We start from the raw sequence: 72,089 nt of genomic DNA, 5'->3' as shown, positions 1-72,089 counted from the left end.
CTCGGGCATACAAGTGCAGCTCCTATCTCTTTGAATGGGGAAACATCTAATTCTCCAAAACTGTTCGCTAAATTTACGATTAAATTTCATATTTGAAATCTCCAAAGAAATCCAACAAGAACAGCCTCATAAATATAGTTCCTTGTGCTTGAATAGCGTTAAAAAACGCTTATTTTTCCGGCTAGATGAGCCAGTGCGCATGCGCAGTACTGAACGCACGTCTTAGAGCGCCGGCTGTTTCTATAGCAACCGGGACTTCTAACGGCAGATGCAGTGACGCGCTGACTTTACTAATCAACGATTGGCTCTTTCACTAAGAAGGCGGAGCTTCGCGGCCATGATGACCGTTTCATTCTTCCCCATTCAAAACTACACGAGTGACATGTCTTTGGTATTCTATAGTCTTTGGTTTATATCTCCAAATTTGGCCTTTTCTACTCAGAATTCCCAGAACTTATCTCACAAACTTCTGTCTTTATTCCCCAAATTGAGAAGTGTCAGAATTCTGAGTCTATGGGCGAATTTCAAATGGCCTTTTTTCCAAATGGCCTTGTTTGTAGGGACGTTCCAAACGAAAGTGAGCAACTTAATCTCTTCACGAAGGGCCCTTCCAGAAGTCCGTTAGCGAAGGGAACATTCCATGGTCACTTCACGGAATTTGCCCTATGTCTCACAATTCTGACTTTATTTCTTGAAATATCTCCCAGTTTGGATTTTTATACTCAGAATTGCCAGATTATATCTTGTAATTGTGAGTTTATATCTCTCAAATCTGAGCAATTCTGGGGGTTTTTTTCTTCTCAAAAGTATGAGAGTAAATTGTGAGATAAAATATGAACTCACAATCGCAAGAATGTCTGAATTGTGAGAATATATCCTATTCAGTAATCAAAAATACAATTTTCACCAGGTGGACGATAAAACGGATGAAAAATTTTGAAGCAAGAACCGGCAGTGGATTCTTTTCACTTGGATCAGTAAGTAACCAACCAGAGCACTCTAGCAACACCCTAACAACCACTTGTTTTGAAACTATAGCAACACCGTAACATTAAGAGGTTAAATTTAGGCAAAATAAGAAAAATGTACACATCTTCATTCTGTTCAAAAGTTTACACCCCTGGCTCATAATGCATAATTTTTCCTTCTGTAATACTTGCATATGAGTCCCTCAGTTGTCCTTAGTGTAAAAAGATGGATCTCAAAATTTCCAGTCATTTTGATAAGGGTTCAAATACACAAAAATGCTGAAAAACCAAAGAATTTGTGGGACCTGAAGGACTTTTCTGAAGAACAGCAGGCAGTTTAACTGTTCAGGACAAACAAGGGACTCGTGAACAACTATCAATAAACAAAAAATCACAGCTGTGGGTCATTCAGGTAGCAACACAATATTAAGAATCAAAGGGATGTAAACTTTGCCTAACTTCCTCTGCCTAATTTTGCATATGATAATGCTCTTTTCTTAGTTTATCAACACATATTTTGACCTTTTGTGTTTTTGCCCATGAAATTGATAATATTCATGCTGAGTAAGTTTAAGGGAAAAACGCTGGCGTGTCAGAAATGGATAGTGGCTGTGGGGGATGTGTATAGCTCTGTATTGTTGGTGTTTTCTCCACATGATTTATCATAAAGTTCATAATACAGAATCATTTTGGACTCAACAAGGCAGAAACAGCTCCAAATTTTGGGAGGAGAGTTTTATAACACAATGATTGCAAACTCTAGGAGGTTCTGCACGGGACGGCACTGTTGTCGAGCTGTATACCGTGGCACAAAGCATTGTGGGTTTGTTTATCTTGTGGGGGAGATTGACTCATGCCTACTCTGCTAATTAAATCTCAGTAACACATCAAAGCAGGGCTAAGCTAATGTTTCCACCGGCTTACTCTTGAGGTAAGACTCCGCGCTAATTCATAATGAGGGAATTAAAAGATTATCCTAAGAAGATTACAATGATGCATTGTATCACCAAAGTTTTATTACATATTATAAATAATGCAAGCCATTTATTTGGCATAATAATCACTGTGCTCAGAGGCGTGAGAAAAGTACTCGGTGTGTGTCAGGTTTTCCTTCGCGGGGCACTTCATCACTTTTCAAACCATCCATTATGAAAAAATTACCTTATAGGAAAACAGCATCATTTAGTGGTCCATCAGAGGCTGTTGAGATGCAGGAGGCTGCAGCCCTGCGGCGCTGATGGAGACGCCTGCATGCTTCCACAGTCAATTCCAAACTGAACAAATTTGGCTCTCGCTGAACATTTGATACTCATAACACATTTTTAATTAATGTGAGGTGCCAGGGGCCACTGAGACTTGATTTAATAGTAATTGTGGCTCACTGTTTAATTGCTACTCGATGCTTGAAACTTCAATAAATGATACAGTGGCGCACAAACAGTGTGATATAATTAAACTCTGTCCAAAAGATCTGCTGGTACATCAGCAAAAGAGAATAGTTTCATTAGTAATGGAATTAACATGATGAAAATGTAAGAGTGTGATGTTATAATCAAGAAAACAGCAGATGCTTGATCGTATGCTATCTATCTATCTATCTATCTATCTATCTATCTATCTATCTATCTATCTATCTATCTATCTATCTATCTATCTATCTATCTATCTATCTATCTATCTATCTATCTGTCTATTCTCATCATTTTATCTATTATTCTGTAGGTTCTATCTATTGTTCGTATCTATCTATTGATCATTCTATCTATCGTTTTATTCGTCTATCGTTCTATCATTCTATCTATCCAGCTATATAATCATTTTAAATAAAATGCATTCATTTTATACACTAATTTAAAGATTTTTTTTTAGAATATCAAAAAGTTTTCAATTTCCTGGCTATAAATTTTTTTTTTTAAATACATAAATTGTATGTTGTTTAAATAAATATTTTTTATATATATATATATATTTATTTTATATAAATAAATCGATTTTTTCCTGACTAGAAGAACATATTTATTTCTTTAAATATTTGTAGATATTTATTTCACTCAATTGTACCTAAAAATAAAATTTTGTGCAAAAATGTTAATTATTATTATTTTTTTTAAATCTGGACTTTTTTGCGACTGCTGCTAAGGTCTTCTGGTTACTAGTGCTTGGGTTCTATTTTAATATTTAATAATATATTTAAAGATTTTTTGAGAATATCTATCCAGCTATATAATAATTTTAAATAAAATACCTTCATTTTATACACTAATTTAAAGATTTTTTTTAGAATATCAAAAAGTTTTCAATTTCCTTGCTATAAAATTGATTTAATTTTCTTGTTTTTTTTTTATTCGCTTAAAATACATAAATTGTATTTTATTTAAATAAATATTTTAAAATAAAATCAGATTTTTTCCTGACTAGAAAAACATATTTATTTATTTTTATATTTGTAGATATTTATTTCACTCAATTGTACCTAAAAATAAAATTTTGTGCAAAAAAAATTAAATCTGGGCTTTTTTGCAACCACTGCTAAGGTCTTCTAAGTGGTTACTAGTGCTTGGGTTCTATTTTAATATTTAATAATATATTTAATATTAAATTAGAAGTATTGAATGTGCATTCTCCCAGCAATTACGTTTTTGTTTTATCACCATGTATGTCTCCTCTCCTCAACAAGCTACATGATTTGAGATGTTGTGTTAAATGTTATAGGAACTGCAGTGAGTCTTATAATAGTAAACCCATGGTAAACTTTCATAAGGAGCAGTTGAGCGTCTGTGCACAGATACAGTCACACAACTCTTAAAAGAAACCTACCTTAGACTATCAGCGTCTGGTGAATGGAGTCACCCGTGTTGGACGTCCACGGCCGCTGGTCACATGAGGACACGTGTCTTATCGCCCCACAGCAGCCCTGACTCTCAAGAGCTTGTCACACTTATCTTCACACTGTCGTGAACAAAAAAAAAAGGAATCCCGCTTAGATCATACCTCAGGTGAGAAACCAGCCTGCTGGCCAAATAAATAAATAATGCAGGATCAAACACATGCTAATCTCCTTTGACTTAGAAATGAAGGGATGGGTTGAGGTTTTCAATCAATTCTGGCTAGAAAAATGGCAAAATGGACAGGTGGAGAAGACATTCTGGTAAAATCTGGACAAATGGTGTCTTAGTAGTTACCTCAAGATGGCAGTGTGGTTATTAAAACGGCTTAGCCGAGCAATGCAGCGAAGTACATTTATCTTACTGTTTCTAAGCTATTGAATTGTTCTATATGTAACCCGAACAGGTTCAGTGCTCAGAAAATAGTTGAAAAGGGAAGGTTACTGAAGGTCAAACGATGTTGTTTTCATTGATTATAATGAGCAGCATATGAAAACATCCCGGAAGGAAGAAGCCGTGCCGGAGTGCTTTTATCGAGGGCTGTGGGCTGATTTACTCCCTCAGACGCCGAGCAGCACCTGAAACTCGCCAGAGGTGCAATAGGAACGTCATAAATTTTCATGAACATCATAACAAAGTCGTTTGGTCACGCCCTAAAAAAGATTATACGGGATGGAAATGGACGTTGTCTGGAGCGCAGAAGTGTGTCCTCAAAGTCCTGGGGCTTCGCTGAGGAGATGTCTGTCTGTCTGCCAGCTCTCAAACACAGGAGGAGGCCTGACACTTTTGGCAGATCCCTGTGTCAGTGCTTTAGCAGACACTCCTTTACAGATGTGACACTCTTTTTTTAAATCTATTTTTTGTTGTACATTGGTACTTTTCTCATCTTTCTTACTACTTTGTCTGTATTTTCAGTATACGGTTTTTTTATCTTAAATATTTTTTCAATGACCTTCTAAATAAATAAAAAAGTTAATTAGGCACATTTCAATTAGCATTTAAAAGGGATAGTTCACCCAAAAATGAAATTTTGATGTTTATCTGCTTACCCCCAGGGCATCCAAGATGTAGGTGACTTTGTTTCTTCAGCAGAACACAAACGAAGATTTTTAACTCAAACCTGTGCAGTCTCTTCAGCCATATAATGGCAGTGGATGGGCACCAAACCTTTAAAAGTAAAAAAAAAAATGCACAGACAAATCCAAATTACACCCTGCGGCTCGTGACGATACATTGATGTCCTACGACACGAAATGATCGTTTTTTGCGAGAAACTGAACAGTATTTATATCATTTTTTACCTTTGATACACAGCCACGTCCATCTGTCCTGAGCACGAGCTCATCATCCAGGTTAACTGTGTACGCGCTCTGGCGTAGAATACGCAAACGCCGGAAGAGGAAATCGTTGAAAAGTCAGCAAACGTAATCTTTTAGCATTAAATCGGTTTGGACAATTAGGATAAGTGCAAGTAATTATCATTCTAAATAGCCACTATACTTACAATCTCTGTGCACTGTGTAAACAATGAGTGTTGTATACATGCGACAGATCGCTTCCAGCGTTTGCGTATACTACACCAAAGCGCATACACAGGTAACGTGCCGGATGATGAGCTCGTGCTCAGGACAGTTGGACATTGCTGTGTATCAAAGGTAAAAAATTATATAAATACTGTTCAGTTTCTCGCAAAAAAAACGATTGTATGGTGTCTTAGGACATCAATGTATCGTCACGAGCCGCAGGGTGTAATTCGGATTTGTCTGTGCATGTTTTCTTTTTACTTTCAAAGGTTTGGTGCCCATCCACTGCCATTATATGGCTGACAGACTGCACCGGTTTTCGTTAAAAATCTTCGTTTGTGTTCTGCTGAGGAAACAAAGTCACCTACATCTTGGATGCCCTGGGGGTAAGCAGATAAACATCAATTTTTCATTTTTGGGTGAACTATCCCTTTAACATCTCAAATCACGTAGCACGTTGAGGAGAAAAGACAGACTTGATGATACAAAAAACATAATTGCTGGGGGAACGCACATTCAATACTTCTAACATAATATTAAATATTAAAATAGAACCCAACCACACAGTGTAATCAAGTAATTACCTAGCAACACACTAATTTTAATTTTTTTTTTGCACAAATTTTATTTTGAGGTACAACTGAGTGAAATAAATATCTAAAAATATAAAAAGAAATAAATATGTTCTTTTAGTCAAGGAAAAAATCTGAATTTTTAAAAAATATTTATTTTAATAAAATAAAATGTATGTATTTTTTTTTTAAAAAACAAGCAAATTAAATAAATTTTATAGCCAGGAAATTGAAATCTTTCTGATATTCTCATAAAAATCTTTAAATAAATGTATAAAATGAATGTATTTTATTTAAAATAGATAGATAGCTGGATAGATCAAACAACAGAATGATAGATAGATAGAATGACAGAACGACAGAGAAAGAACAACCGAATGATAGAGTGAAAGATAGAACAACAAATTAGTCACATTTGCAATTAAATTAATTTTTGCATATATAATAAAAATATAATATATACATAAAATAAAACATAATTATTAACTATCTTAAATGTTTTTCATGCCTTCTAAAAAATCAGTAAATAAATAAACCTTTGTTAAAAGTCAAATTTTATATAAATTATTTTATCTGTACTTTTCTGTATTTTAGTATACTTGTCCATTATCTTAAATTATTATTTTCAGCGACCTTCTAAAATAATTCAATTATAATAAATAGACAAATCAATATTTGCTGAAATTGCATCGTATTTTTATTTCAATAATATTTTTCTTATCTCATCCACTATCTTAAATGTTTTTTTGTTTTTTTTTGCAATGACCTTCTAAATAAATTAATTACATTTAATAAATAATTATTGGTTAAAATATATATATATATATTTTATTATTAAAAATTGTCTCTGTTTTTTTTTTTTTTTTTGTATTTTCAGTACACTTTTAAAGGTGCCATAGAATGCATTGAGAGAATATTTTAAATTGTTCTCTGATATCTACATAGATATATATGGCATAGGAAAGGGCAAAAAATCTCCAGAAATGGTTTTACAGGTCCATTTACAACCCTAGGATTTGCCCCTAGAATGAAATGCTCTGTTATTTGGAAGCTTCATGAATATTAATGAGCTCTGCTCTGATTGGCTGTTTCACAGAGCTCAATAGCTGGCACATGGATAAAAATATATATTTAATTAGGAGCTCTAGCCGCTTTTAATATGCGGTTTGTTGAATCTGCCGTTTTAAATCGCGGATATATTAGTCTGATTACTGTGATGCATGTGCTCTGTGTAAAGTTACAATGCAGAGGGAGTGCTTCTTACCACACAAGTTGAGCTGCTTGTCAGTGATTCTCAAGATCTGTAAATCATTCGCCATCATCAATGCAGTTATTTCTCCATCATTCACCATCATCAGCGCAGGCATCTCTCTGTTTATGTGGTAAGTGAAATCCTATGTATAGCAATGTAACAGGCTAATGCTAGCGTTAAGCTAACCTGTCCCTGAGTGACTTGCCTTGTTTTACTGATGTGCTGACGTTAATGATGATTGGGCGATGCAAATATTGGGGGCGTAACTATTAACGATCCCGGGGAAGTTTCGTAACAGACCTGTTATGTTGGAATTGACCTATTTTTCGGTGGTCTTTTGCAAATACTAGATTTATATAAGGAGGAAACGATGGTGTTTGAGACTCATGGTATGTCATGTCCATGTACTGAACTGTTATTATTTAACTATGCCAAGGTAAATTCTTGATTTGTCCACTATCTTAATTTTTTTTTGTTCAGTGACCTTCTAAAATAATTAAATTATAAAAAAATAAACAAATCAATATATAAAATAAAAATTAATATTTTTTAACTCATTCACATCTTAAATGCTTTTTGACTTTGTAAATAAATACATTTAATTTAATAAATACATAATTATTGGTTAAAATAGTAATAGTTTAATCTGTTTTTCTGTATTTTCAGTATATATATTTTTAATTCACGTCTCATCCACGATCTTCAATATTTTTTCAATTAATTCTAATAAAATATTGTTTACATTTAAAATATATTTTATTTTCATTCATTTATCCATTCTTTTTGTTTTTGCATTTTCTATAAATATTTCCACATCTCCTCCATTATCTTGAATTAATTTTTTTTAACCAACTTGTTTCAATACATTCGAATGTACTTTTAGTATGCTTTTTGCCATGTTGAGGTTGAAGATCAACCTCGCCACAATATGACCAGAAACATGTATTAAGAAAGTAAACAGCACCAGTTCTGATTTCATATTGACTTTAACCATGTCCTCTAACGTTTGCGTTTCCAAATTTCAGGCGGACTGTCAGGACGAGGTGTTGTGTTAATGTGACGAGTGAAAACACACCCTTCAATGTCAGTGGATGTAAGCCAGTGACAACATCATCACAACTCTAGCCCGTCACAACCGGCTGCTTTGGCTGGGGCCCGTGGCTTTGTGGAGCCCAACGGGCCGTAGGCTGCCAGACCCTGATCAGAGGATCTTTCACGCCTGTCTGATTTCCATCAGTTTCATATTTCTCAACATAATCTCTCACTCTGCCATAGTCTCTCATAGCACGCTTATCTATCTAACCCCATACTCTCTCTCTTTCTCGCTAACAGTGGTGAGTTTGGAAATCCTGCTGTCAAAAAGAGCGTCTGCTTTGCGAGTGAAAAGGTCACTTTTTCCCGTCTCTTTCCCGGAGCGGTCAGCACTACATGCGTTTTTGCCCCGATATCACGTTAATCTCTGGCTGCTCCGAGATTGACGCTTCTGACAATCTGACCCTCGGACTTCGCCGGCCTCTTGACCTCTCCTCACTGGCAGCACAGTGGAGGTCACTGAGTGGTGAGAAAAATCTGACCGGGATGAACTAGCTTGTCAAACTGACCCATCATGTTGCCACCACAGCAGCTATTACAAGGTCTGTATGTCTTTTTGCTTTTATAAGCACCGTGATCAGGTCATCGCTACATGGCTACTGCCTCCACAGGCAGCTGTCTTCTAAAACAGAAATGCAACCTCATAAGTAATTGATTTGGAACGCTCTACATAGGCAGCAACTCCTGTGTCCTGTCAACTTTACTTTTCAATGTGGAAGTAAGCCGTTTTCTGTGAATGGGCGAAATTTCCACTTCATTAGCCGCTGTAGTAAACATTAAAACTGTTTGCACTACAAACCAGTGTATTCATAACCAAGATAATACATTAAAATAATATGGTAAGACACGTCATGTTAAATTTACAAATGGCCATTTTGGTGGCACTGAATTTAAACAATGTCACTGAACCGACCAAAACTTGATTGGTCAATGATTGTCATATTTTCGGCTGTACTAATCAGGAATAACATTTGGAGTACTATAGATTGCCAAAAGTTTTAACAAATCAAGAAGAAGAGTGCAAAAAAACTTGTTTGTGGTTGGCCAAACTGAACCAGCATTTCCAGGGCAAGAATCTTGACAACATTCATATTTGTTCTTATCATTTTCGGTCAGGTGGGTGAAATATTAGGCTAATATCTTAATTAATACTGCTGGTATGTATTTTTACCACCTATTAACTTTAGTTTGTCAAAATATTGAGCCATTTTCTGCTTACAAAGTCATTCTCTAAATGATTTAACAGCTTCCACATGGTTTTTCCGTGGTTTAGACAGCATAAATTAGCAGAACAACGTATTCAGTAGTTCATTAACCATGGAATCCATGCGGTTGTTTACATCCGAGTGTCGCTAATATGGCCGCGTATCCGGGTAACTGACCATATCGAGACGTAAGTGCAAATATTGGTTAAAATAGTTACGTTTTGAAGCAACTTAAAAGTTCTTCACCTTGAAATATCAGTTTTCAAATTATTCTTCTATTCTATTGAACTGTATTGAACTCACCAAATAAACAGCATTCACAAATTTTGGTTTAAATAGTTGTATTTTAGTATAGTCTATACGTTTTCAGTATACATTTACATACAGCGTTTCCATATGTTTTCAGACAATTTTCAGACTTAAAATAAATAACATTGCATAAATATGGGTTAAATAGTCATAATTTGGTATTTTATCCATACTCTTTCAGTATACATTTAAACATTTTTTTGACTATTTTGAATTAATTTTTAAAATCACTTCTAAATAAATGGTGTTTAAAAGTATTAGTTAATAGTCACTTTAAAAATTGGTATTCATATTTTTTTCGAATAATTAAAAATGTTCAATGAACTTCCAATAACTTAAAATAAATCATGTGCATAACTATGGGTTAAATAGTCATATTTTGGTATTTTATCCATACTTTTTCAGTATACTTTTCAATTCTTTTCTTGACTATTTTGAATAATTTTTTTAAATAACTTCTAAATAAAAGGTGTGCAGAAATACTGGTTAAAGTAGTCACTTTTAAAAATTTGTATCCATATTTTATTAGATAATTAAAAATGTTCATTGAACTTCCAAATAACCTAAAATAAATAATGTGTATAAATATGGGTTAAATAGTCATATTTTGGTATTTTATCCATACTTTTTCAGTATACTCTTCAAATTTTTTCTTGACTGTTTTGAATCAATTTTTAAAATCACTTCTGAATAAATGGTCACTTTTAAAATGTGTATTCTTTCACGTAATTAAAAATGTTTAATAAACTTCCAAATAACTTAAAATAACATGCATAAATATGGGTTAAATAGTCATAATTTTGTGTATAATTTTAAAATTTTGTTTGACTATTTTAAATTAATTTTTAAAATCACTTCTTTTATTGTCTCTTCCACTGTCTTGAATAAATTCATCTTTCAGTGCATTCTGCAATTGTGTTCACCACATAAGGTGAGCCTACATGAGACTCGGACTAAGGTGGCCAAACAAATATCTTAGAATTTATTTTAAATGTAATAACTCAAAACGAGATATAATTTTCTTTTTAGGGAATGTGTAACATATGTGCAGCACAATATGGGTATAAATGGTGAGAAATAGAACGTCTTGTTAATATGGTACATTGTCGCCTAGTCAGACTAATGATTTTAAATTGTTAACCGCCCTCTGGTCATAGCTCAGCGGATTTCACAATATTTTAAAATCAGTCGTCCCGTATGAAAGCCAGAGTTAACAAATGACATTTGAATCAGCCGCTGTGATCGAGCACCATAATGGATTAAATAGCCCTGACATTTCAACACATGCGCCACATTTTACCTCTCATCTGTCACTGTTACACCACATGACCTCTGTGCTTTTAATCTCTCTCTCTCTCTCTCTCTCTCTCTCTCTCTCTCTCTCTCTCTCTCTATGATTGTGATGTCCGGCTCATTTGTATGCTGTCCTAGTCTGACTATCTTGCTGGTGGCTGGAGCCAAAGTTGTGGCATCAGATAGATTTGAATAGATATTAGAGTGAATCTCTCAAAACTGTCAAGACCACGTCTGGGTCGTATTTCATAAGAAATTATATTTTGCTTAAAGAAAATGAAGCCTATTTTTAGGGCCACCGCGATTTTTTGTTTTGTGCTGTGACATTATTACAGCACATTCCCTCCAATTCTTATTACTCTACATAAATAAATAACTAAATAAATCTGATCCTCATTACTGTAGGCTGGAGAATGTTTGGGATTTTTTTTTATTCTGACAACAAATCATTATTTTTGCAATTCCATTTGTTGCAGAGAATTTCACCTTTGTCATGCAAATAATGTAAAAAATGCCAAGAATTTTAATACCACCTCAGTGGCCAGCAGTGTTTTGCATGTTTCATAAGTAAACAGTATTTGAATATGTGTAATATGAAGTCTTAGTCAATCAATCAGATTGAGGTAGATGGATAGATAGATACAGTTGAAGTCAAAAGTTTGCATTTACTTGGGAGAATCTGCAAACTCTTCATTATTTTACCAAAATAAGAGAGATCATACAAAATGTATGTTATTTTTTATTTAGTACTGACTTGAATAAGATATTTTACATAAAAAATTATCCCGTTCAAAAGTTTACATACATTTGATTCTTACTACTGTGTTGTTACCTGAATGATCCACAGCTGTGTTATTTATTTAGTGATAGTTGTTCATGAGTCCATTGTTTGTCCTGAACAGTTAAACTGCCTGCTGTTCTTCAGAAAAGTCCTTCAGGTCCCACAAATTCTTTGGTTTTTCAGCATTTTTGTGTATTTTAACCCTTTTCAGCAATGACTGTATGATTTTGAGATCCATCTTTTCACACTGAGGACAACTGAGAGACTCATATGCAACTATTACAGAAGGTTTAAACGCTCACTGATGCTTCAGAAGAAAACACAATGCATTAAGAGCCGGGGGGTGAAAACTTTCGAACAGAATGAAGATGTGTAAATTTTTCTTATTTTGCCTAAATATCATATTTTTTTCATTTAGTACTGCCCTTCTGAAGCTACAGAAGATACTTACATGTTTCCCAAAAGACAAAATAGTTAAAATTTACCCTGATCTTTCAAATTTTTGCTCTTAATGCATTGTTTTTTCTTCTGAAGCATCAGTGAGCATTTGAACCTACTATAATAGTTGCATATGAGTCCCTCAGTTGTCCTCAGTGTGAAAAGATGGATCTCAAAATCATACAGTCATTGTTGGAAAGGGTTCAAACACACAAAAATGCTGAAAAACCAAAGAATTTGTGGGACCTGAAGGGTTTTTCTGAAGAACAGCGGGCAGTTTAACTGTTCAGGACAAACAACAGACTCATAAACCACTATCACTAAACACAGCTGTGGATCATTCAGGTAACAACAGGGTCATTTTTATAAATTCAACTATTATTTTCTCTTGTGAGCTATTTGTAATTATGTGAAATATCTGATTCAGGTCAGTACTAAATAAAAAATAACATGCGTTTTGAATGATGCCTCTTATTTTGATAAGATTTTGCAAGGTGTGTGTGTGAACATTTGAACTTTTGTAGATAGATAGATAGATAGATAGATAAAACTATATAAAGTATCACATTGGACAGGATCCATCTGCGGGTCACAAACTCTTTGGTCAGGTTCATGCAGGAAGGTGAGAGGAGAAGGGGAAGGCAAAATCCACCATCAACCTTCATCTGTGTAGCCTTGAGAAAGGGAGGGCAAAGCTTCTTCCCTCTCTCTTTCGTCTTGGTACAGAGAGAGGCAGGGAAGCAGCAAGGAAAGAGGAACGGAGAGGCAAGACCAGATCTGGAAGAATACCTTTGCAATAGCAGATCTGAAAGTTTCAACTCCAGCTGAATACAAATGAGGAGAGGCTGTGTTGTAAAGGCGCAGGCTGAGTTTCTCTCCATGAGCGCGCACACGCTTCACGTCAGGGTCCTGATCACCATGTTAGGGTTTAGTTTTCAATAACAAGCGATTATTACACGGCTGCATGTAAGTAAATAAATAAATAAATAAATGGACATGAAATATTGATTGGATTTTAAATTAGTTTATTGTGTGAGCCGAAAGAGAGTGACTTGAAACTAGCACAGCTGTTGAAAATCATTTTGCAGGGACGATACTCAATTATACAGTTTAGCATCAATATGCAAAAATATTTTGGAATGAGAATGGTTTTTAATAAACACCAGGTTCAAAATATCTGTATGTGGCTTTGAGCGTTTACTCTGGCAATCAATTTATTTAATTACATCTGGATAATTTGGCCGGTGGCCAGTGATACACATACATAATGGGCAGACATTTTAAAATAAAAGCAAGTTTAGAGTTAAAAAAATTTGTTTGAATAGAATATATGATCATTCAAAGATGAATACATTTGAAAGTGTATTTGAATTTGATGAAGGAAAACAAATGCATAGCGCTGAAAAGGCTGACACAAAACTCTGGTGAAAACAAAACAGTAGACTAATTTTTGTCGACTAATTGAGACATACGGTGCTGACGCTTTAATGAGGGTTCTTATGACTGCAATCAAAACATCCACATGAAATTTGATTTTAGTGCTGAAATGATTTTAATTAGGGAAATCAAGCTGTCCATAATTACAGGAGCAACAGAGGTCTCTCTTCTCCGTGTCAGAAAGCCACAGGACGCTTGATGTACGTCAGGACTTCATTAGCACAGACACGAGTTGCCAAACACAAAGAAAACAGTACAACTCTGCTATTTATTTTCCCTCAAGAAACTTTTTTAACAACCCCTCACACATTGGAAGCTCGCACTCTCAGCCAAAAACACCTCAACACCTGAGCTCCTGAGCTCCAGCCAGTAATTTCGCTTTTATAACATTGTCATTGGGGTTTAAGGGTTTATATATTTGTTTATGCATTGGATTATTGTTTAATTATAATTCAGCATTTTTTATGAATGTATAAAACATTTATATACACTATCAGTCAAAAGTTTTTGAACAGGAAGATTTTTAATGTTTTTTAAAGAAGTCTCTTCTGTTTACGTCTGCATTTATTTGATCCAAAGTATATATATAAAAAAAAAAACAGAAAATGTTTAAAATCTTTTTTTCTATTCAGAATTATTTTTAAAATTTTTATTTGAATATATTTTAAAATGTAATTTATTCCTGTGATTTCAAAGCTGAATTTTTAGATAAATGCTGATCTTTAGATCTTTCTATTCATCAAATATTCCTGAAAAACATGACTCAATTGTTTTAAATATTGCTAATAATAATAATAATAATAATAATAAAAATGTTTCTTGAACAGCAAATCAGCATATTAGAATGATTTCTGAAGGATCATGTGACACTAAAGACTGGAGTAATGATGCTGACAATTTAGCTTTGATTACAAGAATAAATTACATTTTAAAATAATACAAATATTTCAAAGTTTTACTGTTTTTGCTGTACTTTGGATCAAATAAATGCAGGCTTGGTGAGCAGAAGAGACATATATATTAGTTGTTTATATCAAGTTTTTTTTATCTATTTGTTTTTCTGTCTATATTTATTTTTATTATTTATTTTGTCTATAATTTTAGTACAGTGTTACTGTTTTGTATTCTGGTTGTATTCTCACATACTGTTCCTTTGAACAATATTTCTGTTGTATGTATCCCATGTAAAGTTATGTGCTTTAAAAAAGAAATCTGTCGCGGTAAAGTTAGGTTAATGCACGAGCACGTGCGCGTGCCCGCAACTGGAGACGTGTTGCTATAACGATAGATGTAAACAGTTTCCAGAAGCGGCTGTTCTGGTGAACGGTGTTGAAGTAAGTACATAAACAAACCCGTGACATTTTGATAAAATATTGTTGATGAAGTATGTTATACAATTAGTACAATACAAACACATTTAATTCATTTTAATGGCTCTGGTATTTGTTTTAGAAAGCTGTAATTATCCTAACGCCAAAATGTGCAGGAAACGACAGTTAATGAGAATAACGTTACATTTGGCGGATTTCTCTCTGTTAGCTGCCTTTTCTTTCATCTTAAATGGTTAAAGTACATACATAGAGAGGAATTATGATAATACCATGTTTTTAGATATGTACCATGATAATACCATCGTATTCTTTGGAATACCTTGCAGAGTACCGTGTTTTATGTCAAATGTGTACATTACATTACTACCATGGTTCTCTGGCCATAAACCATGGTGTTACCATGGTATTATTTGACGTATATTTGAGTAGCATGCAAATACCATGATATTTTATATCAAATATGTACATTAAATTGCAACCATGGTTCTCTGGCCATGAAACATGGTAACTTAGTACCATGGTATTCTTTGACAAATATTTGAGTACCATGCAAATACTATGGTATTTTATGTCAAATGTATACATTACATTGCTACTATGCTTTTCTCTGGTCATAAAAAGCATGGTGATACCATGGTATTCCTTGATGTATATACCATGGTATTTTATGTCAAATGTGTACATGACATTGCTACCGTGGTTTTTTGGCCATGGAACATAGTGGTACCATAGTATTATATGATGTATATTTGAGTACCATGCAAATACCATGGTATTTTATGTCAAATGTATACATTACATTGCTACCATGGTTTTCTCTGTCCATGAAACATGGTGGTACCATGGTATTCTTTGCTGTATATTTGAGTACTATGCAAACACTATGGTATTTTATGTAAAATGTATTCATTACATTGCTACCATGGATCATTGGTCATGAAACATGGTAATACCATGGTATTATTTGACGTATATTTGAGTGCCATGCAAATACAATGGTGTTTAATGTCAAATGTATACATTATATTGCTACCATGGTTCAGTAGTCATGAAACATGGTGATACCATGGTATTCTTTGACATATATTTGAGTACCATGCAAAAACTGTGGTATTTTATGTTATATGTATAGTATACATTACAGTACTATCATGGTTCTCTGGCCATGAAACATTGTGGTACCATGGTATTCTTTGACATACAGTATATTTGAGTACCATGCAAAAACCTTGGTATTTTATGTCAAATGTATACATTGCAAAGCTACCATGGTTCTTTGGCCATGAAACATGGTGGTACCATTGTATTCTTTGATGTATTTTTGAGTATTTGAGGGTGCAGTCATAAAATGCATTGTCATGGTGGTACCATGGTATTCTTTTAAGTACATTGGAGTACCATGAAAATACCATGGTATATACCTAGATATGCCAATCATTCAGTACCATGTTCTTACACCATGACAATCTTTGATGCTGTTATTCATTTCATTGGCCTCTTTGTAGGTTAATTCAGTGAAATTGGTCCTATTGTGTGCTGTGCGTTTCTCACTCAGAACTCTATTTTCTCAGGACACTTCAGTGGAAATTACAGCCTGTGAAGCTTACAGACTGATCAGAGAGCACCATGAATTTAAACAACTTTGTGGTACTTCCCAGCAAGCCCAAGTCAATGAAGTTAAATGTCAGGTTTGAACAGTCGGTTCCCTTGAGTTTCTTTTCACGCTTCAGATTTTTCACATTATTAGCACGTTACACGTTGCATTTGCAAATGGCGGCGCTCCAAATGTTTAGATTCATTTAGTTCATTTTGGCAGAATAACATGATTTTGTGTATTCAGCTGAATGATTGTCTTAAGCAGAGTGACAGTAATAAAAGTCAGAGTCAAGTAAATATGTAGCATGTAAAAAGAATATTTATATACTGTATGTGTATTTTATTTCCCCAGGAACCTCCGGGAACTGCGTATGGAGACATTGCAGCTGGATCAACATGCCAAGGAGATGGAGAACCGTCTGGAGGAGCTCAGACAGCGTATGAACCAGGAGAAAGAGGAAAGGGAGTGAGTAAAATAGGGAAGGGGAGGGACAGCTTGTTGAATTAATGAATGAGTGAGTAGATGAATAAATTAACGAGCCAAACAATGACTGTGACAAAGAGCGTTGAGATAAAAGAGGAAATGTAAACAATGAAACGGCGATGAATAAAATGAAAAACGTAGGAAGAGATAGCAAGTGAAAGACAGAGAATGAGAGACCGTGAGGGTAGGTGTGGAGGCAAAGACAGAGGAACTTCAACAAATAATTTATACAGAATTAATATTCTGTCCATGGTTTTTCACCGTTCCAAAACCTGTATGCAACTACTTTTTGCTTGAATTTTTCCCCATACTATGACAGTTTACAGTGGCTATGGCTGTCAGACTCCAAAAAACAACAACAAAATCTCCATAAAAGTAGTCCATATCACAAAAATCCTACAAAGCCATACATTTACATTCATGTATTTGGCAGACACTTTTCTCTAGTGTGACTGACATGGCATATGCCCTTTCTTAGTTTTAATAAAAATAAATAAACTTAAAAGTATTATTGTCATTTTAGACCACAAAACCAGTCTTAAGTACCAAGGGTATATTTGTAGAAACAGCCAAAAATACATTGTATGGATCAAAATGATCAATAATTAGGATATTAAGCCATGAAGATATTTTGTAAATTTCCTTCTGTAAATATATCAGAAGTTTTGATTAGTAATATGCATTGCTTAGAAGTTCATCTGGACAACTTTAAAGGCGATTTTCTTAGTATTTAGATTTTTTTTTGCACCCTCAGATTCTAGATTTTCAAATAGTTCAAATAGTATCTCAGCCAAATATTGTCCTATTCTAACGTACTTACTTGTTCAGCTTTCGGATGATGTATACATCTCAATGTAAAAAAAAAGACCCTTCTGACTGGTTTTGTGGTTCAGGGTCACATTTGTTTTAAAATATGAACTATAATATTTTCTTTTCCTATTTGAGCCACTTTTACACACTTTTATGTAACTTTGTAAATATACATTAATCTAACTTGACATTCGACATAAAATGTCAATGTCAGTCAAACCCAGTGCATACGTGCTTTCTTAAGGGCATGGGTCACCTAAGTGCAGTGCCTTGCAGAAAGACGCTGACATATACAGTATGGTTAAAGGTTGTGAAAGAAAACCTGAAGTTCTCAAAGTCACCAACTACTGCACATCTTTACAGTTTTATTCTGTTGCATAGAATTTCGCTTTTGTCTGATGAAAACATATGGGTTAGTTTAAAGGAATAGTTCATCTGAAAATTCAGGCCATCTAAGATGTAGATGAGTTTGTTTGTTCATGAGAAGAGATTTGGAGAAATCTAGCATTACATCACTTGCTCCTCAATGGATCTTCTGCAGTAAATGGGTGCCGTTAGAATGAGAGTCCAAACAGCTGATAAAAACATCACAATAATCCACATGTAATCCAAACAACTTTAGTCCATCGATTAATGTTTTGTGAAGTGAAAAGCTGCATGTTTTCTGCGTTAAGACATTTTTTTTGTTTACTTCAAATCATTATTTCTAATTAAATTTTGAGTCCTCTATACCAGGGGTTCCCAACCTTTTTTACCCCAGGGCCCCCCTCCTTCTCCGGTCAATTTTGCAAGGCCCCCCTATGCCTGACATGTCCTCTTATACTGCACTTCCGCAGTAAAGAGAAAATTATTTATTTTTAAACCTTTTTTATTAACCAAAACAACTGTTTTGCCTTTTTATTCTTCTACTGTATGTTATAAAAAAACTCAAAATTCAAACAAACTTTAAATTAAAATTTGAAATATACCTAATCTTTAAAGAAAACCTCTGCTCAATTCTAACTTTTTCAAATTACACACACACACACACACACACACACACACACACACACACACACACACATGTTGGGTTTACATGTTTTATGGGGACATTCCATAGGCGTAACGGTTTTCATACTGTACAAACCGTACTTTCTATCGGCCTACACCTACCCTACACCTAAACCTAGCCCTCACAGGAGATTGTGCACACCTTTACTTCCTCAAAAAAAGTCATTGTGCATGATTTATAAGCCTGTTTCCTCATGGGGACCTGAGAAATGTCCCCACAAGGTCAAAATCTACTGGTATTCCTATCCTTGTGGGGACATTTGGTCCCCACAACGTAATGAATACTAGGTACACACACACACACACACACACACACACACACACACACACACACAGATTTAAAGCTCCTGAATTCTTTAGTTCAGACATTCTTTACAACTTCATAGTAGGCTACTTTTTCTTAAATAAGTTAACCTGCCGTACAAAAGGGAGATACCAAAAGACCACTAAACCTATACCTTTGAACTTGACTGACTGAATAGCTACTGTTTGTATCCATTAAAAAATAATACACAAATTTAAAATACAGCAAATACATTCTAAATCTGTTGAAACACATCGATGTAAAGGTTTGACGAAGACGGGATCAGTGAACTCTGACAGTGCGCGCCTGATGCTCATAAACACCGAGCCTCATTCCTCTTCTAATGGGTGCGCATCCATTATAAAACACTCACAGGACAATAATTTGGACAACTAGGAAAATGTTTTGAAATGTCACGCAAAAATAAGATAGGGATAAGAGCCCCGAGAACACGCATAGTTTGTGAATCAATTGCGGACTTATGCGTGTCTAATGTACGACTCTGATATAGGCCTACACGAGTGTTATACATTAGGCACGCGCAAGTTCTCTATTATTAGCCTACACTAATCGTCTTTACCTTTAAATTAGCGCAACGGTTTGCTTCATGCATGCAGCCGAGAGATGAAACATTAGTTTGCGTACAGCGTTTGGAAGTTTTGAGCCGCCATTCAGTCTGGATTTAACAGTGCGATGAGGCTTGCTGCACCGAGTCTGAAGCAATTAATCACAGAACACGAGAGAGGATGTGCTTTTATTATTTTCATTTAGCACATTAATAATGAAATTAAACAATTATAGGATAATATTTAAATTAATTTTAAGAAATCTCGCGGCTCCCCTGGAGGATCACTGAGGCCCCCTAGTGGGTCGGGACCCCCGGTTGGGAACCGCTGCTCTATACATAATATGGCTTTTTTCAGTGAAAAAGTGATCTTTTCTGAATCAGGAGAGACATATGCACAGATCAAGCACCATTTACAAACAAAACAGTTCTTCTTTTTATTATTATTATTATTATTATTATTAGAAACTACAACAAAACATATACAATTTTAAAAAGACATCCAAATAAATATAACAAAAAAAAAAAAAAAAAAATTGTGTTTACAATGTACATGTCAGATATAAATACACAAAAATACAAATTGACAAGAATACAGATAAATACAACCAAATGTCAATATTCCAAACGACAGCATACATATGTTCACTTTCCAATCAACTTTAACTCTTTAGTAAGGCACTGCAGGCAAAAACACAGTTTTTTCATGCACCTGACAAGTTTGAGATTTTAACCTTTTTGGTTTTTCATTTGTTTTTTTCAGACTAGTGGAGAGAAAACATCCAAGAGACACTGTTAAGTGTTTCTTTTATAGCACTTTATCTATTTGTGTCAATAGATTTCAATTACAATACATATTTGTAAAAGCCGTTTTCTCAAAATGAGTTTTTTCTCCTACACTGAGCCATAAATCTCCACTTCAGTAACACTTACACACACCAAACTTTACATTTGTATTCCTGTCCATATCCTGTTTTTTTTTTCAGAGGGATTTGTTCATATATCATTTGCATGATTTTATACAACATTTTATTCCCCAAAAAACGGTAAAAAAAAAGTATTTTCTGAATTATGGAGTGACAAAATGAGATACCCAAAAATCCTTCTGTAAAAACAGTTGATTCTAATATGTCAAAAAAATTAAACAATAGTTTTGAAAATGACTTTATCCAGTGTTTAGATTTTTGCAAATTAGCACATATTTCATTAAACAATGCCTCCTTTGCATATTAAAACCTAACATTTAAGAAATTTTGTAATACAAAAAAATGTTTGCAGTTATCAAAGTAATCAATCAACTGAGTAAGTAAGGTCATAACTATTAGTTAATTTTTTTACCCTATTCACCGGCAGTGTCTCGCCTTATGCTGCCTTCATGTGATATGGGAAAGATGATGCTTTCCACTTGGTGGAAATTACCAGTGTGTCGTGTTCAGGTGCTTTTGTTGTCGTAGTGAAGAGAAACGTGGCGGACTCGCAATTTGTCCTCACATGCTAACTAACCAACTAAACAGCAGAGAACTTTTAACATCATGCAATGCTTACCATTCAGTATAGTTTCGTTGCTGTCCGCCATGTTGAAAGGTCAAAGTTTATCCCATCTCGGCAGCTCGGGTATCATAAAAAATTTCGAGCTTTCCAGTGGAAATTACAACGTGAGTGGGTGTTCATGTGCAATTTCGAGGTCGGATTTTGGTATTTACCATAATTACGACAGCACATGAAGGCAGCATTAAAGATGATTTTCTTATATTTAGATTTTTTTGCACCCTCAGATTCCAAATTTTCAAACAGTTGTATCTCAGCCAATGGAAAGCTTATTTATTCAGCTTTCAGATGATGTATAAGTCTCAATTTCCAAAAATGGACACCTAAAACTGGTTTTGTGGTCCAGGGTCACTTTTTGGATAGCCTGAGGGTTTGGTTTTCAGCAAACTGTTTTTTTTTTTTGTTTGTTTTTTTTGGTGAACTGTTCCTTTAAGAACAGCATATGATTTGGAAAACTGTGTGAACAACAACCGACTTGTGATGTGAACATACCCTTTGACATTTCAGATAGCATGAGAGGAAAAAGCATGCAAGTTTATGTAGGCAAGGTAGAGCAGAAGTGGAAATGGAGTGACAGGGATGCCATTAGCTTTAAAATCTGATCGTCACATGGAGTGTGCAGCTCCTGCAGGTAATCTCGGGTGATGGTTTGACTTCAGAGCGATCTAGTGTGATGGAATCAGCATAGCCATCGAGTGGAAGGAAATTGAGTCATCTCGGCTCCAGCAGCTCCGCTCTCGCTGCACCGCCATGCTTGTCTTCCCATTTCTCCCAAACAAATTAAGATTAAGTGGGACCCTATGCCAAAACGAGGAAGGCAGGAAATTAGTTTTCTGTCAAAATAAAAGAAAAGGAAAAAATAACATCAGTAGTTATTAATTTGATGTCTTTCTCTCTCTCTCTTTCTTTTCTCGGCCCGGCCCCTTTTCCTCAGCTCTTCATTAATAACACTAAAATGTGACCTGTGTAGGTCCGCCTCATGAATTTATAGTGGCGGCCGTTTTAGGCTTACATATAAGCTCATAATTCAACAGAGGAGGGAAACACTACAGTAATAAGGTAGATGCAGTGAATACATCATATACCTCTAAACAAATGCAAACATATACATGCAGTCGGTCAGGATGAATTATGTTGAGATAGCGTGAAGAATGAATTTATTCGTAATTTAACATATTTGTGCTTGGAAAGCAGATATATCAGTGAGACGGAAAGCCAAATGGAAACAATAGCATGAAGCCATTCCTGTGAGTTCTTCATGGGGATGGACGGCACCAATTGTAGCTGTATCAATAACATACTGCAGCACTTCGCGATAATCAGATGAATGAATGCAGTGAGAATGCAGCTACAGACAAGATGTCTGCGAGATCTGGGCCATGTACTGGAACTGTCATATTAAGGGATGTAAGCGGTACCGTATCTAAATTACGATTGCCTCCATACAGGCGTTTTTAAATAAAACTGTTTTAGATTAGCTCTTATCGGCTGCCATTAATCAAAGCAGAACTTCTGTCGCGGGTGCCGTGCTGGGAATGGTTGATGTTATCGTCCTCCATGCTCAACCTGCTCACTGTTTATTGTAGCGAAGGCAGAGGACTAACGGGCCACAGGTGAATTCATAAGAGCAGGTGAGAGCAGACCGGCTCTGGCATTATATGCTCAGTGGGTGAATAAACTGTACTTTACTTTAGTTTCTTTGCATACTTTGTTGTTGTTTTTCCCTTCAGAGCTGGACATCAGTATACACTATAGTTCAAAAGTTTGGACTTTTTAAGGAGAAATTATTCATTTTATTCAAAAAGAATGCTCTAAATTGGTCAAAAGTGAAAGTAAAAATCTGAATATTGGAGTGATTTCTGAAGGATCATGTGACACTGAAGACTGAAGTAGTGATGCTAAAATTCAACTTTGCATCACAGGAATAAATTACATTTTAAAATATATTAAGACAGAAAACTATGGAAGTCAATGTCTATAACAGAAATAAAAATTAAAAAGGTAATAGCAACTTTTTATCTCACAATTCAGACTTTTTTTTTTCTCAGGAACATAAACTCTGAGTTGCAAGATATAAACAAATGGTTGAGTTTACATCTCGCTATTCTGAGTTTTTCTCAGAATTTTAAGTTTACATCTTGCAAATCTTGCAAAATATAAAATGTAAAACTTTTTATCTCACAATGTGAAGTTTTTTTCTCAGAATTGTGAGTTTATAACTCTTAATTAAATTCTTAGAAAAATGTTATGGGGAAAAAAAAAAGGAATTGAGAGCTAGGAATTCACAATTTTTTTCTAGTATTTGTATCCCGTGTCTGAAACAAGCTTCCATATAAATTAGTTTAATGGAAAAAAAGTCAAATCTATGAATAATTCAGGATGATTAAATAAGGCTATTTAAGGGATTTTTTGTGTATTCTGTGTATTTGTATGCTTATTAAATTACACTACCGGTCAAAAGTTTTTGAACGGTAAGATTTTTAATGTTTTTTAAAGTCTCTTCTGCTCACTAAGCCTGTATTTATTTGATCCAAAGTACAGCAAGAACAGTAGAATTATGAAATATTTTTACTATTTAAAATAACTGCTTTCTATTTGAATATATTTTAAAATGTAATTTATTCCTGTGATCAAAGCTAAATTTTCAGCATCATTACTCTAGTCTTCAGTATCACATGATCCTTCAGAAATCATTTATTATCCTAATCATTTATGATTCTTTGATGAATAGAAAGGTCCAAAGATCAGCAAGAAAGAAATTTTAGAAATGAATACTTTTATTTAGCAAGGATGCTTAAAAATGATCAGAAGTGATGATAAAAACATTTATAATGTTACAAAAGATTTCTATTTCAGATAAATGCTGTTCTTCTGAACTTTCTATTCATCAAGGAAACCTAAAAAAATTCTGCTCAGCTGTTCTTCACATAATAATACTGTATTTTTTTTGAGCAGCAAATCAGAATATTATAATGATTTCTGAAGGATCATGTGACTGGAGTAATGATGCTAAAAATTCAGCATTGAGATTACAGGAATAAATTACATTTTAAAATATATTAAAATAGAAAACAGTTATTTTAAATAGTAAAAATATTTTAAAAAAATTGTACTGTTTTTGCTGTACTTTGGATCAAATAAATGCAGGCTTGGTGAGCAGAAGATATGTCTTTTAAAACATTACAAATCCTACTGTTCAAAAACTTTTGACTGATATTGTTTGTTATATTAAAGCTGCAGTCTGTATCTTTCTTTGTGTTCAAAATGTACAAAATGTATATAATAAGCGAGTACATCATGAATCCATTTTCCGAACTGTGTTTTTGGCTTATTCTGAATCACTGCGGTACACCTATAATATGTTTTTATATTCTATTTCAGACTGGTTCTGGTAGAAACCTGTGTTATTCGTCATAGACATTAACAGAGAGAACAATCAAGCTACAATATTCTTCCGCAAGACACATGCAGTTCTGTTTATGAACCGCTGGACTGCCAAAAGTTACAGACTGCAGCTTTAAATAATGTTTAAATGGTTAACTTAAATTGTGTTCCAAGTTGATTTATTGGAAGACTTGCACTTTTAGAGGCCGTTGTTGTATCACTCTGAAGTTTGATTGAACACAAGGTGTAATAGTGTAACCTCTCACCTGTCCCACTGCTGCCACACAATGAACTGGAGTCGCTGAAGAGTCTGATGTCTGTGACCCTGACAGGAGATAAGTGTTTGTCTTGTTGGTTGGCACTCAGTGTGCGCACGATGGTAATCCGCCAGTTGTTAGCACAACTGCCACGTTGCCTGTGCGTTTCCCCATAATGCTGACAGGCAGGCTTGAGCGTGGTTAATCCCCATCCCAAACGCCCGTCTCCATCAGACTGATAAAGGCCAGCACATAAACAGCACTTAATGAGAGTGGACAGCACGCAGAGGAAGTGTCCTCTCTCCCTGCTGGCCCCTTCCAAAAGTCTATGACTTTCTCAGTCTTTCATAATATGAGATGGATTTTAGTGGAGCTGCTGAGCTGTGTATTTTTAGTCTGATCTATTCATGACTTTTCCTATTGCTTAGGGTTACATATTTAAACAAACTCCTAACTCTAAGTATTAAAGTATTACTATTCTAAACGATTAGATTTATTATTTTTGCCTGGTGGAAGATAAAATTCTGTTAAATACACTACCAGTTAAACGTTTTTGAACAGTAGGATTTTTAATGTTTAATGTTAAAGTCTTTTCTGCTTATCAAGCCTGCATTTATTTGATCCAAAGTACAGCAAAAACAGTAACATTTTGAAATATATTTACTATTTAAAAAACTGTTTTCTATGTGAATATATTTTAAAATGTAATTTATTTCTGTGATTTCAAAACTAAATTTTTAGCATCATTACTTCAGTCACATGATCCTTCAGAAATCATTCTAATATTTTGATTTGCTGCTTAATAACAATTATTATTATTATTATGTTGAAAACTGCTGAGTAGAAGCATTCTTGCTAAATAAAGGTATTAATTTTGATCATTTCTTTCCAAAAAATAAATAAATAATAATAATACAAACTATACCGACTCCAAGCTTTTGGATGGTATAGTGTATAATGTTACAAAAGCTTTTTATTTCAGATGAATGCTGATTTATTTACTTAACTGTGTTAAATATTGATAATAATAATAATAATAATAAATATGTTTCTAAAACAGCAAATCAACATATTAGAATCATTTCTGAAGGATCATGTGACACTGAACACTGGAGTAATGATGCTGAAAATTTAGCTTTGCTTCACAGGAATAAATTACATTTTAAAATATATTCAAATAGAAAACAGTTATTTTAAATAGTATAAATATTTCAAAATTGTACTGTTTTTGCTGTACTTTGGATCAAATAATTTCAGGCTTGGTGAGCAGAAGAGACTCCTTTAAAAACATTTAAAATCTTTTCTTTTCAAGAACTTTTGACTGGTAGTGTGTATATGTATATTTTTGGTTTAATTTGTTTAAAAGAAAATATTTATATACTTAGAATTTTTTTAAATAATCAGAAAACCTTAATCAGAAAAATGTATCATGATAATAATAAGAAATGTTTCTTGAGCAGCAAATTAGAATATTATAATGATTCTAAAGGATCATGTGACACTGAAGACTGGAGTAATGATGCTGAAATTTCAGCTTTGCGTCACAGGAATAACTTCTATTTTAAAACATATCCAAATAGAAAAGAGTTATTTTAAATTATAATAATATTTCTCAATTTTAGTGTATATTTAATCAAATAAATGCAGCCTTGGTGAGCATAAAATAAATAAGTTTGGGACCACCTCATAAGTTTGGTTTGATGTAACCTAGCATTGAAATAACTTTCACTGTTGTGCTCCAGAGCAAGACTTTTAACCTTAAGATGGTTCCAAGGGATCTGTCTCTAATTAGTAAACATTAAGTTGGTTTGACAAATTAGTAAATTAGTAATAAGAAAAATTTTGAGTGCCTACCTCTGAAGATGTGAAAATATTGAGCTCAAGCATTTCAGTGCCAAAGTCATAGGACCTGTCAACAACTACACATCCCTCTAGGATTTTGATATGAACACCATTTCATTCCTGATTTATTGTTTCAGAATTTTTCAGACGGCCAACTTAACAGTTTCACAACCCACATAAAAAAACGTTTTAAAACCACGGTTACCTCTTTACTTCTTACGAAATTATATCATACAAGCAGACACACATAACAAACATTTCCATCCTTTGAACACACTCAGGCTCGCGGCTTTATGCCAACACAACAGCCCACTCTAAACAAACGTCCTCCCCCGCAATCACGCCGTGAATTATTTAGACTGTTGATTTGATGTGGCAACCAAAACAACAAATCAGAAAACAAATGAAGTCGACCTCCGTCCGTGTGAATTATGTAGGGCAGAAGCTTTCATGTACTGTTTGTGTTTGTTTTTCACTATTTGATATGTGCTTAATTAAAAGTTAACCATGAGTTATTCACTGGATTTTAAGGGGTTTTTAAGAAGTATAGATACTAAGTACATTTCTGTGATATTTCCACACAGGAAAATGGGAGCTTCTCATTGGCGTTCAGCACAGCCTGGAGTTCAAAGTGTCAGGACGAACATGGAGAACGCACCTCACAGAGTAAGAGTTTTCTCACCAGTCTGAATGCAGATACACAAATTAAGTCTGCACTGCAAAAATGCTTTTCTTACTTAAATTTTTGTCTTGTTTCCAGCCAAAATATAGCCTGGCTAACGCCAGACCACGTTATGACTTCGTCATGATTCGTGGTCTGGGAACCACATGTTCATTTTCTCGTATTTGAGGCGTGGTTTACGAATGCCCAGAGCCGTTTATTGGGTGCTACGAATGTCTATCAAATGCGCCTGTGCGTAGCTCATAGCCAATCGTTTCAGTCATACCGGATGACGTATACAGAGCGATGGTTTAACGCCAAAAGTTGCTCTTTTTTCAAAATAAACTTGCGTTCTAAACTACTTAGAACACTATCTAAGGGGCCGTTCACATGTCGCGTCTTTTGCGCGCTAAAGTTCGTTATTTCAAATGTAGACGCGCGGTATGCGCGCACATAATGGAAGCGACGCGGTTGCGACGCACTCGCGTTTTCCATGCGCAAGCTACAGAGCGGTTTGGAAAGGAGAAAGTGACGCGCCTAGCGTTTTCCACGCGTTTTTAGGCACGACATGTTAACGGCTGCATCGAATGATAACTTGCTGCCATGCTGGATCCAAACAAACTGCTTCGGTGAGTCGCGACGCATAGAAGGCGTCGTCGTCTTGCTGCTCCCTCCCCGTTCTGTGATTGGTTCCCTATCTGAGGTGAAAATTTGGTCCATGGTTTCCATGCTACCTTCCAGCGTGAATAAAATCGCGCTGCGCGGAAGGCAGCATGGGGACACCCAGGCTAGCCAAAATATCAAAAAATTCTTAAATCAAGAAGGATTTTCTAGACAAGTAAAAATTATTTTCTCGTTTCAGAAAAAACAAGTCAAAATTAAGTGAGTTTTTGCTTAGAACAAGCAAAATAATCTGCCAGTGGGGTAAGCAAAACCCCACTTGTTTCAAGCAAAAACAAACTTAATTTTGACTTGTAGAAAATCATTTCTTGTCTAGAAAATCCTTCTTGATTTAAGAATTTTTAGATATTTTGGCTGGAAACAAGACAAAAAAATCTAAGTAAGAAAAACAATTTTTGCAGTGTGCCTGTCTGTCTGTTTAAAATATCCAGTCTTAATCAGGCCGACTTTACCTTTATTCATGCCAGAGACGGTCCAAAAACTTGGACACACTTTCTAGAATTAACTGCGTGAACGGTTCACCGCTGGTTTTGGTGATAATGTGGTGTTTGAAATATGTTGTTTCGGGCAGCTCTCTCCGGGCAAGATGAAGATTAGAGTGCTGAAGGACGAGCCTGTGCCAGGTGGGTGGACTGGAATCTGAGATGTGCTTTGCCTGGCTTGTTTTGAACTCCCTTTTCCCTCAAATTCATCACTTGGGCACTATATTAAAGTTTTAGTTTCATAACCCTATTTTTTTGTCAGAATTTTGAGTCAAAGTTGTCTTTGACTCTGTGCCAAACCCTAATAAGCTAACTATTTTCTGACACAAAACTTGTTTTAATAGACAGCATAATTATTAAGGTATCACATGTTTTTATTTTTAAGCCTTATTTTTAGTTTTGCCTTATTTTTAGGCAAATATCCTTATAACAAGATAAACGTACTTGACAAGCCACACACTGAGTAAGATAAGATTTGTTTTCAGAGAACATCTATTGAATTATTATTATTATTTTTTCACCCCATTGGCAAACTGTTCTTGTTTTAAAAACAAATTAGACAAGCTTTAGTGAGATTTGTACATTGATTTGTCCAAGAAAAAAAAATCATTTAAAATACATTCTCTGAAAACAAGACTGAAATAAAGATAACAATAATGATCTTTTGTGAGGCGAAAAAAGTGCTACAAGTGAAATGTCAATTCTAAATGTATTTTATTCAGCACTGCAAAGTTTTGATTAAAATGGCTCCATCTAATTAAAAAATTGGCTATTTTACCCAAAAGTTTCTTTCATGCAGGGTCCTGTGTTTCCCAGATTTATATGGCACATAATGAACACTTGACAAAGGATTTTTTGTTCCCAGGGTTAAACTATTGAACAGTAGTAAAATGCTATGGACCAGCTCTGTTTGAATCTACTATGGTGTTAGTCGAGTCTCACATGTGGAGCACTATTTGTGTGTTAAAGGTCCACTGAAGTGCTTTTAAACATGCAGTGTTATTCTATGTGTTGATGTAATTTCAACTGAAACAGCCAATAGCGTTTCATTTATATCAAAGCCTGGGCTTTGTTGAGCTCAGTAAAGCTGCATTTGACAACATGTGGCAACCACAGTCTCATCAATATCGCATTAAAAATCTGTTTTTTAACATCTTTGAAAATTTATTAGAACTAAAAAACTGAAATGATTCCATTTCATAAGTATTCATACCGGGACAGTTGAAATTTAGGTTAGGAGCTTTCATATTGCTTGTAGATGTTACTACACTTCAAGTGAATTTAACCTGTGGAAGATTTATTTGAATGGTCATGATTTGGAAGGGCACACACATCTTAATAAAAGGTCTAACAGCTGAAAATGCATATCAGAGTGCAAACCAAGCCCTGAGGAAAAAAAAAACTGCCTGTAGAGCACAGAAACAGGATTGGATCAAGCCACACATTTGGGGAAGAGTTCAGAAAAAAAATCACTGGATTGAAGGTTCAAAGAAGCATGTAGTATCCATTACCCTTAATGGAAGTAGTTTGAAACTACCAGGACTCTTCCTAGAGCTGGTCTCCTGGCCAAACTGAGCAATTCATGGAGAAGGGCCTTGGTTAGACTGGTGACCAAGAACCTGATGGTCATTATAGTTGAGCTCCATGATCTTATGCAGAGATAGGAGACACCTACAGAAGAACAAACTTCACTGCAATGCTCTACAGATCTGGGCTTTATGGTGGTGAGGCCAAACTCCTCTCCTCCAAAAAAGCACTTAAAAGACCCTTAGACTGTGAGAAACAAGATTCTGTGGTCTGATGAACCTCAATTTCTCAAGCATCATGTTTAAAGGAAACCAGGCACTGCTCATCACCTGCAGAGTACATCCCAAAAGTAAAGTGTGGTGGTAGCAGCCTCATGCTGTGGGGAGTTTTTTCAGTGGTAGGGACTGAGGGACTTATCAGAGTTGAAGAAAAGCTCAATGCACCAAAATTTTGAGATAACCTTAATGAAAACCTAGTCCAGAGCATTCAAAAACCTCAGACTGGGCTGAAGGTTCAATGTTTCAAAAGGACAATGACCCTAAGCTCAAGCAAGAGTGACTTATAGACAACTCTGTGAATGTCCTTAAGTGGCCCATCCAAAATCTAGGCTTGAACCCAATTAAACATTTCTGGAGAAACCGGAAAATGTCTGCCAGACCCCATCCAAGCTGACAGAGCTTGAGAGGTGAAGAAGTGAGGAGAAGAATGGCAGACAATTGTCAAATTCTGATGAGCAAAGCTTGTCATACCCAAAAAGACTGTAAAGGTGCTTCATCTGCTTCAGCTAAGTATTGAGTTATGGGTATGAATACTTATGCCATGTACTCATTTTAGTTTTTGTTTCAAGTTGTGACAATTCTGTTTTTGCATTATAATTATGGTATATGGAGTGTAAATTTATGTGGAAAAAGTAATTTAAAGCAGTATAACATAAGACGTGAAAAAATGAAGGGGTATGAATACTTTCGCAAGGCACTGTATGGAACTGATTTCATGTGTGTGTGTGTGTGTGTGTGTGTGTGTGTGTGTTTGTATGACAGCAGCTGTACAGAAGCAGGTAATAGCGGAACCAGCCACCAAGGTACATGGCACTAACAGGAAGCTTAACCTGAGGGGAAAAGTCTGTGGACAGTGTGAAGTTCAGCTGGCTGGACTAGTGAGTTTCCATCCGTTCTGGTATATGAACAGAATTATACTGAATTATACTGAACTATCCATGCCTTTCATTCATCATGCCTCAGGTATACACTATACCGCTCAAACGTTTGAGGTTGGTATAATTTTTCATCAAGATTGCATTTATTTGATTCTAAATATGGTCAAAACAGTAATTTTGTGAAATATTATTACTATTTGACTATTACTATGTTTTTTTAAAATGTAATTTATTGTGACACAAAGCTGAATTTTCAGCATCATTACTCCAGTCTTCAGTGTCACACGATCCTTCAGAAATCACTCTAATATGCTGATTTGCTGTTCAAGAAACCTTATTATCGATGTTGGAAATGTTATTTTTGTGAATATTGTGAAACATTTTTCAGGTTTCTCTTATGAATAGAAAGTTGAATAGAACAGCATTTATTTGAAATAGACTTTTTTGTAACAATGTACAGTACATGTCTTTACTGTCACTTGTGACCCTGGACCACAAAACCATTCATAAGTCATTGTTTAAAATTTAGATTTATACATCATCTGAAAGCTGAATAAATAAGCTTTCAATTAAAGTATGATGTATTGATGTTTGTTAGGATAGGACCATGGCCGTAATACAGCTATTTGAAAATCTGGAATCTGAGGGTGCAAAAAAATAAATACATTTTTTTTGAGAAAATTACCTTCAAATTTGTTTAAATGAAGTTCTTAGCAATGCTTATTAATAATAAAAAAATAAGTTTTGATATATGTGACCCTGGACCACAAAACCAGTCATAAGGTTAAATTTTACAAAACTGAGATGTATGCATCATCTGAAAGTTCAATAAATAAGCTTTCTATTGATATATGGTTTGTTAGGATACGACGATATTTGGCCGAGATACATCTATTTGAAAATCTGGAATCTGAGGGTGCAAAAAAATAAATAAATTTTTTTTGAGAAAATTACCTTCAAATTTGTTTAAATGAAGTTCTTAGCAATGCTTATTAATAATAAAAAAAATAAGTTTTGATATATTTGCAGTAAATTTACAAAATATCTTCATGGAACATGATCTTTACTTAATATCCTAATGATTTTTGGCATAAAAGAAAAGTCTATCATTTTGACCCATACAATGTATGGGACTATTGCTACAGTTATACCCGTGTGACTTATGTTTTGTGGTCCAGGGTCACACTTTTAAACAGTTTATGCATCCTTGCTGAATAAAAGCATTACTTGCTTTCCGAAATAAAATGTATGAGTGTTTCTGGGGAAGTTAATCAGAGTATTTGCAAAAGTTTGCAAAGTTCAGGGTGGTTCAACTTTAAAAAACATGCAATAGTTTTCTTTAAGACACTTTGTAGCAGGTAAACAAGACATCCTTGAGAAACAGTATATTCCATTTTTTTTTTCTGTGAAATTATCATTTCTGCACATACAGATACTTTGTGTACAACTTTTCACGAAGACCATGCCATGCCACTTCTATTATTATTTTTTCCCCCACATGTCTATTATAGTAGTACCATGAACTTCAGATAAAACCATCACGGTTATTAAACAGACTAAACTGCAGTGTGAACCAGACTTCATACCCATTGTTAAAGTCTGGCTCTTGAAGACTAAAGTGCATGACACAAGGGTTTGTTATCCTCCATCAATTCGAATAAAAGAGCTCCCTCAGCTCTTGAAAGTAAGATCCCACTTTTTCCTTTGGCAGCAGTAGATTGAACTCCTGCTAAATACAGTGCTGCAAATATATTCCTACTCATCCGACAGCAAAGAAGACATGAAGTGCAGATTCTGTAGTCAGTTTGGGGAGAATACCGCCGCTGTAATTTATTTCAGCGGTGTCGTGCTGAAATGAGACCTTTTTTATGTGGCCATTAAAGGAGCCGGTAATGGGCACAGCTGTAGATTCACAGAGCAGCACTGTATTTACCCTTTTCTTTATTCACTCTCTCTGTGTGTGTGCATGTTTGTGTGGCCATATTAAAGGGGACCCTGTCACCCTTGGGAGATTTGAGACTTTCATGCACTGCTCAAGTGTGTGTGTGTGTGTGTGTGTGTGTGTGTGTGTGTGTGTGTGTGTGTGAAGGGGACTCGAGTGCTTTGAGACAGACAGTCTCGAGGTGAAATGTACCTGTGGAATTTGCACACAGGCATTTGGCTGTCAAAGACAGCAAGTGTGTTAAAGCGATTGTTCGGAGTGTGTGTGTGTCTGTCTCGATGTATTAATGGATGTGTAGAGCCAAGGCTTCCTAAGGGTTTCTTCCGTGCTCACTCACACAACCCTAGAGGAACCCACAGGAGCTAAAGTTGAGCTGAAAGCTGTTGTTTTGTTCAGAATACAATGTACTGTACTGTTTACTGCAAAATGCCTAGTATACACTAGATACTGTCTGCCTACTTAATTTTTCAATAGCATGGGAAATATACTTTTCAGACATCATGCTTTTAAATCAGATGCATATTGTACACAGAAATGGCTGGTATCTCCAATATCTTTCAGTAGTTAGCTGAAAGTAAACTAGAAACTAGACATACATGAGCAGAACTGTATATTCCACATTGTGAAATTATCTGTAAATGTCTGCTATGAAGATGTACAACTTTGGCTTTCAAGTAGTAAACATCTGGACTTGCAAAGTGTACACACTTACATTTGAATGACTTTAGATTAAATGGTATGTAAAACAAAACAAAAACTGTGACTGGTCACTTGACCTGAAGTTGCAAAGTACAAAACTATGGCTGAACTTAGAAAACATACTACCTTTATGTTTCTTATCTTTATCTGACATAAATATTGTAAGTTTCAGACTATAGTCAGTGTAATTTTAGCCTATTATTTATATATTATTAAAATAATATTTTGGTTGAGCTTTCATTTTTATATTTTCGTTTAAATTTTAATAGTAATTTTCTATGAGCTCTTTTTTTTAATCTTTTTGTCTAGATTTTTATTTAGGTTTTAGCCATTTTAGTACTTGAACTCAAGACAAATTTTCAACTAAACTAAACATTAAAGTTTAAGTTTACATTTTTTCATCTAATATTTTGTCATAATTTTGTTCTATTTAGCTTTCATTTATTTTGTATTTATGTTTTAGTAATTTTAGTACTCAAAGAACTGCAAAGGTAATTTTTTAATGTCTAATATTTATACAGTTGAGCTCAAAAGTTTACATATACCTTGCAGAATCTGCAAAATGTTAATTATTATTTTACCAAAATAAGAGGGATCATATAAAATGCATGTTATTTTTTATTTAGCACTGACCTGAATAAGATATTTCACATAAAAGATGTTTACATCTAGCTTGATTTACTTACATACGCTTGATTCTTAATACTGCATTGTTACCTGAATGATCCACAGCTGTTTTTTTGTTTAGTGATAGTTGTTCATAAGTCCCTTGTTTGTCCTGAACAGTTAAACTGCCTGCTGTTCTTCAGAAAAATCCTTCAGGTCCCACAAATTCTTTGGTTTTTCAGCATTTTTGTGCATTTGAACCCTTTCCATCAATGACTGTATGATTTTGAGATCCGTCTTTTCACACTGAGTACAATGAGGGACTCATATGCCACTTTTACAGAAGGTTCAAACGCTTACTGATGCTTCAGGGTGAAGATCAGGGTAAATTTAACTTATTTTGTCTACTGGGAAACGGAAACGTAAATGTAAGTATCTTCTGTAGCTTCTGAAGGACAGTACTAAATGAAAAAAAATAAATATGATACTTGATAAGAAAAATGTTCACATCTTCATTCTGTTCAAAAGTTTTCACCCCGGCTTCTAATGCATTGTGTTTCTTTTTGAAGCATCAGTGAGTGTTTGAACCTTCTGTTGCAGAAGGTTGCATAGTTGCATATGAGTCCCTCAGTTGTCCTCAGTGAAAAGATGATTCTCAAAAGCATACAGTCATTGTTGGAAAGGGTTTAAATAAACAAAAATGCTGAAAAACCAAAGAATTCGTGGGACTCAAAAGATTTTTCTGAAGAACAGCGGGCAGTTTAACTCTTCAGGACAAACAAGAAACTCATGAACAGCTATCACTAAACAAAAAACACAGCTGTAATTCAGGTAATTTTTATAAATTCAAATATCATTTTATCTTGTGGACTATATGTGAAATTTCTTATTCAGGTCAGTACTAAATAAAAAATAACATTCATCCCTCTTATGATCCCTATCATTTTGGTGAAATAATTAACATTTTGCAGGTTCTGCAAGGTGTATGTAAACTTTTGACCTTAACTGTATTTTATTTTAGTCCTTTTTCGAATTTTATTTTAATAGGTTTAATTTAAATTTTAGTAAACAATAACAACACTGATTATAACATTCTGCATTGTTATTGTTTAATTTTGTTGAAAATACGGCTTCTGGTTCATTTGTCATGCTGCTAAAAGAAGGTCAAGTAGAGCAAGCTGCATTGTGGGACACAGCAATTCATGCAGTGTGCTTTGCATTTACATTTTGGAAAATGTCATCGGTTAAGTGGATATTCAATGCAAACATACACCTACTGTGCAAAAATGTATATATAGTCTGCAGAAATATTATTCCAAACATATTCAAAGTCTGTCCCAAGAAATTCAAACTCTTCCAAGCATCATGCATCTCTCGAGCTGCAGTGCTGCATCATCATACAGAGAAGACATGCAGACGTTCAGACCGAATTAATCAAGACAGCAGGCTAGATTCATTTACAAGTGGCTCTTGAGCTGCGGGTTTGATAGACCTTCCTTTAAATTCCTGTGCCGCTATGCCGTCTGTCTTTCCACCCGTCTGTCCATCAAACGCGCCCTCCGTACTCATTTACAATCGGTAACAAAATAATGAGCTCCCTTAAGATACGTGCAACTCCCTTCTCTCCATCTTAATATGTATCGTGTTGAGCAAAAAGTGCAAGATATTTAAATATATATTGCTGATATTAAAGTTTTTGGGCTGAGTATACCTTGCTGTACGCATCCTGCGTTTATTTAATTGTTTTTGATCTGTTTCAGATGTGTGCGGAATGCGGAGAGGATTATTGCGTGGGCTGCTTCGTCAGATTCCACCAGAAGGGGGCACTGAAGCGCCATCGCATGGTTCCCGTACAGGTGAGGAGGTGTTCTGACAACCTCCGTTCGTCCCACACAAACACACACACACCTACACATGCCCGCAGCAGTGCCAGGCACAAACCTCCAGATTCAGTTTTCCTCCTACATGTCGTTTTCCCAGAAACGCAGAACGCTGGTCACCATTAGTGGACAATCTGCTCACTCTAACCCAACTCTGATTACACACACCTGTTCCCAGGTTAGAGAGCAGCCACACAAACACACACAGCTGATGTGTGTTCATACACACACACTCGCTCCCGTCAGCTGGAGTTTGTTTTGGAGACTTGAGCGGCCCCGTGGTGAGGTGTTTGATTGAAGCCTTTATCAGACGGTCAATACATCCGTCATCACACCGGATCGGACCATCAGTGCCAGAGGAGGGGGTTCAGTAGGGACCATTACAGTCCTGTTAATAAAAGATGCACAGAGCTTAGTTTTTCTTCAGTCTCTTCATCAGCATAGACCTGCATGAATTGACTCTTTACAAACCGCTTGATTCTGACCAATCATAACATGAATCCACCATTTTGTCCAACAAACAAATCAGGAGACTTAAAAGGAGAAGTTCACTTCCAGGACAAAAATTTACAGATAATTTACTCACCCCCTTGTCATTTAAGATGTTCATGTATTTCTTTCTTCAGTCATAAAGAAATTATGTTTTTTGAGGAAAACGTTTCAGGATTTCTCTCCATATAGTGGACTTCTATGGTGCCCCTGAGTTTGAACTTCCAAAATGCAGTTTAAATGCAGCTAAAAGGGCTCTAAATGATCCCAGTCACGGAAGAAGGTTTCTAGTGAAAACAAGCTTGTCTAGCTCTGCATGAACTCTGTATATTGCAGTTCAAGACAGTTAGGGTATGTCACAAAAACTCCCATTTCGTTTTCTTCTCTAACTTCAAAATTGTCCTACACCGCTGCAGAAGTACTTACCGAGTGTTTACAAAGTAAACATGCGAAGAAGATTAAACAATCTTTACGAAAAAGGTAAAACAGCGATGTAGGATGATTTTAGAGAAGAAGTTAGAGAAGAAAATGAGATGGGAGTTTTTCAACATACTCTAACTGGCATGAACCGGAATACACAGAGTTCACGCAGAGCTAGGCAAGATGAAGATTTGAGGTTAAAAGTATATAAATTGTACATTTTTTTTAAAGAAAATAACAGATCGTTTCACTATATAAGACCTTTCTTCCTCGGCTGAGATCATTTAGAGCTCTTTGAAGCTGCATTTTAACTGCATTTTGGAAGTTCAAACTTGGGGGCACCATAGAAGTCCACTATATGGAGAGAAATCCTGATGTTTTCCTTAAAATACATAATTTCTTTACGACTGAAGAAAGAAAGACATGAACCTTGGATGAATCTTGGATGACAAGGTGGTGAGTAAATTATCTATTTGTTCTGGAAGTGAACTTTAAACTTGAAAAACTGTGTGTATTGATGTCTTTCTGCGGTTGAAATAAAATACGTTCTGATATTCATTCATGTTTTTTTGTGCTTTAAGTAAAGAAGAAAAGTGATGATTCACACATCGATTGATCTAATAAGGCAATAAAGTGATCTGTCGCAACACATTAAAGAGCCATAAAAAATGGTATTTATTGTTTGAATCTATTAAAAAATTGCAACACTTTAAAGCTGAGACCTTGTTTTATACCAGAATTAACTTGCAATGTATTTTTCACTGCGCGAGAACATGATGTGTATTGTAAGAGCGGCATTGTTTGTTGGACATAGCAATAGTCATCAAATTTAAATTCTGAAATTCAAATGCCAAAATTCAATTTCTGAATTCAGATTCAAAATTTGAATTCCAGAATTCAAAATTTCAATTTGAAAATTCTAAATTTCAATTCGAAAATTCAAAATTCGAATTTTCAAAATTAAAATTCCTGTCATCAAATTCAAATTCAAATTCTTGTCATCAAATTCCAAAATTCAGCTTCCAATTTAAAATTCCAATTTAAATTCAAAATTAAAATTCCAATTTAAATTCTTATCAAATTCCAGTTCAAATTCAAATTCCAAAATTCAAATTCCAAAATTCAATTTCCAAAATTCAAATTCCAATTTAAAATTCCCAAATTCAAATTCAAAACACAGCAGTGTGAATTTGCCTGCAATACTACAGAGGATAAGCGGTTTAGAGAATGGATAGATGGATAGTGTGAATTTTAAGCTGGTTGACCAAGGATATTTTGCTAAGTTGGTTGACTAAGGATGTTAGTTAAGTGTAGTTAATTGTAGTTGCTGCTTTCTAGCCTAAGTGAAAAAAATCAACCTTCAAGTCTGTGATATTCTGGTCTTAGTCCTTCCTTCAATGTAATATACAAAATATATATTTTTATTCCCTGCAAAGTGAAAACTTTAAGTCTAACCACTTAGAAACATACCTGCACTCCTCTCCACATGATTTTGAGGTTTCATTCATGTTCAGGATGGGTTACTACTTCTTAAATGGGAATTACAATATGAGTAATACATGTTTGCTTTAGCCAATACTACAAATAAGCAGCATAACATTTTTCTGTTTTCTTCATTTCTCTTTGTTCCCATTAAATTAACTGTGTATGTAAAAAATAACTGTGCTCATTAAATTACCTTTTAGCTCTATGTGATTTTACTATTATAGTATCACTCTGAACTACAGTGACTTAATTGGTAACGAAATGAAGGTTGATACTAATTACTCTACTGTCTGTGTACCTAACTATGTACAAGAATAATTAGTACATTTCTTCCAAGAAAAGAAAAGCATAAACAGTACCGGTCAAAAGTTTTTTGGTGTGTGTTTTTGAACTCTCTTACGCTCATCAAGGCTGCATTTATTTGATCAAAACGTTATAAAAACAAAGTATAATTGCAACATGATAAATGTCTGTACTGTTACTTTTGATCAATTCCATGTGCCATTGCTTTTGAGTGTTTTCCACAAAGTTAAAATTACCTAGTAATGATCCTGAAAATGCAGCTTTGCATCACAGAAATAAATTACATTTTAAAATATATCACAACAGAAAGTAGTTATTTTGAATTCTAATGTAATCTCACAATATTCCTGATTTTACTGTATTTTCTGATCAAATAAACGCAGCCTTGGTGAGCAAAAGAAAAACACTTCCAGAAACACTGATTACCAACTCAACTGCAGTTGGTTTCTGATATTTAGCTGAGCACATTTATATAGTAAGATCCATTTTTAATCATTTAAGCCACATTTTAACTTGACCCTCCAGGTCATTCAGACTGTGTTGAGTCAACTGGCAGAAATCAGCTCATTATAGTCTCCATCGCAAGCTAAGCACTGACCCTAGGGCATACAGGGAGCATACTTCACCATGACCCCCAGACCAAAAGCACTCCACACAGGCATACAAATATGTTTAGGGATCATCATGTGTGTGTCAGTGTTGATCGTAGCATTTGAGGTGCCCCAATTATTGCATACTACAGGTATGCTGGCAGCGTGTGGACATCGGCTCTTCCTGGGAGAAGATGACCTTGAGCGACCCACATGAGCCCTTCACATCTGTCCTCATGTTTACATCCCATCATGCAGCATTAGGCAGCACATGTGCACCACCAAACAGCTTTCTGCCAGACACTGCTGTATACTAGAGGTTACACAAACATAAGCAAACCAGTCCAGATGGAGAAGAAACAGAACAACCCATAGTCTCTGTTCATAAACCTAGTGAGCTTCCTTTCTGCTGTCTATATTAATGTTATTTGTGACCCTAGACCACAAAACCAGTCATAAGGAGGCCGATTTTTAGAAACTGAGATTCATACATTGAGAATGTCTTATAAATTCCAATTCTGAATAAATAAGCTTTCCATTGATGGATTGTTTGTTAAGATTTTGAAAAATCTGAAAATCTGGAATCTGCAAAAAAAAATCTAAATATCCAAATGAAGTTGTTAGCAATGCATATTACTAATCAAAAATTACATTTTGATATATTTATGGTAGGAAATTTACAAAATATTTTTCATGGAACATGATCTTTTCTTAATATCCTAATGATTTTCAGCATAAAAGAAAAAATTATAATTCTGACCTATACAATGTATTTTTGGCTATCGCTACAAATATACCCGTGCTACTTAAGACTGGTTTTGTGGTCCAGGGTCACATTTTTAGTACTATTTATAATATTTATTAAAGGTACAGTTACCCCAAAATGAGAATTCTGTCATTGTTTACTCACCCTTAAGCTGTTCCAAACCTTTCTTTCTTCTGGTCAAAAGATATTTTGAAGAATGTTGGTAACCGAAGAGTTGACGGTAGCCGTTGACTTCCGTAGTTTTTTCTTCTCCACTATGGAAGTCAATGGTTACCGTCAACTGTTTAGTTACCATCATTTTTCAAAATATGTTCTTTTGTGTTCAACAGAAAAAAAAAACCCATACAGTTTGGAACAGCATGAGGGTGAATAAATGATGAAAAAGTTTATTTATTTATTTATTTTACATTTATTTATTTAATTTTAATTTGTGTTATTAATGTTACATGTTTTTTATTTTAAAAGGTTTTTATATTTAAATATTTGTATTTTTTATATTTTTATTTCTAATTTTTTTTTGTATAGTTTTAGTGATTTTAGTACTTCAACTTAATATTTCATTTAGTTGCTAATGAAATTAGTCTTTTAACCTAGGTTGAGTTTTTTAAATTAAATTGTCATATTTTATTTTATTTTTATTAATCTGCATTAGCATCTGTGTTCTAAGCATCGAAACTGAAGTAGTTATTTAGAATTAAAAATTATATATATTTTTTTTAATAACGAGAGTTTCTCTCAGATCATTTACCATATTGCATTTTTTTTTTTACGTAATGCATCGTAATGTATTCTGAAATTACCTAAGACTTACAGTGTGGCCAAAACAAGGGGTCTTAGAAGTGTTTTTGGATTAGTCTTCTTATTAGGAGCTTAATTATGATGTCTTAAAATGCTGCCTAAGAAAGTGCACTGAGTGAAAGAGAGAGCAGTCACAACTTTGCGCTCTGCTTGAAGGGAGTGCACCGTCTTGGCAAGAAACGGCGAATTGTATTTAACTACATTCGGCTCTGACGCAGCTTTATGCATCCTAATCCTTGTTTAATTTGCCTCCATGGGGGAAAAGGGAACAAATATTAATATTTTTGTCCTCGGGTTTGTTCTTTGCCATCTTGGTTTGTCTTCGTCTGTCTTTGACAAAGAAGCATTTCCCCATTTGCTTTTGATTCATTCTCTTTTATCTCTGTTTTTCAAAGTGCACACTTTTTTCTTCCCATAATAGTTTCCTATTGCTGTCTATTGTCTGCAAATCGATATGCAGAGATAAACTAATTCATTTGCTAATGTTTACTGTAGTTTGAGTGCATAATAAAAATGTATTCACAAGACAGTCAAGGTCTTATCTGGCGAGGTAAGAGAAAGCGTTATTCAGCAGCCCTGACCACCATAATGGCCACTAACAATGTTATCTTAAGGACATAATGTCATAAAGAAGAATTAGTCGTCTGGTTGCCGGTTATTGGGTGAATTATGTGATTTAATCACGCTTTTCTTCATGGCTATTATTCAATTGCAGTTTTTACAGAAAGATTTGATAATGTTTGCAGTAATCCGTAATAAAAAGAGCAATTACCCGGTGCGAATGTGATCAAATTAAAGAAACCCTACCAAGCTACATGTAAATGAGTTTTAGGTTTTGCAACCTGTTGTACGACATATTTCATGGTCAATACTTTCTAAATGAAAAGTGCACTGTAATTTTTTTTTTAAGTTGTAAATTTAACAAATATTAAATTCAATTCATGTTTGTATATTTTCATGATACAAACTAATCCTATATTTTCTAATAATATTACAAAAAGGCAACATGTTTATTGAAAATAGCATAGGGCCTAAGACAGATCCTTGTGGCACTTCATACTTTATTCGTGTTAATTGAGATGATTCTCCATTTAAATAAAAGTAATAACCTTCGGACAGGTAGGATCTAAAAACCATGTTAAAGCCTGCCGTTGAATACCCATATAGTTTTGTAATCGCACTGAGATCAAGTAAAAGAGATGCAGCCTTAACAAATATTAAGTGTTATACAAGAAAATAGTATTTCTGTTTTTCTACTTCGAAATTCCATATTTTATTCAATGTGTCTTTGCAATTGTTTCTGAAATTGTTAGCAATTTCTGAGTAAAAATAGTTCCCACCCCAAATTTTTCCAGTGTACAGTATGTACAATGTCCTGCCCCACAGTATTAATTTAATGTTTAGTTAGTTTAGTTTGTCATTTTGTTGTGTTTTCGTCATTTTTATTATTTTTTAAATATGTCTGTATATTTTTTATATATATTTCAGTTGTTTTAGTATATCATGTTAAACTAAATTAAAATGAGCCAACTAGGGATGTAACAATATCAAAATCTCACAATAAGCTAATATCGCAACATGAAGTCGTCGATACAATATTTATTGCGATATTTTAAAATAATAAAGACAAATGAAGAATTAGAAGACATTTGAAGCATTTTGTACATTTTATAGTTAAATTCTTCTATCTAATGCACTTTGAGAGTTCAAAATAAGAGCTCCAACCCATGTTCTTAACTAAGAAAAGTTAAGTCAGAAAAAAATCTGTGAATTGCCTTGTACCTGAACTTGAAAGGCGACTTAACCCTCTTTTTAGTTGTGATATACTGTCTCAGTCTTTTATTTATTTATTTATTTATTTTTTTAATTTGATGGAAACATCAGTAGAGCTTTTATTTTGAAGGAAAATTCCAGCTTTAGTAAAAACAGGCTTACAAAAAAAACGCATCTCACTACAAATCTAGTGAAATGCTGTAATAAAAATAAAGCATAACTGTGGCCGTTGCATTCCTAAACGCACAGTAAACTCACAGCACATGCAATAAATGAAAGCAGTAAACTCATTCATTGTGAACGGAGCCGTTCTGAGGTGCGGAAAACACCGGATCACAAGCTGATTCCCTTAACCCTTTGAAACGTGCAGCGAAAACAGATTTGATGAAGGGATTAAGCCATTGTGTGCTTTCGGTTTTAATTTGTTTGACAGATACTGTGTCAGCATAATGGCCCAAAACACAACTTTAAAGACTTTTTATGTTAGAATATGAAGTTTAAATGTATTTTTAAAACTACACTTTTTGCCCAGAAGACCTATCGTTTCATATCGTCATGTGATCACGATAATATAGAGAATGTTTTGCTTTCGCGATATCACAATATTGATCATATCATTACATCCCTAGCTTTAACCCTGCTGCCCCGTATTCTTCCATTGTCACTGCATTACCGTTTATACGATTGCTTTTTGTTTCTACGAATGATTTCATTGGAACCGACAGCGTACCAGATGCTGTCCATAAAGCTTGTTTTGAACAGGACATCCATTTAATGATTTGGATGAATGCTATACCTATAGAGAGTGTGCATTCATTCGGTTGCATCAATACATTAGCCGAATCATTAACAGGATGCATTTGTGCACTTTGAATTAAAGGTCTGATTGAAATCTACGGTTCTTCCTCTAGGCAGAGCTCCAGACCCCTGTCAGCACTCGGGATGTGTTGGGCCGCCTCCAGCAGCAGGTAAGCTGTGAGGAGAGTCAACATGCACAAGGTGCATCCCACAAATCCGCTGATGAAAGTAAAGCCACAGAGAAAGGATCAGCTCCTGGGAGCCTTCAGCCTATGTCTGATAACCAAATACAACACACACAGGTGAGCCACTGATTGTTTTGGGTGGTACATCAAAGTCCTTATTGATGGAATTATCCATTTCAGTTCTTTAGGTCAAATCTGGTTAGAAGATTGTATAATATTATGTATTATAATATTTGCAGATTCATTTTTGCATCTGAAATTGGTTGTTTGTCATGTGTTTTAAAGGTGAAAAGTTTACATACACCTTGGAGAATCTTCAAAATGTTAATTATTTGACCAAAATAAGAGGGATCATACAAAATGCATGCTATTTTTTTTATTTAGTACTGACCTGAATAAGATATTTCACATAAAAGACGTTTACATATAGTCCACAAGAAAAAGTAATAGTTGAATTTAAAAAAATGACCCTGTTCAAGAGTTTACATACGTTTGATTCTTAATACTGTGTTGTTACCTGAATGATCCACAGCTGTTTTTTTTGTTTAGTGATAGTTGTTCATGAGTCCCTTGTTTGTCCTGAACAGTTCAACTGCCCGCTGTTCTTCAGAAAAAAATTTTCAGGTCCCACAAATTCTTTAGCTTTCCGCATTTTTGTGTATTTGAACCCTTGCCAACAATGACTGTATGATTTTGAGATCCATCTTTTTCATACCGAGGACAACTGAGGGACTCATATGCAATTATTACAGAAGGTTCATATGCTCACTGATGCTTCAGAATGAAAAACTATGCAGTAGGAGCTAGGGGTGAAAACTTTTGAACAGAATGAAGATGTGTACATTTTTCTTATTTTGCCTAAATATCATGTTTTTTTCATTTAGTACTGCCCTTCAGAAGCTACAGAAGATACTTACATGTTTTCAAGAAGACAAAATAAGTTAAATCTACTCTGATATTCAAATTCAAAAAGTTTTCACCCCCCGAAATGAACCGTGTTTCCTTTTGAAGCATCAGTGAGCATTTGAACCTTCTGTAATAGTTGCATATGAGTCCCTCAGTTGTCCTCAGTGTGAAAAAAATGGATCTCAAAATCATACAGTCATTGTTTCGGTCCCACTTTACATTAGGTGACCTTAACTACTATGTACTTATATATAAATTAATAATTTGGTACAATGCACTTATTGTGTACGTACATGTTTTTACATTGCACTTAAATTTAAAAAAATACCTATATGTAATTGCATATGTAATTAATTTCTGTAATTACATTTATAGTTACACTGTTGACCCATCCCTTACACCTTAAACCTACCCATACCACCAAACCTGTCCTTAACCTTACCCGTATCCCACCTTAATAGAAGCAAAAGTGTTTTGCAATACCATATGACCACAATAAGTACATTGTACTTATTTTATGATGTAAGTACATAGTAGGTAAGGCCACCTAATATAAAGTGTGACCGATTTTTCTAAGGAACAGCGGGCAGTATAACTGTTCAGGACAAACAAGGGACTCATGAACAACTATCACTAAACAAAAAACACAGCTGTGGATCAATTAGGTAACAACACAGTATTATAAATCACTTTTGAACTGGGTCATTTTTATATATTCAGCTATTATTTTCTCTTGTGAGGAATCCTTGTCAGGATTTTTCAAAAGAACAGCATTTTTTATATAGATTTTTGCAACATTATAAATATACTTGCTGCCACTTTTGATCAATTTAATGCGTCCCTGATGAATAACAGTGAATAAAAACCTTACCAACTTTTATCCTTATTCAAACTTTTAAATGCCTTGAACAAAATAAAAACCAAAGAATGTGCAAGGTGTCTGGTTGATGTTTTATTAATGTATTTTATCATTCTTGTACTTCCACGGAGAATGATGGGAAATGTAGTTTTATTGCACACATCTGTCACCTCATAAATAAACATTTACATCCAGCTGTATCGCTGATTGATATCTCCCAACTAGTGGCCCGTCTCTTTCTCATACTATTTCTGGACAGATTCAGTTTTATTTGTAAGTTCTTGTTGGCAGGAAGTCAGTCGACATTTGAACACGAAGCTGCTCTCAACTGTTTTGTACGGTGTGGAAACTTGGCCATGTGCTCCATTTAATTTCCTCTCCTTCTCTCACTCTCTCTGTCACTCTCATTGTGTTCTCTATGTCTCGCCTCAGGTGTTGTTCGTGAATGACGGTGTTGACGTGGAGGATGAGGAGGCTGGTGAGGAAGAGGACAGCTCTCTGCTGAGAGGAGGCTTTGATGAAGAGGAGTCAGCCAGGTCCTTCCAGGAGGCTCTGAAAGAGTGGAGAGAGAGAGGACAGAGACCAGGTAACACACACACATAGGCATCTGAGTGTTTGTGTGTGTGTGGATGTGCTACAGTCAAACCGCGCTAATAAAGTGACATGCTGTCAGGTTCGTGTGAGCTGCCACGTATATTCTCTGGCAGGCTGTCAGAACACACACAAACAGTCTCTCATAAAGCACACTCATGTGTGGCATTGACGGAAATAAAGCATGCCGCGAGTGTGACAGGGCCGCTGATTGGTTGCCAGGTAACTACATATATGCATGACAAACGTGCTCATTGACGTCGGCGCGTACGGTTTGCAGAAATGCCTCCGTGATTTGACAACATATGACTCAATGAGTTTGAGAAACCGTTCTTGGAAACTTGAATGATGATGCCAGGTCACAAGAAATTCAATCTGTTAGGGATATTAGTCAAGAACAGCGGGATATTTGTTTGCTAAATGAGAGCAGACGTGAAGTTTCCATGCACTTGACTTCAGGATCTCCTTTAAGAGAATCACTGTACTCTGTTGGAAATCAAATACTAGCCGATGCATACTGTTAATCCTTAACCTACCATTGTTTAGAAATAGTATATAATTTGGTGTACTTTTATGCTGTGATGAATGTCACAACCTCATCATGTTAATCTCGCAGTTAATTAGTGGCAAAAAAGTAAAGCTCTTAGAATAGACAGTCTTTATAAAAGGTAAAATGGGTGAGCAACCTAATATCCTACTTTTCTTTTTATATAGTATTGCTACAAATGCATACACTTATGATCAGAAGTGAATTGGCATTTAAATTAGTAAACCAGAGACAAGAAACGTCATGCGCTGGTTTTGATGTAACGGTCAGAATTAATCAAGTTCGTAGCAATCATGATATTTGTAATCAAATTCATTTTATTTCATACGGACAGGGGATGAAGTGACTTGAGTGTCTCTGCAGCATGTCAATAGGAGCAATTTATTTTGTATGCATCATGACGCACATCTCAGATTTAGTGTAGACAGCTTGATTATTTATTTATTTAATCATTCTTTATTCCCCACCCCAGTTTTTTTTATGGAAAAATTACTTATAAAAATATTTCTGAATGCATTTAAGCAAGAGCTGTCTATGTAAAATTGTATTTATTTGTTAAAAAAAAAAAAAAAAAAACTGTTACCTGAATGATCCACAGCTGTGATTTTTGTTTAGTGATAGTTGTTCATGAGTTTCTTGTTTGTCCTGAACAGCTGTTCTTCAGAAAAATCCTTCAGGTCCCACAAATTCTTTGGTTTTTCAGCATTTTTGTGTATTTGAACTCTTTCCAGCAATGACTGTATGATTTTGAGATCCATCTTTTCACAATGAGGACAACTGAGGGACTATTATACTATTATAGTGGGTTCAAATGGTCACTTGATGCTTCAGAAGGAAAACGTCTAGGTTACGTAGGTAACCCTCGTTCCCTGAAGGAGGGAACGGAGACGTTACATGGGAATTCGCTTAGAATCCAATCATCTCTGAGCCTTATACAAAAGGCCAATGAAAATTGGCGAGTGGCATTTGCATGACGCGCCACGCCCCGTACATACGGGTATAAATAGCGACGTCATGCGCCAGTCAGACAGGTTCTTCGCTGAGGAGCCGGATTGAGCCGGCGTCAGCGCGACGACAGGGACGTGGCAGGGGATGTAACGTCTCCGTTCCCTCCTTCAGGGAACGAGGGTTACCTACGTAACCTAGACGTTCCCCTTCAGTCGAATCACTTCGACGTTACATGGGAACTGACCCTATGGAACAAGCCACGTCCCTGTGCCGCGTTACGCAACGACCACGTGCCGGCAGGCGGACGTGTCAACAGGCGGACGTTAACGTAACCTTCCCAACGCCCTGGGGCCCGAGAAGGGGGGTCCCCAGGGATGCCAGAAACTGAAGCAGGGTTGGGGGGGCGGAGACATGAATTCTGTCCATGTGAAAATAAGAAATTCAATATATCCATAAGGGGGTTAGGGATATACGAGGGAAACAGAGGCCTTCTGGTTGACCCCTGGAAAAATATAGAGAAAAATAGCCACAACCTGCGGGGCGAAGGAGACCCGGCAGGAGCACAGTCAAGAACTACTCCGCGTCTAGACCGGACTGAGGGGCATGGAGGACCCAGGTTCGCCGGAGGGAACAACTGGGAGATAGCGCACGGATCCACGTGGGAATGGCGCAGCAAGCCGACACTAGCCGTCCTCCCGGTCACCTGTCAGAACTCGGGAAGAGACAGCTTCTAAGCGAAGGTTGTAAAACCTGGCAAAGGTATTAGGTGTCGCCCAGCCGGCAGCTCTGCAGATGTCCGCTAATGAGGCGCCATGTGCCAACGCGTAGGAAGATGCAACACTCCGTGTGGAGTGGGCATGCAAGCCTAAGGGCAAGGCTCTCCCTGATATAAGTAAGACAGGGAGATGGCTTCTACCACCCAATGCGCCAACCTCTGTTTGGAGACAGCATTCCCTTTCTGCTGACCTCCGAAGCAGACAAAGAGCTGCTCAGAGCGTCTGAAGTGCCGAGTGCGGTCTACGTAAGTGCGCAGAGCACGGACTGGACACAACGATGCTATAGCTGGGTCTGCCTCCTCCAAGGGCAGAGCTTGCAGGTTCACCACCTGATCGCGGAAAGGCGTGGTGGGAACCTTGGGCACATAGCCGGGCCGGGGTCTCAGGATGACGTGAGAATCGCCGGGCCCGAACTCCAGGCACGCTTCGTCGACAGAGAAAGCTTGCAGATCCCCCACCCTCTTGATGGAGGCCAACGCAGTCAGGAGCGCTGTCTTCAATGACAGAAACTTAAGCTCAACTGAGGCGAGGGGCTCGAAGGGAGGTCCCCGCAGGCCCTGGAGGGCGACGGAGAGGTCCCAAGAGGGTACGAGGCGCGGTCTGGGAGGATTGATCCTCCTAGCGCCTCTGAGGAATCTCACGACCAGAGGGTGCTTCCCTAGGGATGATCCATCCACTGCATCGTGATGTGCGGCAATAGCGGCAACATACACTTTGAGAGTCGAAGGGGACAGCCTGCGCTCCAACTTCTCTTGCAGGAAGGAAAGCACTACTGCAATCGTGCATCTCTGTGGGTCCTGTTCTCGTGAGGAACACCAGTCGATGAATAGACCCCACCTCAGTGCGTACACCTGCCTTGTAGAGGGGGCTCGGGACTGAGTGATGGTTTCTACCACGGCCTGTGGAAGGCCGGCGAGGTCTGAAGCGTCCCGTCCAGGAGCCAGACGTGCAAGTTCCATAGATCGGGACGTGGGTGCCAGATAGTGCCCATCCCCTGAGAAAGAAGGTCCTTCCTCAAGGGGATTTTCCAGGGAGGGGCTGCCGCGAGGGAATTGAGTTCTGGGAACCAGGTCCTGGCAGGCCAGTATGGGGCGACCAGGAGAACCTGCTCCTCGTCCTCCCTGATCTTGCACAGGGTCTGTGCAAGGAGGCTCACTGGGGGAAAGGCGTACTTGGGCCCCGGAGGCCAGCTGTGGGCCAGAGCGTCCCTGCCGAGGGATACCTCGTTGAGGGAGAAGAACTGCTGGCAGTGGGAGGATTCGGGGGAGGCAAACAGATCTATCTGGGCCTCCCCGAAATGCCTCCAAATCAGCTGGACTGTCTCGGGGTGGAGTCGCCATTCTCCAGGGAGGGTGGACTGCCGTGAGAGCTGATCGGCTGCACGGTTGAGTTCCCCCGGAATGTGAATGGCACGTAGCGATTTCAGCCACGTTTGACTCCAGAGGAGCAGACGGCGGGCGAGTTGTGACATGCGACGAGAGCGGAGGCCGCCCTGGCGGTTGATATAAGCCACAGTCGCAGTGCTGTCGGTACGCACAAGTACGTGCTTCTGACGCAACGTCGGTCGGAAGCGACGAAGGGCCAGAAGCACAGCCAGCAACTCGAGGCAATTGATGTGCCACTGCAGTCGAGGTCCTGTCCAGGAGCCCGAAGCTGCTTGCCCGTTGCACACAGCACCCCAACCCGTGGTGGAGGCATCCGTGTAAACCACGATGTGCCTGGACACCTGCCCCAGGGGTACTCCGGCCTGGAGAAAGGCAGGGTCTGACCACGGGCTGAATAGGCGGCGACACTGCGGGGAAACGCCAATCCGGAGTGTGCCACGGTGCCATGCCCGTCTCGGGACTCGGTCGTGTAGCCAGTGCTGAAGCGGTCTCATATGAAGCAAGCCCAGCGGCGTTACCGCGGCCGCAGCTGCCATATGCCCCAGGAGCCTCTGAAAAGTTTTTAGAGGAACCGCTGTCTTGTGCCTGAATAAATCTAGACATCTCAGCACCGACTGAGCGCGCTCGTTGGTGAGACGGGCTGTCATGGAGACCGAGTCCAGCTCCACACCGAGAAAAGAGATCCTCTGCACTGGGGAGAGTTTGCTCTTTTCTCGGTTGACCTGAAGGCCCAGGCGGCTGAGGTGCTGAAGCACCAGGTCCCTCTGGTCGCATAGCACCTCTCGAGAGTGGGCTATCAAAAGCCAGTCGTCGAGATAGTTGAGGATGCGGAAACCTGACAGCCAAAGAGGGGCCAGGGCCGCTTCCGCAACCTTGGTGAAAACGCGAGGAGAGAGGGACAGGCCGAATGGGAGAACTTTGTACTGGTATGCTCGACCCTCGAACGCAAACCGAAGAAAGGGCCTGTGGCGAGGAAGAATCGAGACATGGAAGTACGCGTCCTTCAGGTCGATGGCTGCAAACCAATCCTGGGGACGAATGCATGTGAGCATGCGCTTCGTCGTGAGCATCTTGAACGGCAGCCTGAGAAGGGACCGATTCAGGACTCTGAGATCCAGGATGGGTCTTAACCCACCACTCTTTTTGGGCACGATGAAGTAGGGACTGTAAAACCCTGACCTCATCTCGGCTGGAGGGACAAGCTCGATCGCATCCTTCGCCAGTAGGACTGCGACCTCTGCACGCAGGACAGCGGCGTGGGTGTCTGAGTGGACACGAGTGTGAAGGACACCTCTGTACCTGGGCGGAGCTTTGGCGAACTGAATCGCATAGCCGAGACGTACCGTCCGTATCAACCACCGCGAGGGGCTGGGGAGCTGAAGCCAGGCCCCCAAGCGCCTCGACAGGGGTGTCAAGGGAACGTTGACCGACGTGACCGTGGTGGGGCAGCCTAGGGGGGGAACAGGAAGGGGAGACAAGCTGCTCTGAGCAGGGCCTACCTTCTTCCCAGGTTCCCGCGCTGGCGAAAGACAGCTCCGAGTCCGGCTCCGAGAGGGCATCCTGGTGCCGCCCGGAACGGGAACACGGGGCCGAGGCCCCGGAGGTGAAGGAAATTGCTCCTTTATTGAAGTTGTGGGTACCGCCGACCCGTGGGCCGGCGGCAGCGTTAAAGTGCACAACAACCCCCGGCCCTCCAGCGGGAGCGGGGACGTAGATGTTCTCGTCCCCTGAAGAACAAACTTCTCCACCTCCGGGTTGCCCGCGTCAGGGACGTTTCGCGGCTCTTTTGCGGGTGTTCTTTGCAGGTCCCTGAGAGGCGGGTGGCGCCGCGCCCCCGCGGCCGGCTCGACGTCGGGCCGTCTCCTTCTTGGGTTCAGCAGGCGACGGAGCAGGTTTGGTGGGGGCCGCGGGGGGGCGCCCTCGGCGACGGGCGGGGGGAGGCTGAGCCACCGGCGGCGGGATGGGTTTAGACTCGCGGCGGGGCAAGATGTGTTGAATGGCCTCCCTCTGCTTCTGGACTGCCGAGAACTGCTGGGCAAAGTCCTCGACAGTGTCGCCGAATAGGCCACTCTGGGAGATGGGAGCGTCAAGAAAGCGAGCCTTATCGAAGTCTGCCATCTGGGCCAGAGTGAGCCATAGGTGTCGCTCCTGGACCACGGCTGTGGACATCACCTGACCAAGGGAACGCGCCGTGACCTTCGTCGCCCGTAGGGCGAAGTCGGTGGCGGCGCGGAGTTCTTCCATAACCCCCTGGTCGGGACCACCCTCGTGCAGCTGTTTCAGGGCCTGGGCCTGATACACTTGGAGGATCGCCATAGCATGCAGGGCGGTGGCGGCCTGTCCAGCGGCGTGGTAAACGCGGCCCGCAAGGGCGGACGAGCGCTCGCACGCCCTGGACGGGAGATGCGGACGATCCCTCCAGGTGGCAGCGCCGCGTGGGCACAAGTGCACCGCCACAGCGCGCTCGACCCGGGGAATCGCCGCATACCCCCTGGCCGCCCCGCCATCGAGGGTGGTGAGGGGAGAGGAGCTGGGGCGGGGCCGTGATGAGAAGGGGGCCCGCCAGGATCTCGTCAGCTCCTCGTGCACCTCCGGGAAGAATGGGACCGAGGGGGGGCGAGGTGGAGCCGCGGGGGCCCTCCCCAGGAACCAATCATCCAGCCTAGAAGGATCGGCCGGGGGCGCCTGGGGCACCTCCAAACCGATCCCCCTGGCGGCCCGGAGGAGCATAGTCGATAGCTCGACGTCCACCTCAGACGGAGCGGCCACCTCTGGAGGGGGCCGCGCCGCCGAAGCGTCCGCCTCGCCGACCGACTCTCCCTCTGATGCTGCGGTCGACATCTCATCCTCCGCAGGAGCACCGAAGGAGACGCTCAGCCCGCTGGGCGGGGAAGCGTACTGCTCCGGGAACTCGACGGGACCACGCTGTGTGACAGAAGACCGCAGGGCTTTCTGGGCCGGCGGTGCGTTCTGCACGGTGACAGTTAAGTCCCCCCCGCGTCTCGCCGCGGTGGCCGAAAAGCATTGACGGCTTAACGACGGACCGCGAGAGGAAGACGGGGGGAGCCGCCTCGCGAACGAGCGGCGGGACTTCAGCGTGCTCATGGTCATGCATTCGCAATGAATGCATTCACCATCCATGAACGCTGCCTCAGCGTGCTCTTTCCCCAAACACGTGAGGCAGTGATCATGTCCGTCCGCAGGAGGGAGGAAACTACCGCATCCTGAAGCACACGGCCGAAAAACCATTCTGAAAAGAACGTCTTAACAGCCGTGAGAAATTGCTCTTTTAGCTCCCGGTCTGCCCAGGGAAAAAGCCGCGGGGCGGCTGTGCACTCAACGGGACTTTCTCGCTGGAATGCAGTGCGGCTGTAATGGCCGTGAAAACGGCAGCCCGCGGGAGATCGCTGACGATTGCAACGGTAAGCTCTTTTAGATTGTTGCAGAACGCCAGAAGAGAGAGCAGGAACTCTGGAAGAACTCTTGAAGATGAAAAACTCTTCAGCAGAGAGAACAGCAGGCTCAATCATTCAGACGGATCTGAAGCGAAGAAGCTGTCTGACTGGCGCATGACGTCGCTATTTATACCCGTATGTACGGGGCGTGGCGCGTCATGCAAATGCCACTCGCCAATTTTCATTGGCCTTTTGTATAAGGCTCAGAGATGATTGGATTCTAAGCGAATTCCCATGTAACGTCGAAGTGATTCGACTGAAGGGGAACCGATGCAGCCAGGGGGTGAAAACTTTTGAAAAATTTTGGAGATCAGGGTAAATTTAACTTATTTTGTCTTCTGTGAAACATGTAAGTAGCTTCTGAAGGGCAGTACTAAATTTAAAAAAATGAGCAAAATGAGAAAAATACGAAAAATACACATCTTTATTTTGTTGAAATGTTTTTACCCCTGGCTCTTAATGCATTGTATTTCCATCTGAAGCATCAGTGAGCGTTTGAACTTTCTGTGATAGTTGCATATGAGTCCCTCAGTGTGAAAAGATGGATTTCAAAATCATACAGTCAATGTTGGAAAGGGTTCAAATACACAAAAATGTATTTGTGGGACCTGAAGGATTTTTCTGAAGAACAGCAGGCAGTTTAACTGTTCAGGACAAACGAGGAACTCATGAACAACTATCACTAAACAAAAAAACAAAAAAAAAAAACACAAAAAAAAAAACAAACAGCTGTGGATCATTCAGGTAGCAACCCAGTTTTAAGAATCAAGTGTATGTACACTTTTGAACAGGGTCATTTTTATAAATTCAACTATTGTTCTCTCTTGTAAACTATATGTAAACGTCTTTTATGTGAAATATCTTATTCAGGTCAGAACTAAAAAAAAATAACATGATCCCTCTTATTTTGGTAAAATAATCAACTTTTTTTTTTTTTTTTGCAGATTCTGCAAGGTATACGTAAACCTTTGACCTCAATTGTGTGTGTATATATGTAGTAAGAGTAGTATGCCAGCCTGTTGTTCCAAGCGTATCTTTTATGTATTGTTTGGGTTTAAACTGAATAGGACAGCTGTTCTTACACTCGATTGAACAGAATGGTCAGATCACACTGCAGCAAACTAAAGTTAGTCCTTATCATGTGTCAGACTCCTTGTGTTTGTTCTTCTCTCTCTCTCACTTCTCTTTCTGTACTTGGCTAGCAGGAGTCTCGCCCGCTGCAGTGCTGCTTGGCTTGTGCTCACTGTGATAATGACTGCTGTGTTAAGGGGGTTTCAAATGCACTGAAGTCTAACCGCCCTTTATATTCTCACAATACAGCAAAATAACTCTCAAAACAAAGACGGAATTATGTCTATAGTACTGCTTGAATTCTGCAGCAGACATCTTATTTCTCTCATTTAGTCTCATGAGTCTGAGTTTAATATAAATTCTTTAGTGGTTTGCTTGAAGCTAATAAGAAATCGGGTTAGGTATGCTAGGCCGCATACACGTTAAAGTAAATATGGTTATTTTCAGACCGTATTCTGTACACACACAGTTTTGACTGAAGACCTGATTGGTGTCGTTTTTTCACTAGTGTCTATGATGGAAACACAAACTGAGAAAGGATCCCAGCAGATAATTCATGTGGAGTTCAAGGAGGACACTTTGAGCTACATGGAGAAACTCCTCCTGAAAAAGCACCGCAGGTTAGTGCTTGACACCTCACACTTTATAAACGAACAGACGCACAGTGAATAAGAGCATTACAAGCTTCATTTACCTTCCCAGGCCCCAATTAAGGTCCATTTAAGATCAATTAATGACTTATGGTTGCTAATTACACAGCCTCACCTTTTAGATGTGCCACCGCAGAGTCACTTGGATTTATTGAGCTAATCAGCCCCAAAGCAGTTTTGTGGCATTACTTTAATTTTGTGAAATCCTCCTTAAAAACAAACACACCGGTACACAAACCTAGTGTATGTAGGGATCATTTTAAAGGGGTCATCGGATGCAAAACTCACTTTTACATGTTGTTTGAACATTAATGTGTGTTGGCAGTTTGAGTACACAACCACCCTACAATGATAAAAATTAATTAATCTTTAAAAGTAATATCCCCTTTTTAAAATCAGGTCATTCTTGTCAGCTTCTTGTCGGTGTGACGACACACAGACAGAGGCTGCTCCCACGATAGTTGATTGACATGAGCACCTTACCTTAGACTCGCCCTCACTGAGCTGAAACAATTCGACTCCGATTGCCATTGTGTCGGCTCAGGTGCAGGGGAAGACAAAAATGTCTCAGATTAAGCGATTGAGGTGTTCTGTTGTTGGATATAATAATGAACATAGCAGTCGTCATTTACTCCCGACATCTAAGCCACTGAAGATGCAGAGGATTAACGTTACTTTCATTTTTGAACGGGAAGCGTTGATCCCGATCTACATATGCGTCTATGTTCATGCAAATCATTCGTGATGCAGCTTGACCCACAGCAGAAGTGAGTATAAGGGTTTTTTTTATGCATCTTTGCAAATGGCCTTTCTTAGTACTGTGCTTGTTAGCAAGTTTCGCAGCTAAACGTGGCTAAACACGGCTAAAGTAAACATTACGGCTCATCATCCCATGGCAGAGAGAGGCGGGGCAAGCAGAGCTCATTAGCATTTAAAGGAACATGCAACAGAATAGCTCGCTCTAAAAAGGGCTTATTTTGACAAGGTAAAAATATGTTTTTTACACTACCATTGAGAAATTTTAACCAAAGTATGTTATGGACTTCTCATTAAGACTGTAAAAAATCATATCAATTTGTGGAAAATGGGCATCCGATGACCCCTTTAAGGCATGAAGGCTGTTCCATATGGTAGGCACAACATGCTGCCTTCTAAGATGGTGTATGCTTTTGTTGAAGCCATCTGTTTTGTTGAAGCCGCTGTTCTTCAGAAAAATCCTTCAGGCCCCACAAACTCTGTTTTTTTTTTAGCATTTTTGTGTATTTGAACCCTTTCCAACAATGACTGTATGATTTTCAGATCCATTTTTGACACTGAGGACAACTAAGGGACAGATATGCAACTATTACAGAAGGTTCAAATGCTCACTGACGCTTCAGAAGGAAAAACGATGCATTAAGAGCAAGGGGATTTTTTTTAAATTTGATTTAATTTAATGATAAGGGTAAATTTAACTTACATGTAACTTACATCTTACAACTTAACATGTAACGTACAACTTAAATCTGTAGCTTCTGAAAGGCAGTACTAAATGAAAAAATATATGAGATTTAGGCCACAAAGAAAAATGTAAATGTACTTATTCTGTTCAAAAGTTTTCACCCCTGACTCTTAATGCATCGTTTTTCCTTCTGGAGCATCAGTAAGCATTTGTACCTTCTGTAATAGTTGCTGTAACTCAGTTGTCCTCAGTGTGAATGGATCTCAAAATCATACAGTCATTGTTTGAAAGGGTTCAAATACACAAAAATGCTAAAAAACAAAGAATTTGGAACCTTTGGAATCCTTTCTGAAGAACAGTGGACAGTTTTCAGGACAAACAAGGGACTCATGAACAACTATCACTAATAAAAAAACAAAAAAAAAAAACAGTTGTAGATCATTCAGGTAACACAGTATTAAGAATCAAGAGGATGTAAACTATTTTCTCTTGTGGATTATATGAAAATCTTTTCTGTGAAATATCTTATTCAGGTCAGTACTAAATAAAATAACATGCATTTTGTATGATTTCTCTTATTTTGGTAAAATAACTGAGATTTATAGATTCTGCAAGGTGTAAACTTTTGACTTCAACTGTATATCTATATTTTGCAGTAAACTTTTTAGATATAAACTGATATACTGATTTAAAATGGGGTCAGATTATACTGTGTGAGTTTAAAATAAGTGTTTTAAAAGGATGAGACAACGACAAAAAGTAAAGTGATTAAATAAGTGTATTTCCAATTTCACAAGGAACTAAAACAACACAATAAAACCAGAATAACTTAGGCTGTTAAAAGCAGATTGTCCATTTAAATCATACCCTAAAACAGTCCTTAAGAATCCTAGTAGGTTGCAGTTCCAAGTTAAAAGTGTCCACCGGTGTATATACAGTCCAAGTAAGTGCAATCCAATGAAAGTGATGTTGGAATGGAAAGTCCTTGTAGAAACTCCTCAATCCAGTGTTTGGTCAATGACCCAGATTGTTTGCCATGCTGCCTCCTTTATACTGTTTAGTTCCTGATTCCAGGCAGACCCAGACTCATTTAAAGACATACACACATTAAAATGTTTAAGAGGAATAAAATGGCTAAGACAACATGATAACCTATTAAAACTCAAATATACATAAAATCATAATATATCGAGCAGGTTAAAACATGTGTCCTGTGTGACAGTGTCACAAGTTCTATTATGTCATTCACAATGTTTCATGGGATTGTAGTTTTTTTCTCCTCACTAAAGTTATTTAGTACAGAGTCTTGTACATTTTTTGTCCAGTTTTCATTTTTTTTAAATGTTGTGGTTCACCTTATAGCTAGTTGTTTTGGTTCATAGTTTATAAATCTTTAATGAAGACATTTTTAAAATCCCTATGGGAAAAATAAATGGAAAAAGTACTTATTGAACCAACGACATGAAAAACGTGGGCAGACACTAATGCACTCTTTTAGAGAATGCAATACCAGTTTACACACTGATAAACTCAATAAACAAAATATCCAGAATTAATAAAATGAGAGAAATGTGATAGAAGCATAATTGAAACATATTTAAATTAAGCTGAAATAAAATATAAATATTAGATGAAAAATCTAAACCTAAAAAAATGTTGAAATGTTGCCTTGGCCACTAGCTGAAATAATTTGATGTTGAAATACTATAGATATTAAGTGAAACTTAAATAAAAATGAATTAAAATTAAAATGAAAACTGAAAATATAAAAAAAAAAGTATTAATAAAGACTGTAATAGTATATAAATAATACTAAAATAACACTTTGTGGTACATTTTAGATCAGTCATCAAGAAGGTTCCGTTTTAGTTAGGGTGCTAACTTTGAAGACAGCCACCTATGTAGGCAGCACGCTAAGTTTTGAAACAGAGCCATTGAAACGTTTGTTCTGCCACCCAAAAGATTGCGATGCTCGCCTACGAAATGAGAAAGCCTGACAAAAGCGAGCAAAACACACAAACACAGTATCTGTAAACCCTCCTAAGCGCTTTGAACCGCATCTCGGGCTTCTTGAGCGCTATGGTATCTGTGGCAGCGATGGTATTTAGGTCGGCTATTCAAGAAGGTCTCTAATTGTGAATCCGTCAAATTGCCTTCTTTTGAGGCCGGGTGTGTGAAGAATCACGGAACAGGAAGCTGGATTTTTCCAGTGTGTGCTTGCGTGTGTGTGTGTGTGTGTGTGTGTGTGTGTTTGGGTTCTGTGGGAGGAGGGCAGACGCGTGGCCCAGGGCTGCAGCTCGCACTCTGGAGGAATGGAGTGTGTGATAGGGGTGTCTAATCCCTTCATACGCTCACAAACACACACACATGCGACACACAATGAGGAAAGCAGGTTGTCCTGCTGAGGCAGCAAGAGTTGGCTTCAGGAAGGGAGACGAAAGCACGACGAATAAAAGAGAGAGACTTGTGTTTGGGAAAGACAGAGGGTTGATGGCTTTTCTGCTAATGTGTTTGTATGGTAAATCACCGGGGAAAGGAAGGAATAGGTTTAAAGGACTAAACCTGTGGGTCAGGGGAATCTGGCTGAGCTGAGATTTACTCTCGAACAGAAAGTCTGGGTCATCAACTTCCTTCAGCTGCTTTCATTTGTTTTTGGATTGAAATTATGTCACTTTCCTTATATGCACTGAAGAGAGAATACACTCTTATGCTCTTTTGAAATAGCTTTTGCATTTAACTTTTTTAAATTTGTAATGTTTTTTAAAGTCTCTTCTGCTTACTAAGCCTGCATTTATTCAATCTAAAATACTGCAAAGGCAGTAATATTGTGAAATATTTAAAATATTTAAAATAACTGCTTTCTATTTGAACATATTTTAAAATCTAATTTATTACTGTGATCAAAGCTAAATTTTCAGCATCATTACTCCAGTCACATAATTCTTCAGAAATCATTCTAAAATGCTGATTTGCTGTTCAATATGCTGTTTGCAGAAATATTTATTATTATTATCAATATTTAAAACAGTTGAGTAAATTTTTTACAGGATTCTTTGATGAATAGAAAGATCCAAAAATCTGAATTTATCTGAAATAAAAAGCTTTTGTAACACTCAGAATTGTTTTTTTTTAGGAAATTATAAAAATTATTACTGTTATTTAGCGAATGTGCTTTTAATTAATCAAAAGTGATGATAAAGACATTTATGATGCTACAAAAGATTTCTATGTCAGATAAATGCTGTTCTTTCTATTCTTTAAAGAACCTGAAAAAATATACTCAGCTGTTTTTAACATGTTTTTGAGCAGCAAATCAGAATATTAGAATGATTTCTAAAGGATCATGTGACTGGAGTGATGATGCTAAAAATTCAGCTTTGAAATCACAGGAATAAATGACATTTTTAAATATATTCAAATAGAAAACAGCTATTTTAAACAGTAACTAATTTTTAAACAAAATTGTACTGTACTTTGGATAAAAAAATGCAGGCTTGGTGAGGTTTTATTATTGATCATAATCAGAAATGTTTCTTGAGCAGCAAATCAGCATATAGAATAATTTCTGAAGACTCATGTAAAGATGCTGAAATTTCAGCTTTGCATCACAGGAATAAATTACATTTTAAAATATATTCAAATAGAAAACAGTTATTTTAAATGTTAAAAATATTTCTGAATTTTTACTGTTTTTGCTGTAATTTGGATTAAAAAAATGCAGGCTTGGTGAGCAGAAGAGAATTCTTTAAAAACATTAAAAATCTGACTGGTAGTTTAAGTTTGGGCCCAGTAATACTTATTAGATCGTATTGTTATGTAATATTTTTATTAAGCAAGGATTGATCAAAAGTGACAGTATATACATTTATAATGTTACAAATGATTGCTATTGCAAACAAATGCTGTTCTTCTGAACATTCTATTCGTCAAATAATAAAAAAAATATTAAGCAGAACAGGTGTTTTTTAATATTGATCATAATCAAAAATGTTTTTTTTACCAGCAAATCAGCATATTAGATAAATTTCTGAAGGATCATGTGACACTGATGACTTGAGTAAGATGCTGAAAATTCAGATTTGCATCACAGGAATAAATTGTATTTTGAAATGTATTAAAATAGAAAACGATTATTTTAAATTGCAACAATTTTTTCACAATATTACTAATATTATTAGCCTTGTTGAACAAAAAAGACTTTTAAAAAATATTATTTTTATTATTTATCATTGCTTTCAGCATTTTGCTTCTTACTCTTGTTGTTACCATCAGTATATTGTTGTGAAATCAAATTGTATTTAGAGAACTTTATCCAAAAACTGGCCTGATTTTACAGACCTTTTTCAACATTGACTAATTGACTACTCAATCAGACCGCCCACTAACTAGCTGTTTCTGAAAATGTGTAGTTGAACACATCCCTAAAATAGTGTGACAGGACTTGATTTTATACATCAGGAATCGATTAGAAAAAAAAGTGAAATGTGTCAGGCTATTACATTATTGGCTAATGTTATGTTTTCCTACTGGGGAAATATTTTTCAGAGGAGGATAAAGCTATTACTAAAGTGCTGTGCTGTGCTGAAATGTTGTTTATTTATAGTTGCACCGTTGAGGAAAGAGAGCCTGATTAATTATCCTCAAATTTCTGAGTGTGATTTACTGGGAACAGCATTATTTTCTCTCCCTCAGAGGACAAATTGAAGAATTTCAGACCCAGTCTGTCGTCCAACGCCAGCCAGAGCCACCCACACCTCCACCCGCGGAGATGGATGAACTGAGCCGACAACTGACAGGTGTGACCCGTTTCATCACAAACATATATACACGATTAAACATTAGACATTCATTTGTCACACAGTTTAAAACAGCAACTCACAATTGACCATATTTGTTTTTTAATTTGCAAAAATAAATGATGAAATGATATGTATATATACAGTTGTAGTCAGAATTATTACCCCCCTTGGTAAATAAAAAGGCCTGGAAAATGGATATTTTATACATAAGAATTTCTAGGGGTGCTAATAATTGTGGCCACATTTTATTGGAGAAAAACATTTATTTCATAATTAGTTTTTTCCCTACTTTCAGTTGTTTTGCTTCAATGTGAAGTTAGATTTTTGTTGATTTTTTTGAGTGAAAAATCACTAGGATATAAAATGATAATTTATTTTCCACAGCCTTCTTTAATTGCATAGACCATTTACCCTTCATTTTTTTCTTGCAAGCATTTAAAGGTATAATTTGCCCAAAAATGAAAACTCTGTCATCATTTACTCAACCTAAAGTTGTTCCAAACCTGCGTGAGTTTCTTTCTTCAGTTGAGCGCAAAAGAAGATATTTTGAAAAATTTTGGTAACCAAACAGTTAATGGTAGCCAATGACTTACATAACATGGAAAAAAATACAGTGGAAGTCAAGCTACTGTCACCAGTTTGCGAACTATACCTTTAACATCAAAATAGGATTGATTGCGCCAAATAGGACCAAATGTATGTATTAAAAATATGGTTGAAAAAAAAATCCACCACCAGTCAAAATTTTTTGAACAGTAAGATTTTGTAATGGTTTTTAAAGAAGTTTCTTCTGCTCGCCAGGCCTGCATTTATTTGAGCCAAAGTTCAGCAAAAACAGTACAATTTTGAAATATTTTTACTATTTAAAATAACTCTTTTCTATTTGAATATATTTTCAAATGTAATTTATTCCTGTGATTTCAAAGCTGAATTTTTAGCAGCATTACTTCAGTCACATGATAATTCTAATATTCTGATTTGCTGCTCAAAAAACATTTATTATTATTATTATTACGTTGAAAACAGCCGAGTAGATTTTTTTCACGTTTCTTTGATGAATAGAAAGTTCAGTAGATCAGCATTTATCTATAATAGAATTCTTTTGTAACATTATACATGTCTTTATCATCACTTCTGATCAATTTAAAGCATCCCTGCAAATAAAAGTATTAATTTCTATAATTTATTTTGAATGGTATCATGGATAATGTCACAAAAGTTTTTTATTTCAGATAAATGTTTCAGGTAAATGCTTTCCATTCATCAAAGAATCCTAAAAAAAAAGTATGAATTAGTTTTAAATATTAATAATAATGATAACAAATATTTCAGATTAGAATGATTTCTGAAAGATCATGTGAGACTGAAGACTGGAGTAATGATGCAAAAAATGTAGCTTTGATCATAGGAATAAATTATATTTTAAAACATATTCTAATAGAAAGCAGTTGTTTTAAATAGTAAAAATATTTCAGAATATTACAGCTTTTGCTGTATTTTGAATCAAATAAATACAGGCTTGGTGAGCAGAAGAGACTTCTTTAAAAAAACATTAAGAATCTTCCTGTTCAAATACTTTTGACAGGTAGTGTATATTTTAGTCACTGAAAACTTGTCGTATGGCACCTGGTTTAGACAAAGGATGACAAGGAATAGTGGGTGACCGGTCATGTACATGCTGCGATTCACACAGACCCGTACAAGTGCACTCTCTCCAAAAAGTTAGAGAAATGAGCTGTAAGAGTCACTGCAGAGGGCAGCTTTCCTCTCACAGCCGGCAGCTCGGATCCATCACTGCGTCCCTGAAGGGTAATCACAGAGCTCTTATTACACTGGAGGGAGGGCGATCGTCTGACAGAGCACTCCGACAGCTGATTGAGAGAAGTTTCTAGGTGCTGCTGGGAGGCCAGTTGATCACAGCTGTCAAAGAGCTGACCACCTTCAGCTTTTCCCAAACAGCCCCATGATGAGCGCCGTCTCTCTTCGCCGACACCAGCCCGAGCCTGACGCGTCTTTTCCTAAAGCCCATCTTCACGATGCTCACGCCCAAAACACTTTTCAGTCACTTTTTTAAGTGCAAAGGCGTCTTTCTGATGGTCTGATTTAGATTCTGCTGGTTGGTCATTATCTGTTCTATCTGTCGACAGCTTGTCTTGATTCATCTTCATTTAAAAACTTGAAACGACATCACAAAGGATTTCACTTTTGTAATGTGACATTTTTCTGCAAAGCTGTAAAAATAATATGATCAGTAAGTTATGGCAACTTAGGTTTTTGATGTTACTTTAACTCAACAAAAAAGGAAATTTCAACTTACTTTTTTAGTCAGTTTATTGTACACTACCACCAGTCAAAAGTTTTTGAACAGTATGATTTTTAATGTCTTTTAAAGAAGTCTCTTCTGCTCACCAAGCCTGTATTTATTTGATCTAAAGTACAGCAAAAACAGTAAAATCTTGAAATATTTTAACTATTTAAAATAACTGTTTTCTATTTAAATATATTTTAAAATATAATTTATTCCTGTGATCTCAGTTTTTAGCATCATTACTCCAGTCACATGATCCTTCAGAAATCATTCTAATATTCTGAATTGCTGCTCAAAAAAAAAAAAAATTATTATTATTATTATGTTACAAACAGCTGAGTGGATTTTTTTCAGGTTTCTTTGATGAATAGAAAGTTCAGAAGAACAGCATTTATCTGAAATAAAAATCTTTTCTAACATTATAAATGTCTAAATCATCACTTTTGGTCAATTTAAAGCATCCTTGGTAAATAAATCTATTATTTTTTGTAATTTCTTTCCCAAAATATAAAAAAATACTGACTCCAAGCTTTTAAATATTATAGAATAAAATGTTACAAAAACTTTTTATTTCAGATAAATGATGATCTTTCTATTCATTAAAGAAAATGTACTCAACTGTTTTAAATATTGATAATAATAATAATGAAAAAATGTTTCCTGCACAGCAAATTAGCATATTAGAATGATTTCTGAAGGATCATGTGACACTGAAGACTGGAGTAATAATGCTGAAAATTTCGCTTTGATCACAGGAATTAGTTACATTTTAAAATATATTAAAATAGAATACAGTTATTTTAAATAATAAAATATTTTGAAATTTTAATGTTATTGCTGTACTTCGCTGTAATAAATGCAGGATTGGTGAGCAGAAGAGACTTCTTTAAAAACATTACAACTCTTACTGTTCAAAAACTTTGGACTGGTAGTGTAATTTAAGTTGAAACGACTTGTACAGCCAAGTTGATTTTACTTTAATCAACTGAACTTGAAATAGATGGAATTTTTTTATGGTGAACAGAATATGCGCCAAGAATTTAATCATTAAATCATAATTTTTTCCACATGTCCATGGCTTTGTTTACATAAACAGAAAAAAAACCTTTAAAGTTGAAAAAATCTTATGCTTACCAAAGCTGCATTAATTTGATCAAAAAATATAGTGATATGACAAACAGTGATTTTTTTCAGAGTAGAAAGTTCAGGAGATGTTTTTTAAAATTTTATTTAAATGGGATACATTTAAAAATGCATGCAATTTATTTGAAAAAAAAAGTAACATTGTCTTTACTGTTATTAAAAAAATTTGAACTTCTTAACCTTGAAACTATTTTTTCTTTAAGTAATATGCATGAATAAATTGTGCATGGATGGGGTATTTATTCAGAAAATAATTAGGTAAAAAAAAAAATCACAGGGCATGGTGTGAAATAAATCTGAAGATCTGTCACTCTGTATTATGAATAAATATGTTTATACTGATCATTGAGCTGATTTAATTTCATTCTTTAACTCTAAACATAAATCTGTTTTACTGCATCTCTGATTTGCAGCAGAGCGGATGGAGTTGCATAAATACTTTACCTCTCTCTTCACGAACGCACCCCCTGAGCATGCTGGGAAAGCGGACAGCCCTGCAGAATCCTGTTTAAGCATCATAGAATTAGATGAGGTAATTCTGAACCCCACCACCCTAGTTTCTCTAATGGACTGCTGGGCGATAGCCAGAGAATGACTTCTCAATGATGTTTCATGACACTTATTCTATCTTCTGTCATTGTGACTTTAATTTCTCCAGATGATGGTTGGAGACACTACATTGTGCAAATCCTTTGGAGTCGAGAAGGGAAATGAGAGCAAAATGTAAGAAACACAAGATCAAGGCAAAACAGAGAGACTTTTTGAAAGGAAGCGTGTTGTAATTGAAGTAACTGTGTTTTTCTCAACAAAAACATGTCATGTTGACATTTTCATGTATATCAGCCACAACTCGACTGTGGGAGTAAGTTGTTAGATGTTATATATGCAAGTCTGGTTTTTTCCTTAAGGTTTGCCGCTGTTGGAAATGACGATTTATCTGAAGAAGGAGATTTTAGATATTCGGTTTTGCCTTCCACACCATCCTCCGAGATGACCGAAGGATCCTTCGATGAATGTAATTCTGACATAAAGATCAACTCTTCCCCTGAGATGTGGCCGCTGTCTCGAGAGGCTGAACAATCTTCGCCATCATCAAGATCAGAAAGCTTTTCTCCACTTCAGACGAGGCTTCAGAGATCACAGCACCTGTCGACTACCTCAGAATCACCTCTATCGAATTCACGAACAGGAGGGCAGAAGGCGAAACTCAGCGACTCTCCAAAACCAAGCCCATGGATGAGATCTTCTGCAGCACAACAGGACAAATCATCTCCCTCACTGCTGAAAACCAAATTAAATCAAACTCTCCTAGGCTTTGAGGACCATATTTCCACTGTCAGCCCCTCTCCTGGTAGACTGCCATCTGTTAGGTCTTCCCAAAGTCATTCTCCTGCATTACCCATCTCTAAACGAAGTCCGAAACCTTCAGATTCTCCATTCCCAAGGTGTAGATCAGTATCTTCTCCAGTCAACTCAATCCAGTCTAGACCTGCTGATTCAACACCTGTTTCTGAACCGAAATTAGCTCAGCTGTCTTCAGAATGTGCCATCGCTTCCCCAGTTCCTTCATTACTGCTGTCACCTAGAGAATCATCACTGTCTGGATTACTCTCAGATAGAAAAACACCTACTATGCCTATCTATGACTCCATCAGGTCCTCTACACCAAGGGATGAATCGTCTTATACTGAGGGTCACCAGTTACCTCCGGCCTCCAAATGGTTAAAGGGCTCACGGAAGTCACCCAAAACTACAATGTCGTCCCTACAGCTGAGCATGTCAGGTTGGTATGACTTTAAATTGATGAAGGCTCTTTCATATATGTGACCATGGACCACAAAACCAGTCATAAGGTAAAATTTTACAAAACTGAGATTTATAAATAAGCTCAATAAATAAGCTTTCTATTGATGCATAGTTTGTTAGGATAGAACAATATTTGACCGAGATACATCTATTTGAAAATCAGGAATCTGAGGGTGCAAAAAAATCAAAATACTGAGAAAATCACCTTTAAAGTTGTCCAAATTAGGTTCTTAACAATGCATTTTACAAATCAAAAATTACATTTTGATATATTTACAGTAGGAATTTTACAAAAAATCTTCATGGAACATGATCTTTACTTAATTTCCTAATGATTTTTGGCATAAAAGAAAAATAAAAAATTTTGACCCATGCAATGTATTTTTGGCTATTGCTACAAATATACTCCAGCGACTTAAGACTGGTTTTGTGGTCCAGGGTCACATATACAGTTGAGGTCGAAAGTTTACCTACACCTTGCAGAATCTGCAAAATGTTAATTATTTTAGCAGATTTAGGGGGATCATACAAAAGGCATGTCATTTTTTTATGTAATACTACTGACCTGAATAAGATATTCACATGAAAGATGTTTACATATAGTCCACAAGAGAATTTATAAAAATGACCCTGTACATACACATACACTTGATTCTTAATACTGTGTTGTTACCTGAATGATCCACAGTGTTTTTTGTTTAGTGATAGTTGTTCATGAGTCCCTTGTTGGTCCTGAACAGTTAAACTGTCCGCTGTTCTTCAGAAAAATTCTTTAGGTCCCACAAATTCTTTGGTTTTCAGCATTTTTGTGTATTTGATCACTTTCCAGCAATGACTTTATGATTTTGAGATCTATCTTGTCACACTGAGGACAACTGAGGGACTCATATGCAGCTATTACAGAAGGTTCAAACATTCACTGATGCATCAGAAGGAAAAATGATGCATTAAATGCCAGGGGTGTAAACTTTTGAACAGAATTAAGATGTGTACATTTTTCTTTCTTTTCATTTAGTACTGCCCTTCAGAAGCTACATAAGATACTTACATGTTTCCCGGAAGACAAAATAAGTGAAATTTACCCTAAACTTCAAAAGTTTTCACCCCCAGCTTAATTCATCGTGTTTTCTTCTGAAGCATCAGTGAGCGTTTCAACCTGAGTCCCTCAGTTGTCCTCAGTGTGAAAAGATGGCTCTCAATATAGTCATTTATTATAGTTGGAAAGGGTTCAAATACACAAAAATACTGAAAAACCAAAGGATATTTCTGAAGAAAAGCGGGCAGTTTAAATGTTCAGGATAAGCAAAAGACTCATGAACAAAACAAAACAAACAAAAACATCAGCTATGGATCATTCAGGTAACACACATTCACAGTATTAAGAATCAAGTGTATGTAAACTTTTGAACGGGGTCATTTTTATAAATTCAACTACTATTTTCTTTTGTGGACTATATGTAAACATCTTTTATGTGAAATATCTTATTCAGGTCAGTACTTAATTAAAAAATCCCTCTTATTTTCGTAAAATAATAAACATTCTGCGAGGTGTATGTAAACTTTTGACCGCAACTGTAATTAATAACAGTTTAAATATTTTTAAAACCAGTATACCACTTGAAGCTGCACATTACAGTGATTTTACCATGTTTAAGAGGTATTTTTAGAAATTCGGTAGAAATTTGTCACCAGTATAAATTTTGGACTATTGTCTCTATCCGATTACACACTCATGTGACATTGCTGTGCTACATGGTCACAAAAATGTATTGTTTCAAGCGTTTCCATACATTGTGGATTAAAAACAAGTCATTTTAAGTTGTTGAAAGGAAATCTGCAGTGAAAGAGAACACGTTTCGCTACATGCACGCTGTGTCTGAGAGTGCTGTCAGAGAGGTGTTTGCGCACGTGAAGACGGTGCTCAATTTTATTTGTTCTGCTGTAGTTTTTTTGTCCCATTGCTTGTAATTAGTTTCTTTTTCTTATTTAATCACTGACTGTTTACTTGCCTTTAAGTAACTTTTTGGAGTTTTTTTTTTTAGATGCTGGTGACAAGTATTTGATATCATAAAGACCTTATTTGTGACCCTGGACCACAAAACCAGTCTTAAGGGTCAGTTTTTCAAGAGATTTATACATCTTATACATCGGAATTAATTAGCTTTCCATTGATCTATGGTTTGTTAGGATAGGGCAATATTTGGCTGAGACACAACTATTTGAAAATCTAGAATCTGAGGGTGCAAAAAAAAATCTAAATATTGAGAAAATTGCCTTTAAAGTTGTCCAAATGAAGTTCTTAGCAATGCATATTACTAATCAAAAATTAGGTTTTGATATATTAACGGTACGAAATGTACTAAATATCTTCTTGGAACATGATCTTTACTTAATATCCTAATGATTTTTGGCATAAAAGAAAAAATGATGCTTTTGACACATACAATGCATTTTTGGCTATTGCTACAAATATACCCGTGCTACTTAAGACTGGTTTTGTGATTCAGGGTAACATTTAAAGCTAAAATAACTATATCGCGATATATATTGTTACCGTGAAAAAAAAAAAAAACATACAGCAGTATCAGTATAAGATGCCCTAGGACAATTATAAAGTTTACCATATTCGTACAAAAGTATTTTAAAAGCCAAATGCATGATTGACCAATCCAAACGGAATATTCCGAAAAGCTGTTCGATAACCATTAAAAAATACCTTGTAAATGACAAAAACCTGATTTCTACCATCCCTTGGGATCCAGCACATCTGCATCCAAGAGTACAGATGATGAGAAAACACCAGTGTAGACATCAGCCTTCATTCACACAGCGGTTGTTTCTGCAGTATTTGCTGACTAGCAGAGTGATGGGAACTTCAAGCTGTGTAGGATAAGCATTATTAATGCAGGAGGCAGCAGAAGAGAAACACACAAGCTCTGCTAGACCATGTCCTGGCGGCTCGCTGCGAGCGTTAGATAAGGGCGCGTGTTTGCATCCTCACTGCTGGCCTCCTGCCGGAACGTCTCAATGTTTTCTTTCCTCCTGTCCTCATGGTTTCACTTCTCTCCCTATTTGTCACTGCTCAGATTCAGAAGAGGAAACGACAGGTGAAGATGCTTGCCTGGTGCCCAGTGAGGACGACTCATCTGATGAAGAACTGAGACGAATCACGGATGCAGAAGAACAAAAGAATGACTTTCCTTCTCCGTGTCCTGCAACGACCCCTCCGGCAGACCCTCATTTCACTTTCACAAAGTCAGAACATGACAACACAGAACCAGACGTGTTTACAGGATCTTCTCAGGTGATCAGAGAGTCATAAACCTCCTTTACTTGTAACAGGTTACCCAATAACCAACTATTTAGACCGGTTTGTGTTTGTGGTTTCTGCATTTTTTAGTCTCTTATACAAGTCACTTATACTCACTGAGTCTGGATTCATTTAATAATAAATGCAGTAAAAACTGTAAAATATTATTATATAAATTCTGATTTGGTTGTCAAAACTATTTCTTATTAGTATAAATTTTGAAATATCCAGGGTTCAAATTTCACATTTCAGATTTTAAAATTCAAAAATCAAAATGTAACAATCAAAATTCAAAAATCAAAATTCAAATTTCAGAATTCAAATTTAAAATGTAGCATGTCACATGTCAAATTTTAAAGGTAAAAAAGTATTTATTTAAAAAAGAAGTCTTCTGTTACATTATAAACATCTTTACAGTCACTTTTGATCAATTTAATGCATTCTTGCTAAAAAAAAAAAGCATTAATTTATTTAAAAAAAAAATCTTCATGTTCTCAAACTTTTGTTAGTGTATAGATTTGATAAAGATGGAAAAGCAGCCACACTGATGTACTGAAAAACATGAGCTTTCAGACTCTCTTCTGGCAATATTATAAAAAAAGTGAATTTATATTTTGTAGTCTCTTATATTTTTTTTATATCTTATATACTTACCAAGTCTGCATTAATTTAAACATAAATGTAGAAATATGTGAAATATTATTACATAAATGCTGATTTGCTTGTTAGAAATAATTATTATTATCAGTTTTAAAATATCCAAGATTTAAATTTCACATTTAAAATGTCAAAATTCAAATTTCAAAGTTTAATTTTTTTTAAAGAAGTCTTCTGTAACATTATACACCACTTTACAGTAGCTTTTGATCAATTTAATGCATCCTTGCTGAATAAAAGTATTCCTTTTTTTTTTTTTTTAATCTTTCTGTTCCCAAACTCTTGTTAGTATATAGATTTGATAAAGATGGAAAAGCAGCCACACTGATGTACTGAAAAACATGAGCTTTCAGACTCTCTGCTGGAAATATTATATAAAAAAAGAGAGTATGAGAACTATAAAATGAATTTATTTTTTAGTCTCTTATACAAATCTCTTATACTCACCAAGTCTGCATTAATTTAAAGATAAATGTAGTAAAAACTGTGAAATGTTATTTTATAAATACTGATTTGCTTGTTATCAGTTTTGAAATATCCAGGATTAAAATTTTACATTTAAAATGTCAAAATTCAGATTTCAAATGTCAAATTTCAAAGTTAAAAAAAAAATATTTAAAAAATAAGTCTTCTGTAACATTATAAACACCTTACAGTCGCATTTGATCAAATAAAAGTATTAATTTCTTTTAATAAAATCTTTCTGTTCCCAAACTTTTGTAAGTGTATAGATTTGATAAAGATGTAAATGCAGCCACACTGATGTAGTGAAAAACATAAGCTTTCAGACTCTCTGCTGGAAATATTATATAAAAAAGAGAGTATGAGAACTATTCTCTCATATAAGTCTGCAGTAATTTAAACAAATGTAGTAAAACGTGAAATATTATTATATAAATGCTGATTTGCTTGGTAGAAATTATTATTATCAGTTTTGAATTTAAGATTTCAAATGTCATATGTCAAAGTTTAAAAAAAAATTATATATATATATATATAAATATATATAAATATAAAAAAATAAGTCTTCTGTAACATTATAAACATCTTTACAGTCACATTTGATCAATTTAATGCATCCTTGCTGAATAAAAGTATTAATTTCTTTAAAAAACTGCTGAATAAAATATTATATAAAATATTAATTTCTTTTAAAAAAATCTTTCTGTTCCCTAACATTTGTTAGTGTACAGATTTGATAAAGATGGTAAACGCAGCCACACTGATGTTGTGAAAAACGTGAGCTTTCAGACACTCTGCTGGAAATCTT

The 72,089-nt window shown here is 36.6% G+C and overlaps 1 protein-coding gene across 1 annotated transcript; it reads left to right on the top strand.

Moving 5' to 3' along the window:
- Positions 1 to 16,712: 16,712 nt before the first annotated feature.
- zbbx (zinc finger, B-box domain containing) lies at positions 16,713 to 55,377 on the top strand. The gene is made up of 9 exons (XM_073850029.1): positions 16,713 to 16,774; positions 17,035 to 17,148; positions 27,511 to 27,592; positions 28,840 to 28,891; positions 31,321 to 31,433; positions 36,441 to 36,536; positions 44,096 to 44,283; positions 46,358 to 46,518; positions 55,214 to 55,377. The coding sequence occupies exons 1-9, from the start codon at positions 16,713 to 16,715 to the stop codon at positions 55,375 to 55,377; spliced, it is 1,032 nt and encodes a 343-aa protein (XP_073706130.1).
- Positions 55,378 to 72,089: the final 16,712 nt, after the last annotated feature.

The sequence above is a fragment of the Garra rufa genome, chromosome 11 (assembly GCF_049309525.1).
Source record: "Garra rufa chromosome 11, GarRuf1.0, whole genome shotgun sequence".
Classification (NCBI taxonomy): Eukaryota; Metazoa; Chordata; class Actinopteri; order Cypriniformes; family Cyprinidae; genus Garra; species Garra rufa.
Note: the sequence above shows the minus strand (reverse complement) of the source record. Positions and strands in the feature narration are given on the sequence as shown.

Coding starts and splice junctions, on each gene's coding strand:
- zbbx (XM_073850029.1), top strand. CDS start 16,713: ATGAATTTAAACAACTTTGTGGTACTTCCCAGCAAGCCCAAGTCAATG. Junction 17,149..27,510: donor CAGGAGAAAGAGGAAAGGGA/GTGAGTAAAATA, acceptor ATTTCCACACAG/GAAAATGGGAGCTTCTCATT. Junction 28,892..31,320: donor GAAGGACGAGCCTGTGCCAG/GTGGGTGGACTG, acceptor GTATGACAGCAG/CTGTACAGAAGCAGGTAATA.